This window comes from Arvicanthis niloticus, chromosome 26, assembly GCF_011762505.2.
Source record: "Arvicanthis niloticus isolate mArvNil1 chromosome 26, mArvNil1.pat.X, whole genome shotgun sequence".
NCBI lineage: Eukaryota > Metazoa > Chordata > Mammalia > Rodentia > Muridae > Arvicanthis > Arvicanthis niloticus.
Window position 1 is genome coordinate 22871077 of NC_133434.1, and position 70541 is coordinate 22941617.

Consider the following 70541-nt stretch of genomic DNA (forward strand, 5'->3'; position numbering starts at 1 on the left):
ATTCTGTCCTCTTCTCTCTCTAAATGCCCTTCTTCACATACCTCTCTCTGGATGCCCTTCTGTAATCTCTTCTCCCTGGATGCCCTTCTGTCCTCTTTTCTCTCTGGATGCCCTTCTGTTCTCTCCTCTCTCTGGATTCCCTGTTTGACTTCTCCTCTCGCTGGATGCCCTTCTCTTCTCTCCTCTCTCTAGATGCCCTTCTGTCCTCTATTCTCTCTGGATGCGTCTCTGTTCTCTCATCTCTCTGGATGCCCTTCTTCACTCTCCTCTTTCTGGATGCCTTATGTCCTCTCTTCTCCCTGGATGCTCTTCTGTCCTCTTTTCTCTCTGTATTCCCTGTTTGTCGTCTCCTCTCACTGGATGCTTTTCTCTTCTCTCCTCTCTCTAGATGCCCTTCTGTCCTCTACTCTCTCTGGATGCCCTTCTGTCTTCTCTCTCCCTATGCCCTTCTGTTCTCTCGTATCTCCAGCTTCCCTTCTGTCTTCTCCTCTCTCTGGATGCCCTTCTGCTCTCTCCTCTCTCTGGATGCCCTTCTGTCATCTCCTCTCTCTGGATGCCCTACTGTCTTCTCATCTCTTTGGATGCCCTTCTGCTCTCTCCTCTCTCTGGATGCCCTTATGTTTTCTCCTCTTTCTGGATGTTCTTCTGTCTCCTCCGCTCTCTGGATACTGTTCTATTCTCTACTCTCCCTGGATGCCCTTCTGTTTTCTCTGCTCTCTGAGTGCCCCTCTGTTCTCCTCTCTCTGTGGATATGTTTCTGTCTTCTCCTCTCTCTGGATGCCCTTCTGTTCTCTCCTCTCACTGGATGCCCTTCTGACCTCTCATCTCCATGGATCCCTTTCTATCTTCTCCTTTCTCTTGATTGATTTCTGTTCTTTCCCCTCGCTGGATCCATTCTGTCCTCTCCTTTCTCTGGATGCCCTTCTTAACTCTCCTGTCTCTGGATGCTCTTCTGACCTCTCCACTCCATGGATGCTTTTCTGTCTTCTCCTCTGTCTTGATGGCTTTCTGTTCTCTCTTCTCTTTGGATCTATTCTGGCCTCTCCTCTCTCTGGATGCCCTTCTTCACTCTCCTCTCTCTAGATGCCCTTCTGTTCTTTCTTCTCCCTGGATCCCCTTCTGTCCTCTTTTCTCTCTGGATGCCCTTCTTTTCTCTCCTCTCTCTGTATTCCTTTTTTGTCTTCTCCTCTCAATGGATGCCCTTCTCTTCTCTCCTCTCACTAGATGCCCTTCTGTCTTCTCCTCTCTGTGGATGCCCTTCTGTTCTATTCTCTGTCTGGATGACCTTCTTTCTACTCATCTCTCTGGATGCTATACTCCTCTTTCCTGTGTCGTGATGACTTTCTATTCTCTCCAGTCTCAGGATGCCCTTCTGTCTTTCCCCTCTCTGGATGCCCTTCTGTTCTCTCCTCTATCCAGATTCCCTTCTGTCCTCTCCTATCTCTGTATGCCCTGTTTTCTCTTCTGTCTTCTCCTCCATTTGGATGACCTTCTGTTGTCTCCTCTCTCTGGATGCCCTTCTGTTCTCTCCTCTATCCGGATGCCCTTCTGTCTTCTTCTCTCTATGGATGCCCTTCTGTCTTCTTCTCTCTCCACATGCCCTTCTCTTTTCTCCTTTTTCTAGATTCCCTTCTTTCCTCTCATCTTTGTAGATGCACTTATTCTCTTTTCCCTTATGGATGCTCTTCTGTTCTCTCATCCCTCTGGATGCCCTTGTGCCCTCTCCTCTCTCTGCATGCCCTTCTGTCTTCTCCTCTCTCTGGATGGCCTTCTGTTCTCTCCTCTGTCTAGATTCTCTTCTGTCCTCTCATCTCTCTGGATGTCTGTCTGTTCATTTCTCTCTCTGGATTATCAGTTCTCTCATCTCTCTTGATGCAATTCTGTGCTCTTTTATCTGTGCATGATCATCTGTTCTCTCATCTCTCTAATTGCCGTTGTGTCCTCTCATCTCTCTGGATGCTCTTCTGTTCATTTGTCTCTCATGATGACCTTGTGTCATCTCCTGTCTCTGCATGCCTTTCTAACCACTCCTCTCTCTGGATGCCCTTCTGTCCTCTCCTCTCTGTGGATGCCATTCTGTTCTCTCCTCTCTTTGGATGCCCTTTTGTCCTCTCCTCTCTCTGGATGACCTTCTGTTTTCATCTCTCTCCGGATGCCCTTCCATTGCCTCCTCTCTCCGAATGCCTTTCTGTTCTATCATCTCTCTGGATGTTTTTCTGTCTTCTCCTCTCTCTGTATTCTGTTCTGTCCTCCCTCTCTCTAGATGCTCTTCTGTTCTCTCGTCTCTCTAGATTCCCTTCTGTCCTCTCCTCTCTCTCGATGCCCTTCTGTCTTCTCCTCTCTGTGGATGCCCTTCTGTTCTCTCTTCTGTCTGGATGACCCCCATTATTCTCCTCTCTCTGGATGCGCTACTGTTCTCTCCTCTCTCTGGATGATTTTCTGTTCTCTACAGTCTCAGGATGCCCTCCTATCCTTTCTATCTCCAGTTGCCCTTCTGTCCTCTCCAGTCTCTGTATGCCCTTATATCCTCTCCTCTCTCTGGATGCCCTTCTGTCTTCTCCTCTCTCCCTATGTTCGTCAGTTCTCTTGACTCTCTCGATGACCTTAAGTCTTCTCCTCTCTCTGGATGACCTTCTGTTCTCTTCTCTCTCTGGATGATCTTCTGTTCTCTCATCTCTCTGGGTGACATTGTGTCCTTTCCTCTCTCTGGATGCCCTTCTGTCTTCACTTCTCTATGATGCCCTTCTGGCCTCTCCTCTCTTTGGATGCCCTTCTGTTTTCTCCTCGCTTCCAATGTTCTTCTGGTCTCTCCTCTATCTGGATGCCCTTCTGTCGTCTCCTCTCTCTACATGCCCTTCTGTTCTCTCAGCTGTCTAGATTCCCTTGATTCCTCTCATCTCTCTGGATGCCACTCTGTTCTCTTCTCTCTATGGATGCTCTTCTGTTCTCTCATCTCTCTAGATTCTCTTCTGTCCTCTCATCCCTCAGGATGCCCTTCTGTTCCCTTCTCTCTCTGGATGATCTTCTGATCGCTCATTTCTGTGGATGCCCTTCTGTTTACTCCTCACTCTGGAATATCTTCTGTTCTCTCATCTCCCTGAATGCCCTTGTGTCCCCTCCTTTCCCTGGATACTCTTCTGTCTTCTTCTTTCTCCAGATGCCGTTTTGTCCTCTACTCTCTCTGGATGCCTTTCTGTTCTCTCCTCACTCCAGATGCCCTTCTGTCTGCTCTCTCTGCATGTCCTGTTTTCCCCTCTATATGGATGCCCTTCTGTGTTCTCCTCTCTGTACATGCCTTTTTGTTCTATCCTCTCTCTAGATTCACTTCTGTCCTCTCATCTCTCTGGAAGCCCTTTGGTTCTCTCCTTTCTCTGGATGCGCTTCTGTCTTTTTGTCTAGCTTGATGACCGTCTGTTGTCTCCTCTCTCTAGATGACCTTCTGTTCACTCTTCTATCCAGATGCCTTCTGCCTTCTCCTCTCTCTGGATGCCCTTCTGTTCTTTCCTCTCTCTTGATGCTCTTCTGTACTTTTCTGTACTCTCCTCTCTCTGGATGCCCTTCTGTCTTTCCCTTGTTCTGAATGCCCTTCTGAACTCTCCACTCTCCGGATGCCCTTCTGTACAGTCATCTCTCTGGATGTCCTTCTGTCTTCTTTTTTCTCTGGAGGCCCTTCTGTTATCACCTATCTATGGATGCCCTTCTGTCTTCTCCTTTCTCTACATGCCTTTCTGTCCTTGCATATCTCTGGATGCCATTCTGTCTTCTCCTCTATCTGGATGCCCTTCTGTCCTCTTCTCACTCTGGATGCCCTTCTGTCTTTTCTTCACTATGGATGACCTTCTGTTGTATCCTCTCTCTGGATGACCTTCTGTCTCATCATCTCTCTAGATGTCCTTCTGTTCTAGTCTCTCTGTAGATTTTATTTTGAACTCTCATCCCTCAGGATGATCTTCTGTTCGCTCATCTCTGTGGATGCCCTTCTGTTCTCTTCTCACTCTGGAAGATCTTCTGTTCTCTCATATCTCTGGATGCCCTTGTGTCCTCTCCTCTCTCTGGATGCTCTTCTGTTCTCTCATATCTCTGGATGCCCTTCTGTCTTCTCCTCTCTCTACATGCCTTTCTGTTCTCTCCTCTCTCTGGATGCGTTTCTGTTCTCTCCTGTCTCTGGATGCCCTTCTTTCCTCTCTTTTCTCTGGATGCCCTTCTCTTTCTCCTCTCTCTGGATGCCCTTCTGTTCTCTCTTCTCTCTGGATTCCCTTCTGTAATCTCCCCTCTCTAGATGCCTTCTGTCTTCTCCTCTCTCTGGATGCACTTATGTTCTCTCCTCTCTATGGATGCCATTCTGTCTTCTCCACTTTCTGGATGCCCTTCTGTCCTCTCCTATCTCTGGATTCCCTTCTCTTCTCTCCTCTCTTGGATGCCCTACTGTCCTCTTTTCTCTCTGGATTCCCTTCTGCCCTCTAATATCTCTCTTTGCCTTTCTGTACTCTTCTCTCTATGGAGGCTCTCCTGTACTCTAATCCCTCTGGATGCCCTTATGTTCTCTTCTCTCTCTGGATGCCCTTCTGTCTTCTCCTCTCTCTGGATGCCCTTCTGTCTTCTCCACTCTCTGGATGCCCTTCTGTCTTCTCTTCTCTCTGGATGCCCTTCTGTCCTCTCTTCTCTCTGGATGCCCTTCTGTCCTCTCCTCTCTTGGATGCCCTTGTGTCCTCTACTCTCTCTGGATTCCCTTCAATCCTCTAATCTTTCTGGTTGCCTTTCTGTTCTCTTCTCTCTATGGAGGCTCTCCTGACCTCTTATCGATCTGGATGCCCTTCTGTTCTCTCCTCTCTCTGGATGAACTTCTGTCTTCTCCTCTCTTGATGCCCTTCGGTCTTCTCCACACTCTGAATGTCCTTCTGTCCTCTCTTATCTCTGAATGCCCTTCTGTCTTCTCCTCTCTCTGGATGCCCTTCTGTTCTCTCCTCTCTTTGGATGCCCTTCTGTTCTATCCTCTATCCAGATGTACATCTGTCCTCTTGTCTCTCTGGATGCCCTTCTTTTTTCTCCATTCTCTGGATGCCCTTCTGTTTTCTCCTCTCTATGTAGGCCCTCTGTCCTCTCTCTCTGGATGCCCTTCAGACTTCTCCTTTCTCTTGATGCCCTTCTGTTCTGTCCTCTCGCTGGATGGCCTTCTGTTTTCTCCTCTCTCTGGATGCCCTTCTGTCCTCTTCTCTCTCTGGATTCCCTTCTTTCCTCTACTCTCACTGGATGCCCTTCTGTCTTCTCTTCTCTCTGGATGCCCTTCTGTTCTCTCCTCTGTCCAGATTTACATCTGTCCTCTCCTCTCTCTGTATGCTCTTCTGTCTTCTTTTTTCTTTGGATGCCCTTCTGTTCTCTTCTCTCTCTGGATGCCCTTTTCTACTTTCCTCTCTCCAGATACCCTTCTGTTCTCTCCTCTCTCTGTATGCCTTTCTGTTCTCTCCTCTCTCTAGGTGCCCTTCTGTCATCTCTTCTCACTGGATGCACTTCTGTCTTCTCTCTCAGGATGCCCCTCTGTTCTCTTCTCTCTCTGGATGATCTTCTGTTCTCTCATCTTTCTGGATGCCCTAGTGTCCTCTCCTCTCTCTGGATATCCTTCTATATTCTCTACTCTAGGGATACCCTTCTGTCCTCTCCTCTCTTTTGACGCCCTTCTGTTTACTCCTCTCTTCCTATGCTTTTCTGATCTCTCCATTCTGTGGATGCCCTTCTGTTCTTTCCTCTTGCTGGATGGCCTTCTGTCCTCTCCTCTCCATCGATGCCCTTCTGTCCTCTTCTCTCTCTGGATTACCTTTTTTCCTCTACTCTCTCTGGATGCCCTTCTGTCTTCTCTTCTCTATGGATGCCCTTCAGTCCTCTCCTCTCTTTGGATGCCCTTCTGTTTTCTCCGCTCTTCCAATGTTCTTCTGTTCTCTCCTCTCTGTGGGTGCCCTTCTCTATTCTCCTCTTTCTGGATGCCCTTCTGGTCTCTCCTCTCTCTGGATGCCCTATGTCATCTCCTCTCACTGGATGTCCTTCTGTTTTCTCCTTTCTCTTGATGCCCTTCTGAACTCTCCTCTCTCTGAATGCCCTTCTGGTCTCTGCTCTCTCTGGATGCCCAACTGTCTTCTCCTCTCTCTGGATGTCCTTCTGTTGTCTCCTTTCTCTCGATGGCCTTCTGTTCACCCCTCTCTCTAGATGCCCTTCTGTCTTTTTCTCTCTCTGGATGCTCTTCTGTTCTCTCATCTCTCTGGATGCCCTTGAGTCCTCTCTTCTCCCTGGATGCCCTTCTGTCCTCTCTTCTCTCGGTATGCCCTTCTGTTCTCTCCTCCCTCAGGATGCCCTTCTGTTCTCTCCTCCCTCTGGATGCCCTTCTGTCCTCTCTTCTCTCGGTATGCCCTTCTGTTCTCTCCTCCCTCAGGATGCCCTTCTGTTCTCTCCTCCCTCTGGATGCCCTTCTATTCTCTCCTTTGGCTGGATGGCCTTCTGTCTTCTAATCTCTCTGGATGTCCTTCTGTCCTCTTCTCTCTCTGGATTCCCTTCTTTCCTCTTCTCTCTCTGGATGCCCTTCTGTCTTCTCCTCTCTCTGGATGCCCTTCTGTTCTCTCCTCTCTCCGGATTCCCATCTGTCCTCTGCTCTCTCTGTATCCCCTTCTGTCTTCTCTCTCTGGATGCCCTTCTTTTCTCTTCTCTTTGGATGCCCTTCTGTTCTCCCCTCTCTCTAGATGCCCTTCTGTACTCTCGTCTCTCTGGATGCCCTTCTGTCCTCTTCTCTCTCTGGATTCCCTTCTGTCCTCTAATCTCTCTGGTTGCCTTTCTGTTCCCTTCTCTCTATGGAGGCTCTCCCGTACTCTCATCGCTCTGGTGCCCTTCTGTTCCCTCCTCTCTCTTGATGACCTTCTGTCTTCTCATCTCTCAATGTCCTTCTGTCTTCTCTGCGCTCTGGATGCCCTTCTGTCCTCTCCTATCTCTGAATGCCTTTCTGTCTTCTCCTTTTTCTGGATGCTCATCTGTTCTCTCCTATCTCTGGATGCCCTTTTGTTCGATCCTCTATCCAGATACACATCTGTCCTCTCCTCTCTCTGGATGCCCTTCTGTTTTTCTCCACTCTCTGGATGCATTTCGGTTCTCTCCTCTCTATGTAGGCCCTTCTGTTCTCTCCTCTCTCTGGATGTCCTCTCATTTCTCTGGATGCCCTTCTATTCTCTCCTCTCTCTGGATGCCTTCTGTCTTCTCCACTCTATGGTTGCCCTTCTTTTCCCTTCTCTCTCTAGATGACCTTCTGTTTCCTCCACTCTCTGGATGCCCTTCTTTTCTATCCTCTTCTGGATGTTTTTCTCTCTTCTCCTATCTCTGTATGCCGTTCTGTCCTCTAATCTCACTTGATGCCCTTCTATCTTCTCCTCTCTGTGGATGCCCTTCTGTTCTCTCCTCTGACTGCTTGACCTTCTTTCTGCTCCTCTCTCTGGATGCTCTTCTGTTCTCTCCTCTGTCTGGATGCCCTTCTGTCCTCTCCTCTCTCTCAATGCCCTTCTGTCTTCTCCTCTGTGTGGATGCCCTTCTGTTCTCTCCTCTGTCTGGATGACCTTCTTTCTGCCCCTCTCTCTTGATGTGCTTCTCTTCTCTCCTCTCTCTGGATGATTTTCTGTTCTCTGCAGTCTCAGGATGCCCTTCTGTCCACCCTTTCTCCAGATTCCCTTCTGTTCTCTCCTCTCTCCAGATATCTTTCTGTCCACTTCTCTCTCTGTATATTCTTCTGTCTTTTCTTCTCTCTGGATGACCTTCTGTTGTCTCTTCTATCCTCTCTGGATGACCTTCTGTTCTCTCCTCTATCCGGATGCCCTTCTTCCTTCTCCTCTCTCTTGATGCCCTTCTGTTCATTTCTGTCTCTGGATACCCTTTTGTCCTCCCTCTCTCTGGATGCCCTTCTGTTTTCACCTCTCTATGGATGCCCTTCTGTCTTATCCTCTCTCTACATGCCCTTCGGTTCTCTCATCCTTCAGGATGGCCTTCTGTACCCTTCTCTCTCTGAATGATCTTCTGTTTGCTCATCTCTGTGGATGCCCTTCTGTTCTCTCCTCTCTCTGGATGCCCTTCTGTCTTTTCATCTTTATGGATGACCTGCTTTTGTCTACTCTCTCTGGATGACCTTCTTTTCTCTCCTCTATCCAGATGCCCTTCTGCCTTCTCTTTCTGGATGCACTTCTGTTCTTTCCTCTCTCTGGATCCCCTTCTGTTCTCTCCTCTCTCTGGAAGCCCTTCTGTCTCATCATTTCTCAGGATGCCCTTCTGTTGTCTCCCCTCTCTAGATTCTAATCTGTCCTCTCATCACTCTGGATGCCCTTCTGTTCCGTTCTCTCTCTGGATGATCTTCTGTTCCCTCATCTCTGTGGATGCCCTTCCATTCTCACCTCTCTCTGGAAGATCTTCTGTTGTCTCATCTCTCTGGAAGCTCTTGTGTCCTCTCCTCTCTCTGGATGCCCTTCTGTTCTCTCCTCTCTCTGTATGCCTTCTGTCTTCTCCTCTCTCTGGATGACCTTCTGTTCTCTCCTCTCTCTGGAAGCCCTTCTGTTCTCTCCTCGCTCTGGATGCCCTTCTGTATTGTCGCCTCTATGGATGACCGTCTGTTCTCTCTTCTCTGGAAGCCCTTCTGTCTTCTCCTCTCTTCGGATGCCCTCCTGTCTTCACCTCTCTCTGGATGCCCTTCTGATCTATCCACTCACCAGATGGTCTTCTGTCCAGTCATCTCTCTAGATGCCCTTCTGTCTTCTCCTCTCTCTGGATGCCCTTTTGTTTTCACCTATCTATGGAAGCCCTTCTGTCTTCTCCTCTCTCTACATGCCTTTCTGTCCTCTCAACTCTCTGGATGCCCTTCTGTCTTCTCCACGCTCTGGATGCCCTTCTGTTATCTCTTCACTTTGGAGGCCATTCTGTCCTCTCCTCTCTCTCTGGATGCCCTTCTATCCTATCCTCTCTCTGGATTCCATTCTGTCCTCTCCTCTCTATCGTTGCCCTTCTGTTCTCTTCTCACTATAGATGCTCTCCTGTACTCTCATCTCTCTGGATGGCCTTCTGTTTACTTCTCTCGCCGAATGCCCTTCTTTCTTCTCCTCTCTCTGGATGCTCTTCTGATCTCTCCTCTCTCTGGATGCCTTCTGTTCTCTTGTCTCTCTGGAGGCCCATATTTACTCTCTTCTCTCTGGCTGCCCTTCTGTTATATCCTCCCTCGGGATGGCCTCATGTCTTCTCCTGTCTCCAGATTTTCTCTGTACTATCCTCTCTCTGGATGCCCTTATGTTCTCTCCTCTCTCCGGATACCCTACTGTTCTCTCCTATCTCCCGATGTCCATCTGTCCGCTCCTCTCTCTGGATGCCCTTCTATTCTCTCCTCTCTCTGGATTCCCTTTTGCCCTCTCATGTCTCTGTTTGCCCTTCTGTTCTCTTCTCTCTATAGATGCTCTCCTGTTCTCTCATCTTTCTGAATGCCTGTCTGTTATCTCCTCTCTCTGGATGCCCTCTCTTTTCTCCTCTCTATGGATGCCCCTCTGTTCTCTTCTCTCTCTGGATGATCTTCTGTTTCCTCCACTCTCTAGATGCCCTTGTGTTCTATATTCTTCTGGATTTTTTTTTGTATTCTCCTCTCTCTGTATGCCGTTCTGTCCTCTCTCCTCAATGCCCTTCTGTCTTCTCCTCTCTTTGAATGCCCTACTGTTCTCTCCTCTGACTGCATGACCATCTTTCTGCTCCTCTCTCTGGATGCTCTTCTGTTGTCTCCTCTGTCTGGATGCCCTTCTGTCCTCTCCTTTCTCTCAATGCCCTTCTGTCTTCTCCTCTCTAAGGATGCCCTTCTGTTCTCTCTTCTATGATGATGACCTTCTTCCTGCTCCTCTCTATTGATGCGCTTCTCTTCTCTCTTCTTTCTGGATGATTTTCTGTTCTCTGCACTCTCAGGATGCCCTTCTGTCCTCCCTCTCTCCAGATGCCCTTCTGTTCTCTCCTCTCTCCAGATATCCTTCTGTCCTCTCCTCTCCCTTTATGCCCTTCTGTCTTTTCATTTCTCTGGATGAACATCTGTTCTCTCCTCTATCCAGATGCCTTTCTGTCTTCTCTCTCTGGATGCCCTTCTGTTCTTTTCTCCCTCTGGATTCCCTTCTGTCCTCTCCTCTCTCTGGATGCCCTTCTGTCTTCCACTCACTCTTGATGCCCTTCTGATCTCTCCTCTCTCCGAATGCACTTCTGTTATCTCATCTCTCTGGATGCCCTTCTCTCTTCTCTCTCTGGATGCCCTCCAGTTTTTACCTCTCTATGGATGCCCTACTGTCTTCTCCTCTCTCTACATGCCCTTCTGTTCTCTCAGCTCTCTAGATTCCCTTGATTCATCTCATCTCTCTGGATGCCACTCTGTTCTCTTCTCTCTATGGATGCTCTTCTGTTCTCTCATCTCTCTAGTTTCTCTTCTGTCCTCTCTTCCCTCAGGATGCCCTTCTATTCCCTTCTCTCTCTGGATGATCTTCTGATCGCTCATTCTTGTGGATGCCCTTCTGTTTACTCCTCTCTCTGGAAGATCTTCTGTTCTCTCATCTCTCTGGATGCCCTTGTGTCCACTCCTCTTCCTGGATACTCTTCTGTCTTCTCCTTTCTCCAGATACCCTCTTGTCCTCTACTCTCTCTGGATGCCTTTCTGTTCTCTCTTTACTCCAGATGCCCTTCTGTCTTCTCTCTCTGCATGTCCTGTTTTCCCCTCTATATGGATGCCCTTCCCTGTTCTCTTCTCTGTACATGCCTTTTTGTTCTATCCTCTCTCTAGATTCACTGCTGTCCTCTCATCTCTCTGGAAGCCCTTCTTTTCTCTCCTTTTTCTGGATGCCCTTCTGTCTTTTTGTCTCTCTTGATGACCATCTGTTGTCTCCTCTCTCTGGATGCCCTTCTGTTTTTTCCTCTCTCTTGATGCCCTTCTGTCCTCTCCTCCCTCTGGATGCCCTTTTTTCCTCTCTTGTCTCTGGATGCCCTTCTCTCTCTCTTCTCTCTGGATGTGCTTCTTTTCTATTCTCTCTGGATGCCCTTCTGTAATCTCCTCTCTATGGATACGTTCTGTCTTCTCCTCTCTCTGGATGTACTTATGTTCTCTCCTGTCTCTGGATGCCCTTATGTCCTCTCCCCTCTCTGGATGTCCTTCTGTTCTCTCCTCTATCTGGATATCCTTCTTTCCTGTCTTGTCTCTGGATGCTCTTCTGTCTCTCCACTTTCTGGAAGCCCTTCTGTTCTCTCCTCTCTCTGGATGCCCTTCTGTCCTCTCCTCTCTCTGCATACCCTTCTGTCCTCTCCTCTCTTGGATGCCCTCATGTCCTCTTCTCTCTCTGGATTCCCTTCTGTCCTCTAATCTTTCTCGTTGCCTTTCTGTTCTCTTCTCTCTATGGAGGCTCTCCTGACCTCTCATCGATCTGGATGCCCTTCTGTTCTCTCCTCTCTCTGGATGGCATTCTGTATTCTCTTCTCTGGATGCCCTTCTGTCTTCTCTGCTCTCTGAACACCCTTCTGTCCTCTCCTACATCTGAATGCCCTTCTGTCTTCTCTTTCTGGATGCTCTTCTGTTCTCTCCTCTCTCTGGATGCCCTTTGTTCTATCCTCTGTCCAGATGCACATCTGTCCTCTTGTCTCTCTGGATGCCCTTCTTTTTTCTCCATTCTCTGGATGCCCTTCTGTTCTCTCCTCTCTATGTAGGCCCTTCTGTCCTCTCCTCTCTCTGGATGACCTTCAGACTTGTAATTTCTCTGGATGCCCTTCTGTTCTCTCCTTTCGCTGGATGGCCTTCTGTTTTCTCCTCTCTCTGGATGCCCTTCTGTCCTCTTCTCTCTCTGGATTCCCTTCTTTCCTCTACTCTCTCTGGATGCCCTTCTGTATTCTCTTCTCTCTGGATGCCATTCTGTTCTCTCCTCTCTCCAGATTTACTTCTGTCCTCTCCTCTCTCTGGATGCCCTTCTGTCTTCTTTTTTCTTTGGATGCCCTTCTTTTCTCTTCTCTCTCTGGATGCCCTTTTCTCCTATCCTCTCCTAGGATACCATTCTGTTCTCTCCTCTTTCTGTATGCCCTTCTGTTCTCTCCTCTCTCTGGATGCCCTTCTGTCCTCTCTTCTCTCTGGATGGACTTCTGTCTTCTTCTCTCTCTGGATGCCCCACTGTTCTCTTCTCTCTCTGGATACCCTTCTATCTTCTCTTCTCTACGGATGCCCTTCTGTCCTATCCTCTCTTTTGATGCCCTTCTGTTTTCTCCTCTCTTCTGATGCTCTTCTGTTCTCTCCATTTCTTGGATGCCCTTCTGTTCTCTCCTCTTGCTGGGTGGCCTTCTGTCCTCTCCTATCCCTGGATTCCCTTTTTTCCTCCTCTCTCTCTGGATTACATCTTTTCCTCTACTCTCTCTGGATGACCGTCTGTTTTCTCCTCTCGCTGGATGACCTTCTTTACTCTCCTCTTTACAGATGCCCTAATGTCTTCTCCTCTCCCTGGATGCCCTTCTGTTCTTTCCTCTCTCTGTATGCCCTTCTGTCCTCTCCTCTCTCTGGATGCCCTTCTGTCTTCTCCCTCTCTCTGGATGACCTTCTGATCTCTCCAGTCTCCGTATGCTCTTCTGTCAAGTCAGCTCTCTAGATGCCCTTCTGTCTTCTCCTCTCTCTGGATGCCCTTCTGTTTTCAGCTATTTTTGGAAGCCCTTATATGTTCTCCTCTCTCTACATGTCTTTCTGTCTTCTCATCTCTCTGCATGCCCTTCTATATTCTCCTCTCTCTGGATGCCCTTCTGTTCTCTTCTCTTTGGATACCCTTCTGTCCTCTCCTCTGTATGCCCTTCTGTATTCTCCTCTCTCTGGATGCCCTTCTGTTCTCTTCTCTTTGGATGCCCTTCTGTCCTCTCCTCTCTCTGGATGACCTTCTGTATTTTCATCACTCTGGATGACCTTCTGTTGTCTCCTTCCTCTGGATGTCCTTCTGTTCTCTCCTCTTTCCTGATGCCCTTCTGTCTTCTTCTTCTCTCTGGATGTCCTTCTGTTCTTTCCTCTCTCTGGATGCCATTCTGTCCTCTCCTCTTTCTGGATGCCCTTTTGTCTTCTCATCTCTCTGGATGCCCTTCTGTTCTCTCCTTTCTCTGGATTCACTTATGTCCTCTCATCCCTCTGAATGCCCTTCTGTTCTCTTCTCTCTTGGTATGCCCTTCTGTCCTCTCCTCACTATGGATGCCCGACAATTTTCTCCTAACTCTGGATATTCTTCTGTCTTCTCCTCTCTCTAGATGCCCTTCTTTTCTCTCCTCTCACTGGATGACATTCTGTCCTCTCCTCTCTCTGGATACCCTTCTGTCTTCTCCTCTCTCTGGATGTCCTTCGGTCCTCTTCTCTCTCTGCATGTCCTTCAGTATTCTGCTCTCTCTAGATGGGCTTCTGTTCTCTCCTCTTTCTGGATTCTCTCCTGTAATCTCATCTCTCTGGATGCCCTTCTGTTCTCTCTACTTTTGGGATGTCCTTCTGTTCTCTCCAGTATCTGGATGCCATTCTGTCTTCTCCATTCTTTGGATGCCCTTCTGTTCTCTCCTCTTTCTGGATGCCCTATTTTCCTCTCCTCTCTCTGGATACCCTTCTGGTCTCTCCTCTCTCTGTATCCCCTTCTTTTCTCTCCTCTATCTGGATGCCCTTGTGTCCTCTTCTCTCTCTGGATGCCATTTCTCTCCTCTCTTTTCTCTGGATGCCCTTCTGTCTTCTTCACTCTCTGGATGCCCTTCTGTTCTCTTCTCTCTCTGGATTCCATTTCTCTCCTCTCATCTCTCTGGATGCCCTTGTGTCTTCTCCTCTCTCTGGATGCCCTTCTGTCTTCTCTTATCTATGGATGCCTTCTGTCATCTCCTCTCTTTTGATGCCCTTCTCTTTTCTCCTCTCATCTGATGCTCTTCTATTCTCTCCTCTCTGTGGATGCCCTTCTGTATTCTCCTCTCTCTGGATGTCCTTCTGGTCCCTCCTCTCTCTGGATGCCCTTCTGTCATCTCTGCTCTATGGATGTCCTTCTGTTGTCTCCTTTCTCTGGATGCCCTTCTGTCCTCTCCTCTACTCTGGATGCCCTTCTGTCCTCACCTCTCTCTGGATGCCCTTCAGTACTCTCCACGCTCTGGATGCCCTTCTGTCCTCTCCTCTCTCTGGATTTTTTTCTGTCCTCTCATATCTCTGGTTGCCCTTCTGTTCTCTTTTCTCTCTAGATTATCTTCTGTTCTCTCATCTCTCTGGATGCCCTTCTGTTCTCTCCTCTTTCTGGATGCTCTTCTATTCTCTCCTGTCTTTGGATTCCCTTATGTTGTCTCCTCTCTCTCGATGCTCTTCTGTTCTTCCCAATCTGTGGATGCCCTTCTGTCCTCTCTCTCTCTACATGCCTTTCTGTTCTCTCCTCTCTCTAGATGCCTTTCTGTCCTCTCCTCTCTCTGGATGCCCTTCTGTCCTCTGCTCTCTCTTGATGCCTTTCTGTTCTGTCCTCTCACTTAATGCCCTTCTGTCTTCTCCTTTCTCTGGATGCCCTTCTGTCTTCTCTGCTCTCTGGATACTGATCTATTCTCTACTCTCTCTGGATGCCCTTCTGTTTTCTCCGCTCTCTGGATGCCCAGTCTGTTCTCTCCTCTCTGTGGATGCGCTTCTGACCTCTCCTCTCCATGGATGCCCTTCTGTTCTCTCCTCTCTCTGGATGACCTTCTGTCCTCTCCTCTCTCTGGATGCCCTTCTGTACTCTCCTCTCTCTGGATGGCTTTCTGTCTTCTCCTCTCTCTGTATGCCTATTCTGTCCTCTCCTCTCTCTCGATGCCCTTCTGTCTTCTCCTCTCTTTGGATGCCCTTCTGTTCTCTCCTCTGACTGCATGACCTTCTTTCTGCTCCTGTCTCTGGATGCTCTTCTGTTCTCTCCTCTGTCTGGATGTCCTTCTTTCCTCTCCTTTCTCTTGATGCCCTTCTGTCTTCTCCTCTCTGTAAATGCCCTTCTGTTCTCTCCTCTATCAGGATGACCTTCTTCCTGCTCCTCTCTCTTGATGTGCTTCTCTTCTCTCCTCTCTCTGGATGATTTTATGTTCTCTCCACTCTCAGGATGCCCTTCTGTCCTCCCTCTCTCCAGATGCCCTTCTGTTCTCTCCTCTCTCCAGATATCCTTCTGTCCTCTCCTCTCTCTGTATGCCCTTCTGTATTTTCATCTCTCTTGATGACCTTCTGTTCTTTCCTCTATCCGGATGCCCTTCTGTCTTGTCCTCTCTCTCTGGATGCCCTTCTGTTCTTTTCTCCCTCTGGATGCCCTCTGCCCTCTCCTCTCTCTGGATGCCCTTCTGTCTTCCACTCTCTCTTGATGCCCTTCTGAACTCTCCTCTCTCTGGATGCTCTTCTGTTATCTCATCTCTCTGGATGCCCTTCTCTCTTATCCTCCCCTGGATGCCCTTCTGTTTATACCTCCCTATGGATGCCCTTCTGTCTTCTCCTCTCTCTACATGCCCTTATGTTCTCTCAGCTCTCTAGATTCCCTACATTCACTCATCCCTACATTCCCTACATTCACTCATCTCACTGGATGACATTCTGTTCTCTTTTCTCTATGGATGCTCTTCTGTTCTCTCATCTCTCTAGATTATCTTCTGTCCTCGCATACTTCATGATGCCTTTTGATCTGTCCACTCTCTGGATGCACTTATGTTCTCTCCTCTCTCTTCATGCCCTTCTGTCTTCTCCTCTCTCTGGATGCCCTTCTGTCTTCTCCACTCTCTGGATGCCCATCTGTCCTCTCCTCTCTATGGATGCCCTTCTGTCCTCTTCTCTCTGTGGATTCCCTTCTGTCCTCTTATCTTTCTTGTTGTCTTTCTGTTCTCTTCTCTCTATGGAGGCTCTCCTGTACTCTCATCTCCCTGGATGCCCTTCTGTACTCTCCTCTCTCTGGATGACCTTCTGTCTTCTCCTCTCTGGATGCCCTTCTCTCTTCTCCGCCCTCTGAATGCCCTTCTGTCCTCTCCTATCTCTAAATGCTCTTCTGTCTTCTCCTCTCTTTGGATGCTCTTTTGTTCTCTCCTCTCTCTGGATGCCCTTCTGTTCTATCCTCTATCCAGATAAACATCTATCCTCTCCTCTCTATGGATGCCCTTCTGTTTTCTCCACTTTCTGGATGCTCTTCTATTCTCTTCTCTCTATGTAGGCCCTTCTGTCCTCTCCTCTCTCTGGATACACTTCACAATTCTTCTTTCTCTGGATGCCCTTCTGTTCTCTCCTCTCGCTGGATGGCCTTCTGTTTTCTCCTCTCTCTGGATGCCCTTCTGTCCTCTTATCTCTCTGGATGTCCTTTTCTCCTATCCTCTCTCTGGATACCCTTCTGTTGCCTCCTCTCTCTTTATGCCTTTCTGTTCTCTCCTCTATCTGGATGCCCTTGTGTCCTCTTCTCTCTTTCGGTGCCCTTCTGTCCTCTCTTATCTCTGGATGCCCTTCTGTCCTCTCCTCTCTCTGGATACCCTTCTGTTCTCTTCTCTCTCCAGATGATCTTCTGTTCTCTCATCTCTCTGGATGCCCTTGTGGCCTCTCCTCTCTCTGGATGCCCTTCTGTCCTCTCCTCACTTTTGATTCCCTTCTGTTTTCTCCTCTCTTCCGATGCTCTTCTGTTCTCTCCGTCTCTGGATGCCCTTCTGTTCTCTCCTCTTGCTAGATGGCCTTCTGTCCTCTCCTTTCCTTGGATGTCCTTCTGTCCTCTTCTCTCTCTGGATTACATTTTTTCCTCTACTCTCTCTGGATGCCCTTCTGTCTTCTCTTCTACCTGGATGCCCTTCTGTTCTTTCCTCTCTCTGGAATTTCTTCTGTCCTCTCCTCTCTCTGTATGCCCTTTTGTCTTCTCCTCCCTATGGATGATGTTCTCTTGTCTCCTCTCTTTACATGCACTTCTGTTCTCTCCTCTCTCTGGAAGCCCTTTTATTCTCTCCTCTCTCTGGATGCCCTTTTGTTTTTTCGTCTCTCTGGATGACAGTCTGTTGTCTCCTCTCTCTGGATGACCTTATTTTCTCTCCTCTATCCAGATGCCCTTCTGTCTTCTCCTCTCTCCGGATGCCCTTCTATACTTTCCTCTCTCTGAATGCCCTTCTGTCCTCTCCTCTCTCTGGATGCCATTCTGTCTTCCCCTCTCTTTGGATGACCTTCTGATCTCTCCACTCTCCGTATGCTCTTCTGTCAAGTCATCTCTCTGGATGCCCTTCTGTCTTCTCCTCTCTCTGGATGCCCTTCTGTTTTCACCTATCTATGGATGCCCTTATGACTTCTCCTCTCTCTACATGCCTTTCTGTCCTCTCATCACTCTGGATTCCCTTCTGTACTCTCCTTTCTCTGCATTCTCTTCTGTATTTTCATCACTCTGAATGACCTTCTGTTGTCTCCTCCCACTGGATGTCCTTCTGTTCTCTCCTCTTTCCTGATGCCCTTCTATCTTCTCCTCTCTCTGGATGTCCTTCTGCTCTTTCCTCTCTCTGGATGCCATTCTGTCCTCTCCTCTCTCTGGATGCCCTTCTGTCTTCTCATCACTCTTGATGCCCTTCCATACTCTCCTCTCTCTGCATGCCCTTCTGTCCTCTCCTCTCTTTGGATGCATCTTTATTGTTTCCTCTCTCTCGATGCTCTTCTGTTCTTCCGAATCTGTGAAGGCCCTTCTGTCCTCTCCTCTCCCTACATGCTTTTCTGTTCTCTCGTCTCTCTGGATGCACTTGTGTCCTCTCCTCTTTTTTTGTGCCCTTCTGTTCTCTCCTCAGTCTGGATTCCCTTCTGTTCTCTCATTTCTCTGGATGTTCTTCTGTCTTCTCCTGTCTCTGGATGAACTTCTGATCTCTCCTCACACTGGATGCTCTTCTGTCTTCTCTTCACACTGGATGCCCTTCTCTCTTCTCCTCTCTCTGGATGCCCTTCTGTTTTTACCTCTCTATGGATGCTCTTCTATCTTCTCCTTTCTCAGGATGCCCTTCTGTCTTCTCTGCTCTCTGTATACTGTTCTATTCTCTACTCTTTCTGGATGCCCCTCTGTCTTCTCTGCTCTCTAGATGCCTGTCTGTTCTCTCCTCTCTGTAAATGCCATTCTGACCTCTCCTATCCATTGATTCCCTTCTGTTCTCTCCTCTCTCTGGATGCCCTTCTGTCCTCTCCTATCTCTGGATGGCTTTCTGTTCTCTCCTCTCTCTGGATCCCTTCTGTACTCTCCTCTCTCTGGATGCCCTTCTGTACTCTCCTCTCTCTGGATGCCCTTTTGTCCTCTCCTCTCTCAAGTTGCCCTTCTGTCCTCTCCTCTCTTTGAATGCCCTTCTGTCTTCTCCTCTTTCCCTATGCCCTTTTGTTGTCTTGGTTCTCTTGATGCCCTTCATTCTTCTACACTTTCTGGAAGACCGACAATTTTCTCCTTACTCTGGATATCCTTCTGTCTTCTCCTCTCTCTAGATGCCCTTCTGTTATCTCCTCTCACTTGATGCCATCCTGTCCTCTCCTCTCTCTGGATGCCCTTCTGTCTTCTCTTCTCTCTCTGGATGTCCTTCAGGCTTCTGCTCTCTCTGGATGGGCTTCTGTTCTCTCCTCTTTCTGGATTCTCTCTCATAGTCTCATCTCTCTGAATGCCCTTCTCTTCTCTCTTCTTTTGGGATATCCTTCTGTCCTCTCCTCTCTCTGGATGCCCTTCTATCTTCTCCTTTTTTGGATGCCCTTCTGTTCTCTCCTCTTTCTGGATACCCTATTTTCCTCTCCTCTCACTGGATATTCTTCTGTTCTCTCCGCTCTCTGGATGCCCTTCTGTTCTCTCCTCTCTCTGGATGCCCCTGTGTTTTCTTCTCTCTCTGGATGCCATTTCTGTCCTCTCTTCTCTCTGGATGCCCTTCTGTCTTCTCCTTTTTTTTGGATGCCCTTCTGTTCTCTCCTCTTTCTGGATGCCCTATTTTTCTCTCCTCTCACTGGATATTCTTCTGTTCTCTGCTCTCTCTGTATGCCCTTCTGTTCTCTCCTCTCTCTGGATGCCCCTGTGTTTTCTTCTCTCTCTGGATGCCATTTCTGTCCTCTCTTCTCTCTGGATGCCCTTCTGTCTTCTCCTCTCTCTGGATGCCCTTCTGTTCTCTTCTCTCTCTGGATGATCTTCTGTTCTCTCATCTCTTGATGCCCTTGTTTCCTCTCCTCTCTCTGGATGCCCTTCTGTCTTCTCCATTCTCTGGATGCCCTTCTGTCCTCTCCTCTCTTTTGATGCCCTTCTGTTTTCTCCTCTCATCCGATGCTCTTCTATTCTCTCTTCTTCTGGATGCTCTTCTGTATTCTTCTCTCTCTGGATGCCCTTCTTAACTCTCCTCTCTCTGGATGCCATTCTGTTCTCTCCTATCTATGGATGCCCTTTTGTCCTCTCCTCTCTCGGGATGCCCTACTGTCCTCTCCTTTCTCTGGATTTTTTTTTTGTCCTCTTATATATCTGGATTTCCTTCTGTTTTCTTCTCTCTCTAGATTCTTTTCTGTCCTCTAATCTCTCTGGATGCACTTTTGTCTTCTTCTCTCTCTGGAAGCCCTGCTGTCCTCTCCTCTCTCCGGATACCCTTCTGTACTCTCTTCTCTTTGGATGCCCTTCTGTTCTCTCATCTTTCTGGATGCTCTTCTGTTCTCTCCTCCCTCTGTATGCCCTTCTTTACTCTCCTCTCTCTGGATGCCCTTCTGTTCTTTTCTCTCTGGATGCCCTTTTGTGCTCACCTCTCTCTGGATGCCCTTCTGTCTTCTCCTCTCGCTACATGCCCTTCTATTTTCTCCTCTCTCTATATTCCTTTCTGTCCTCTCATCTCTCTGGATTCCCTTCTATTATATTCTCTCTATGAATGCTTCTCTGTTCTTGTATCTCTCTGGTTGCCCTTTTGTCGTCTCTTCTCTCTGGATGCCCTTCAGTTCTCTCCTCTCTCTAGATTCTCTTCTGTTCTATCATATCTCTGGATGCCCTTCTCTTCTCTTCTCTCTCTGGATGATCTGTTTGCTTACCTCTCTGCATGCCCTTCTGTTCTCTCCTCTCTATGGAAGATCTTCTGTTCTCTCATCACTCTGGATGTTCTTGTGTCCTTTCCTCTCACTGGAAGCCATTCTGTCTTCTCCTCTCTCTGGATGCCCTTCTAATCTCTTCTCTCTCCGGATACCCTTCTCTCTTCTCTTCCATCTGGATGCCCTTCTGTCAGCTCCACTCTCCGGATGTCTTCTCCTCTCTCTGGATGCCATTCTGTTCTCTCGTCTCAGTGAATGCCCTTATTTACTCTCTTTTAACAGGATGCCCTTCTGTCTGCTCCTCTCTCTGGATGCCCTTTTGTCCTCTCCTCTCTCTTGATGCCTTTCTGTCCTCTCATCTCTCTGGATGCCCTTCTATTATATTCTCTCTATGGATGCTCCTCTGTTCTCTTATCTCTCTAGATGCCCTTTTGTCTTCCCCTCTCTCTGGATGCCCTTCTGTCTTCTCCTCTCTCTGGATGCTCTTCTGTTCTCTCCTCTCTCTGGATGCCCTTCTGCCCTCTCCTCTCTTTGGATGCCCTTCTGTTCTCTCCTCTCTCTGGATGCCCTTATTTTCTCTCCTCTCTCTGGATGCCCTTATTTACTCTCCTCTCTCTGGATGCCCTTCTGGTCTCTACTCTCTTTCCCTATGCCCTTCTGTTCTCTAGATTCTCTTGATGCCCTTCAATCTTCTCCTCTAGCTGGATGCCCGACAATTTTCTCCTCACACTGGATATCCTTCTGTATTCTCCTCTCTCTAGATGCCCTTCTGTTCTCTTCTCTTTGGATGCCCTTCTCTCCTCTCCTCTCTCTGGATGCCCTTCTGTCTCTTTGTCACTCTGGATGACATTCTTTTGTCTCCTCTTTCTGGATTACTTTCTGGTCTCTCCTCTTTCCGGATGCCCATCTGTTTTCTCCTCTCTCTGCATGCCTTTGTGTTCTTTCTTCTCTCTGAATGCCCTTCTGTCCTCTCCTCTCTCTGGATGCCCTTCTGTCTTCTCATCTCTCTGGATGCCCTTCAGTTCTCTCCTCTCCCTAGATTCTCTTCTGTCCTCTCATCCCTCTGGATTCCCTTCTGTTCCCTTCTCTCTCTGGATGATCTTCTGTTCACTCATCTCTGTGGATGTCCTTCTGTTCTCTCCTATCTCTGGAAGACCTTCTGTTCTCTCATCTCTCTGGATGCCCTTCTGTCTTCTCCTTTCTCTACATACCTTTCTGGGCATCCAGAGAGAGGAGAATACAGATTGGCTTCCAGAGAGAGGAGAAAACAGAAGGAAATACAGATAGAGGAGGGAACAAAATGGCATCCAGAGAGAGGAGAAGACAGAAGGTCATCCAGAAAGAGGAGAGGACAGAAGCTCATCCAGAGTGAGGAGAAGCAGAATGGCATCCAGAGAGAGGAGAGTACAGAAGGGCATCCAGGGAGATCAGAGAACAGAAGGGCATCCAGACAGAGGAGAAGAGAGAAGGGTATCCAGAGATAGGAGAAGACAGAATGAAATCTTGAAATAGTAGAATTGAGAAGTGCATCCAGAGAGAGGAGAGAACAGATGGGCATCCAGAGAGAGGAGAGGACAGAAGGGCATCCAGAGAGAGGAGAAGAGAGAATGTCATCCAGAGAGAGGAGAGAACAGAAGGGCATCAAGAGAGAGGAGAGCACAGAAGGGCATCCAGAGAGACGAGAGAACAGAAAAGCATCCAGAGAGAGGAGAGAACAGAAGGGCATCCAGAGAGAGTAGAGGATAAAAGGGCATCTGGAGAGAGGAGAAGACAGAAGGGCATCCAGAGAGAAGATATAACAGAAGGCCATCCAGAGACAGAAAAGAACAGATGGGCATCCAGAGAGAGGAGAGAACAGAAGGGCATCCAGGGATAGGAAAGATTGTAGGGCATTTAGAAAGAGGAGAGGACAGAAGGGCATCCAGTGAGAGGAAAAGACAGAAGTGCCTCAAGAGAGAGGAGAGAGCAGAAGAGAACAAGAGAAGGGAGAGTATTTAAGGGTATCCAGATAGAAGAGAAGACAGAAGGGAATCTAGAGATAGGAGAGTACAGAAGGGCATCATGAGAGAAGAGAAGACAGAAGGTCATCCATAGAGAGGAGAGGGCAGAAGGGCATACAGAGACAGGAGAAGACAGAAGGGCACACAGAGAGAGGAGAGTACAGAAGGGCATCCAGAGAGAAGAGAACTGGGGGAACTGGTGGAGGAAGCACCTATGTCCCCAAACCAGTCAGCTGGGCTGATGAAACAGACGATCTGGAAGGAGATGTGTCAACAACTTGGCATAGTAACAATGATGATGTGTACAGGGCATCTCCAATTGACGTTCCATCCTTCCCACTGCTCCATGGGCTGCTCTGGATCCCAATATTGACCAGAGCAGTCTTCCCAAGTCGCCACCCTGCACTGCCTTCCTAGGGAATCTGCCCTATGATGTGACAGAAGACTCCATTAAGGATTTCTTTAGAGGATTAAATATCAGCACTGTGTGCTTACCACGCAAGCCCAGCAATCCAGACAGGCTGAAAGGATTCGGCTATGCAGAGTTTGAGGACCTGGATTCTCTGCCCAGTGCTTTGAGTCTCAATGAAGAGTCTCTAGGTAACAGGAGAATTCGAGTGGATGTTGCTGATCAAGCACAGGATAAAGACAGTGATGACCATACTTTTGGTAGAGATAGAAATCGGGATTCTGACAAAACAGATACAGACTGTAGGGCCCGTCCTGCCACAGACAGCTTTGATGACTACCCACCTAGAAGAGGCTATGATAGCTTTGAAGACAAGTATCGAGATCTTATGATTCAGACCGATATCGGGATGGATATAGGGACGGATATCGGGACAGCCCACGCAGAGACATGGACCAATATGGGGGCCGGGATTGCTATGATGACTGAGGCAGCAGAGACTATGACCGAGGCTATGACTCCAGGATAGGCAGTGGCAGAAGAGCGTTTGGGAGTGAGTACCGGAGGGATGACAACTACAGAGGTGGTGGGGACCGCTATGAGGACCGATATGACAGACAGGACGACCGGTCATGGAGCTCCAGGGATGAATACTCTCGGGAGGATTATAGGCGCGATGACAGAGGTCCCCCCCAAAGACCCAAACTGAATCTAAAGCCTCGGAGTACTCCTAAAGAAGATGATTCCTCTGCTAGCACCTCCCAGTCCAGCCGAGCAGTTTCTATCTTTGGAGGGGCAAAGCCTGTTGACACAGCTGCTAGAGAAAGAGAAGTCGAGGAGCGGCTACAGAAGGAGCAGGAGAAGCTGCAGCATCAGCTGGATGAGCCAAAACTAGACCGCCGGCCCCGGGAGAGACACCCAAGTTGGCGAAGTGAAGAAACTCAGGAAAGAGAACAGTCGAGGACAGGAAGTGAGTCATTGCAGACTGGGCCCTCGGCCACATCTGGCAGAAATACACGAAGGAGAGAGAGTGAGAAGTCTCTAGAAAATGAAACCCTCAATAAAGAAGAAGACTGTCACTCTCCAACTTCTAAGCCTCCTAAACCTGACCAGCCGCTAAAGGTAATGCCAGCCCCTCCACCAAAGGAGAATGCGTGGGTGAAGCAACGCTCTAACCCTCCTGCTCGATCTCAGAGCTCAGACACAGAGCAACCGTCCCCTACAAGTGGTGGAGGCAAAGTAGCTCCAGCTCAGGCCTCTGAGGAAGGACCATTAAGGAAAGATGAAAATAAAGTAGATGGTGTGAGTGCCACAAAAGGCCAAACTGGGAGCTCCAGCCATGGTCCCAGGGATGGAGGGAACAGAGACCACTGGAAGGAGTTGGATAGGAAGGATGGCAAAAAAGATCAAGACTCCAGGTCTGCGCCTGAGCTAAAGAAACCTGAGGAGAACCCAGCCTCCAAGTTCAGTTCTGCAAGCAAATACGTTGCTCTTTCTGTAGACGGTGAGGATGAGGATGAGGGAGACGACTGCACTGAGTAGCCCTCCACACCCTGTGCTTTCTCCTAGTCTCCACCCCCGAAACATTCAAGAGCAAATCAAACCTCTATCCAGGCAAGACAAAATAAACTCACCATCTCCTGAAGACCTTTCTAAACGTTTTAAAATGAAATGAAATTCTTTTGCATGCTGCTGCAGCCTTTTAAAGTATTGAAGTAACTGGAGAGTCACCATTGTAGCCTAAGATGGCTACCACTTTGGGAAAGTTGTGAGTGTCTGATGATACCAAGCAGTTACCTGTGTGACTAGTGCCTGGGGCTCCATTCAGCAGAAATATAGTGACAGAGAGGCAGTCATATCAGTTAGGCAATAGAGAAAGGTGCAAGGGAGAAGTGAGATTACTATCTTCTAATTCTTATCCTAAGGTGGCACCTGTGAATTCCCAAACATTACCTGAATAAATTTCCCATCCTTACTTAGAAAGATAGCTCTCCTCTCTCAAGCTGTTTTAGTCTCCGGGAGGCTGCCAGCCCCTCTACTTTACTTCTGACTTCAATGGGGCCAACCTAGGGGGAATTGGTTTTTTGTTTTGTTTTGTTTGGGTTTTTTGGTTTTTTTTTGTTTTTTGTGGGTTTTTTACCCCCCAAGGGGGTAGTTGGGAGTGAGTCTACAGACCACTAACAAGTAGTACTGCTTGGGGACCAAAATGAATGGGAAACTCAATCGCGGTTTGAAAAGCTTGAGAGAGGTGATCGATTATACTTTATACCAAGTAGTAAGGGACTTGGTGTGACCTCCAATAAACACATGAATAGAATGGTCTGGATGAGGAAGCACTTACAGTAGTGGGAAGTTCTAGTCTTGTGGATCCTGGTTTCGCCCCTTCTAAACTGTCCTTTCTAGAGGTTCGAATATATCCATTCTTTGAAAACCTTGTCACTCTGGTCATCTCATGTTCTTATAACTCTTAGCCTCCCTCCCAGAGCTGTCTCTGAGTCACACACCTCCCACAGACCACAAGAAACTGTGCCTGAGGTGAGGACTCTTTCTCAAGAAAACCAGCTCTGTGCTATCTTTGATTACTGCCCCTATTTGCCTGCTACTGCTGCTTTCATCCCCAACTGATGGACTTGGGTGGTGAGTGGGGGGTCTGTAAATGGGGTGAGTTGGAGGTCTTCAGCCTTGGTGGGGGTGTTTTAAGGTTTCTATAAATTCCCTTCACTGGAACCTCATGCCAGTGCTTGAGTTTATAATGTATGTGACCTAGACTGTGGTTTCTGCTTAGGAGGTTTGGCTTCTTTACTTCCCTCAAGAATAAAGGATAATGCAAAGAACTATTGAACAAGGTCCTGGTTCCTCTTGCAACACTGTAGCTTGACTTGTCTGTTTTGATGTGAACCTTCGTAGGGGTCAGTTCCAAAGATGGCAAGCCTCCCTATTGTGGGTAGTCAGGTACCTACAGACAGAAGATACCTTGGTCTTAGCGCAAACCCTAGGCCTGCTGTGCAGGAGCATTGATGTTCATGCTGCAGCAGTGGGCACAGCAAATCGCTTCTCCAGTGGATTTGATTGGCTAGTAGCTAGGAAGTGGGCTTTTGCAGAGGTACTCACAGTTGAATGGGTTTTTAAAACCATTGTTGTAGACAATGAGAAGGTAGTTTGCCCTCTTCATGTTTATTTCCCTTCCAGATAGTTGCATCCAAAAGACAGCTGTTTTGTCCCACTCTCTTAATTTGCTCCTCTGTTTTAAAAAAAAGGAAAGAAAAGAAACAAAAGAACAGGGGTTGACTTATGTCCCACTCCAAAATACATGTAAAATTTGTACAAAAATATCTTCTATGAAAATGATTTGTAACCTGTAGACATTACTTGGGAGATGTCTTGAGATGTACAATCCCATCCTTTGGGTTGAGGGTTTTTTCTTTTTCTCCAAATAAATCCAGTCTTTAAAGTTGAAAAAAAAAAAAGAGAATACAGAAGAAAATCCAGAGAGAGGAGAGGACAGAAAGGCATCGATAGAGATAAGAGGACAGAATGGCATCGGCAGATCAGAGAAAAAAGAAGGGCATTTAGAGAGAGGAGAAGACAGAAGGGCATACAGAGATAGGAGAAGAGTGAAGGGCATCCAGAGAGGAGTGAACAGAAGGACATCCAGAGAGATGAGAAGAGAGAAGGACATCAATAGAGAGGGGAGTACAGAAGGGCATCCAGAGAGAGGAGAATACATATTGGCTTCCAGAGAGAGGAGAAAACAGAATGGAATCCAGATAGAGGAGAGAACAGAATGGCATCCAGAGAGAGGAGAAGACAGAAGGTCATCCAGAAGGAAGAGAGGACAGAAGGTCATGCAGAGTGAGGAGAAGTAGAAGAGCATCCAGAGAGATGAGAGAACAGAAAGGCATCCAGAGAGGGGAGAAAACAGAAGGGTATTCAGAAATAGGAGAGGACAGAACGGAATCTTGAAATAGTACAATTGAGAAGTGCATCCAGAGAGAGGAGAGAACAGAAGGGCATCCAGAGAGAGGAGAGGACAGAAGGGCATCCAGAGAGAGGAGAAGAGAGAATGTCATCCAGAGAGAGGAGAGAACAGAAGGGCATCAAGAGAGAGGAGAGAACAGAAGGGCATCCATAGAAAGGAAAAGACAGAAAGGCATCCAGAGAGATGAGAGAACAGAAAAGCATCCAGAGAGAGGAGAGAACAGAAGGGCATCCAGAGAGAGGAGAGGATAAAAGGGCATCTGGAGAGAGGAGAAGACAGAAGGGCATCCAGAGAGAAGATATAACAGAAGGCCATCCAGAGACAGGAAAAAACAGATGGGCGTCCAGAGAGAGGAGAGAACAGAAGGGCATCCAGGGAGAGAACAGAAGAGAAGAGCATCCACGGAGAAGAGAAGACAGAAGGTCATATAGAGAAAGGAGGGTACAGAAGGGCATCCAGAGGGAGAAGAGGACAGTAGGGCATCTGGAGAGAGTAGAGAAAACTAGGGCATCTGGAGTGAGGAGAGAACAGAAGGGCATCAAGATAAAGGAGAAGTCAGAAGGTCATCCAGAGAGGAGAGGACAGAAGAGCATCCGGAGAGAGGAGAAGACATAATGGCATCCAGAGAGAGGAGAAAACAGAAGGGCATCAAAAGAGAGGAAAGAACAGAAGGGCATCCAGAGAGAGGAACGAACAGGAGGGCATCCAGAGAGAGGAAAGAACAGGAGGGCATCCAGAGAGAGGAGAGAACAGAAGGGTATTGGGAGAGGAGAAGACAGAAGGGCATCCTGAGACAGGAGAGAAGAGAAGGGCATCCAGGGAGAGGAGTAAATAAAAGGGCATCCATAGAGAAGAGTACAGAAGGGCATCCAGTTAGAGTAGAGGACAGAATGGCATCCAGAGAAAGAGAGAACAGAAGGGCATCCAGAGAGAGGAGAAGACAGAAGGGCATCCATAGAGAGGAGAGTATAGAAGGGTATCCAGACAGAGGAGAGAACAGAAGGGCATCTGGAGAGAGTAGAGAACAGTGGGGCACCCGGAGATAGTAGAGAAAAGAAGGGAATCCAGAGAGAGAGAGAGGAGAAGACAGACGGGAATTCTGGGAGAGGAGAAAACAGAAGGGCATCCATACAGAGGAGAGTACAGAAGGGCATCCAGAGAGATCAGAAGTCCAAAGGGCATTTGGAGAGAGTAGAGAACATTAGCGCATCCATAGATAGTAGAGAACAGAAGGGCATCCATACAGAGGAGAGTACAGAAGGGCATCCAAGGGAGGAGGAGTCTGAAAAATATCCGGAGAGAGTAGAGAACAGTAGGGCATCCGGAGAGAGGAGAGAACAAAAGGGCATCCAGAAAGAGAAGAGAAGACAGAAGAGCATCCTAAGAGAAGAGAAAACAGAAGAGAATCCAGAGAGCAGAGAGGTCAGAATGGCATCCAATGTGAGGAGAGGACAGCAGGGCATCCAGAGAGAAGAGAAGACAGAACGGCATCCAGAGAGAGGAGAAGACAGAAGGGCATCCAGAAAGAGGAGAGGACAGAAGGGCATCCAGAGAGAGGAGAGAAAAGAAGGGCATCCAGAGAGAGGAGAAGCCCAAATATCATCCAGAGAGAGAAGAGAACAGAAAGGCATCCAGTGAGAGGAGAGAACAGAAGGGCATTCAGAGAGAGGAGAAGACAGATGGGCATCCAGAGAGAAGAGAGAACAGAAGGGCATCTAGAGAGATTAGAGGACAGAAGGGCATCCTGAGAGAGGAGAGAACAGAAAGGCATCGAAGGAGAGGAGAGAAAATAAGTACATCCAGATACAGGAGAAGACAGAATGTCATACAGAGAAAGGACAGTACAGAAGGTCATCCAGAGAGAGGAGAGGACAGAAGGGCATCCAGAGAGAGGAGAGAACAGTAGGGCATCCGGAGAGAGGAGAGAAGAGAAGGGCATCCAGAGAGAGAGGAGAGCACAGAAGGTCATCCAGAGAGAGGAGAGAAGAGACGTGCACCCAGAGACACAAGAAGACAGAATGACATCCAGAGAGAGGGGAGGACAGAAGGGCATCCAGAGAGAGGAGAGAACAGAATGGTATCCAGAGACAGGAGAAGACAGAAGGGCATCTCCTCACTCTCGGTGCTCTTCTGTTCTTCCCAATCTGTGTATGCCCTTCTGTCCTCTCCTCTCTCTACATGTCTTTCTGTTCTCTCCTCTCTCTGGATGCACTTGTGTCCTCTCCTCTCTTTTTATGCCCTTCTGTTCTCTCCTCCATCTGGATTCCCTTCTGTCCTCTTATCTCTCTGGATGTCATTCTGTCTTCTCCTCTCTCTGGATGACCTTCTGATCTCTCCTCTCTCCGGATGCTCTTCTGTCTTCTCTTCACTTTGGATGCCTTTCTCTATTCTCTTTCTGGATGCATTTCTGGTTTCACCTCTCTATGGATGCCCTTTTGTCTTCTCCTCTCTCTGGATGCCCTTCTGTTCTCTCTGCTCACTGGATGCCCTTCTATCTTCTTTCTCTGGATGCCCTTCTGTCTTCTCTGCTCTCTGGATACCGTTCTATTCTCTACTCTCTCTGAATGCCCTTCTGTTTTCTCTGCTCTCTGGGTGCCCATCTGTTCTCTCCTCTCGGTGGATGCCCTTCTGACCTCTCCTCTCCATGGATGCCCTTCTGTTCTCTCCTCTCTCTGGATGCACTTCTGTCCTCTCCTCTCTCTGAATGGCTTTCTGTTCTCTTCTCTCTCTGGATCCCTTCTGTACTCTCCTCTCTCTGGATGACCTTCTTTCCTCTCCTCTCTCCAGATGCCCTTTGGTCCTCTTCTCTCTCTGGAGTTTTTTTCAGTCTTCTGCTCTCTCTGGATGGGCTTCTGTTCTCTCCTCTTTCTGGATTCTCTCCTGTACTCTCATCTCTCTGGATGCCCTTCTGTTCTCTCTTCTTTTGGGATGTTCTTCTGTCCTCTCCTCTCTCTGGATGCCCTTCTGTCTTCTCCTTTCTTTATATGCCATTCTGTTCTCTCCTCTCTCTGGATGCTTTTTTTTCCTCTCCTCTCACTGGATACCCTTCTGTTCTCTCATCTCTCTGTATGCCCTTCTGTTCTCTCCTCTATCTGGATGCCCTTGTGTCCTCTTCGCTCTCTGGATGCCATTTCTGTCCTCTCTTCTCTCTGGATGCCATTCTGTCTTCTCCTCTCTCTGGATGCCCTTCTGTTCTCTTCTCTCTCTGGATGATCTTCTGTTCTCTCATCTCTCTGGATGCCATTGTGTCCTCTCCTCCCTCTCGATGCCCTTCTGTCTTCTCTTCTCTATGGATGCTCTTCTGTCCTCTCCTCTCTTTTGATGTCCTTCTGTTTTCTACTCTCGTTCGATGCTCTTCTATTCTGTCCTCTCTCTGGATGCCCTTCTGTATTGTCCTCTCTCTGGATGACCTTCTTTACTCTCCTCTCTCTGAAAGCCCTACTGTCTTCGCTCTCTGGATACCCTTCTGTTCTCTGCTCTCTCCGGATGCCCTTCTGTCCTTTATTCTCTCTGGATGCCCTACTATCCTCTTCTCTCTCTGGATTTCCTTCTGTCCTCTCATATCTCTAGTTTCCCTTCTGTTCTCTTCTCTCTCTAGATTCTCTTCTGTCCTCTAATCTCTCTGGATGACCTTCTGTCTTCTTATCTCTCTGGAAGCCCTTCTGTCCTCTCCTCTCTCCAGATTCCCTTCTGTTCTCTCCTCTCTCTGGATGACATACTGTCCTCTCCTCTCTTTGGATGCCCTTACGTTGTCTCCTCTCTATCGATTCTCTTCTGTTTTTCCCAATCTGTGGATGCCCTTCTGTCCTGTCCTCTCTATACATGCCTTTCTGTTCTCTCCTCTCTCTGGATGCACTTGTGTCCTCTCCTCTCTTTTTATGCCCTTCTGTTCTCTCTTCCATCTGAATTCCTTTCTGTCCTCTCATTTCTCTGGATGTCCTTCTGTCTTCTCCTCTCTCTGGATGACCTTCTGATCTCTCCTCTCTCCGGATGCTCTTCTGTCTTCTCTTCACTCTGGATGCCCTTCTATCTTCTCCTCTCTCTCTGGATTCACCTCTGTTTTCACCTCTCTATGGATACCCTTCTGTCTTCTCCTCTCTATGGATGTCCTTCTGTTCTCTCCTCTCACTGGATGCCCTTCTGTCTTATCCTTTCTCTGGATGCCCTTCTGTCTTCTCTGCTCTCTGGATGCCCATCTGTTTACTCCTCTCTGTGTATGCCCTTCTTACCTCTCCTCTCCATGGATGCCCTTCTGTTCTCTCCTCTCTCTGGATGCTCTTTTTGTCCTCTCCTCTCTCTGGATGCCCTTCTGTTCTCTCCTCTCTCTGGATGCCCTATTGTTCTCTCCTCTCTCTGGATTCTTTTTTGTCTTCTCCTCTCTGTGGATGCGCTGCTCTTCTCACCTCTCTCAAGATGCCCTTGTGTCCTCTATTCTCTCTGGATATCCTTTTCTGTTTCTCATCTCTCTGGATTCCCTTTTGTGCTCTCCTCTCTCTGGATGCCCTTCTGTCCTCTCTTCTCTCTAGTTGCCCTTCTGTCTTCTCCTTTCTCCCTATGCCCTTCTGTTCTCTTGATTCTCTCGATGCCCTTCATTCTTCTCCTCTCTCTGGATGCCCGACAATTTTCTCATTACTCTGGATATCCTTCTGTATTCTCCTCTCCCTAGAGGCCCTGCTGTTATCTCCTCTCACTGGATGCCATTCTATCCTCTCCTCTCTCTGGATGCCCTTCTGTCTTCTCCTTTCTCTGGATGCCCTTCGTCCTATTCTCTCTCTGGATGTCTTTCATTCTTCTGCTCTCTCTGGATGGGCTTCTGTTCTCTCCTCTTTCTGGATTCTCTCCTGTACTCTCATCTCTCTGGATGCCCATCTGTTCTCTCTTCTTTTGGGATGTCCGTCTGTCCTCTCCTCTCTCTGGATGCCCTTCTGTCTTCTCCTTTCTTTGGGTGCCCTTCTGTTCTCTCCTCTCTCTGGATCCCCTTTTTTCATCTCCTCTCACTGGATACCCTTCTGTTCTCTCCTCTCTCTGTATGCCCTTCTGTTCTCTCCTCTATCTGGATGCCCTTGTGTCCTCTTCTCTCTCTGGATGCCATTTCTGTCCTCTCTTCTCTCTGGATGCCCTTCTGTCTTCTCCTCTCTCTGGATGCCCTTCTGTTCTCTTCTCTCTCTCTAGATGATCTTCTGTTCTCTCATCTCTCTTGATGCCCTTGTGTCCTATCCTCCCTCTGGATGCCCTTCTGTCTTCTCCTTTCTCTGGAGGCCCTTCTGTCCTCTCCTCTCTTTTGATGCCCTTCGGTTTTATCCTCTCATCTGATGTTCTTTTATTCACTCTTCTCTCTGGATGCCCTTCTGTATTCTCCTCTCTCTGGATGTCCTTTTTTACTCTCCTCTCTCTGGATGCCCTTCTGTCTTCTCCTCTCTCTGGATGCCCATCTGTTCTCTCCTCTCTCCGATGCCCTTCTGTCCTCTCCTCTCTCTGGATGCCCTACTGTCCTCTCCTCTCTCTCTGGATTTCCTTCTGTCCTCTCATATCTCTGGTTTCCTTTCTGTTCTCTTCTCTCTCTAGATTCTCTTCTGTCCTCTAATCTCTCTGGATGCCCTTCTGTCTTTTTCTCTCTCTGGAATCCCTTCTGTCCTATCCTCTCTCCAGATGCCCTTCTGTTCTCTCCTCTATCTGGATGCCCTTCTGTCCTCTCCTCTCTTTGGATGCCCTTATGTTGTCTCCTCTCTCTCGATGCTCTTCTGTTCTTCACAATCTGTGGATGCCCTTCTGTCCTGTCTTCTCTCTACATGCCTTTCTGTTCTCTCCTCTCTCTGGATGCACTTGTGTCCTCTCCTCTCTTTATATGCCCCTCTGTTCTCTCCTCCGTCTGGATTCCCTTCTGTCCTCTCATCTCTCTGGATGGCCTTCTGTCTTCTCCTCTCTCTGGATGACCTTCTGATCTCTCCTCTCATCAGATTCTCTTCTCTGTTCTCTCCTATCACTGGATGCCCTTCTGTCCTCTTGTCTCTCTCAATGCCCTTCTTTCTTTTTGTCACTATGGATGACCTTCTTTTGTCTCCTCTTTCTCTGGATGACCTTCTGTCTCATCATCTCTCTGGATGCCCTTCTGTTCTATTCTCTCTCTAGATTCTATTCTGTACTCTCATCCCTCTGGATGGCCTTCTGTTCCCTTCTCTCTCTTGATGATCTTCTGTTCGCTCATCTCTGTGGATGCCCTTAGGTTCTCTCCTCTCTCTGAAAGATCTTCAGTTCTCTCATATCTCTGGATGCCCTTGTGTCCTCTCCTCTCTCTGGATGCTCTTCTGTTCTCTCATCTTTCTGGATGCCCTTCTGTCTTCTCCTCTCTCTACATGCCTTTCTGTTCTCTCCTCTCACTGTATGCCCTTCTGTTCTCTCCTCTCTCTGTATGCCCTTCTTTCCTCTCTTGTCTCTGGATGCCCTTCTGCCTCTCCTCTCTCTGGATGCCCTTCTGTTCTCTCCTCTATCAGGATGCCCTTCTGTTTTCTCTACTCTCTGGATGCCCCTCTGTTCTCTCCTCTATCCGGATGTCCTTCTGTTTTCTCCACACTCTGGATGCCCTTCTGTTCTCTCCTCTCTATGTAGACCCTTCTGTCCTCTCCTCTTTCTGGATGCCCTTCTGTTCTCTCCTCTCACTGGATGGTCATCTGTTTACTCCTCATTCTGGATGCCCTTCTCTCCTCTTCTCTCTCTAGATTCCTTTCTTTCCTCTACTCTCTCTGTATGCCCTTCTGTCCTCCCTTCTCTCTGGATGCCCTTCTGTTCTCTCCTCTCTCTGGATGTTCTTCTGTCCTCTCCTCTCTCTGTATGCCCTTCTGTCTTCTTTTTTCTTTGGATGCCCTTCTGTTCTCTTCTCTCTCTGGATGTCCTTTTCTCCTATCCTCTCTCCAGATACCCTTCTGTTCTCTCCTCTCTCTTTATGCCTTTCTGTTCTCTCCTCTATCTGGATGCCCTTGTGTCCTCTTCTCTCTCCGGATGCCCTTCTGTCCACTCTTCTCTCTGGATGCCCTTCTGTCTTCTCCTCTCTCTGGATGCCCCTCTGTTCTCTTCTCTCTCTGAATAATCTTCTGTTCTCTCATCTCTCTGGATGCCCTTGTGTCCTCTTCTCTCTCTGGATGCCCTTTTATCTTCTCTTCTCTATGGATGCCCTTCTGTCCTCTCCTCTCTCTCTGGATTCCCTTCTGTATTTTCATCACTCTGGATGACCGTCTGTTGCCTCCTCCATCTGAATGTCCTTCTGTTCTCTCCTCTTTCCTGATGCCCTTCTGTCTTCTCCTCTCTCTGGATGTCCTTCCGTTCTTTCCTCTCTCTGGAAGCCATTCTGCCCTCTCCTCTCTCTTGATGCCCTTCTGTCTTCTCATCCCTCTGGATGCCCATCTGTCCTCTCCTCTCTCTGGATGGCTTTCTGTTCTCTCCTCTCCCTGGATCCCTTATGTACTCTCCTTTCTGTGGTTGCTCTTCTGTTCTCTCCTCTCACTGGATGCCCTTCTGTACTCTCCTCTTTATGCATGTCCTTCTGTCTTCTCCTCTCTCCCTACGCCCTTCTATTCTCTTGATTCTTTCAATGCCCTTCAGTATTCTCCTCCATCGGAATGCCCAACAATTTTCTCCTCACTCTGGATATCCTTCAGTCTTCTCCTCTCTCTGAAGGCCCTTCTGTTATCTCCTCTCTCTAGATGCCATTCTGTCCTCTCCTTCCTCTGGATGACCTTCTATCTTCTCCTCTCTCCAGATGCCCTTTGGTCCTCTTCTCTCTCTGGACGTCCTTCAGTCTTCTGCTCTCTCTGTATAGGCTTCTGTTCTCTCCTCTTTCTGGATTCTCTCCTGTTCTCTCATCTCTCTGGATGCCCTTCTGTTCTCTCTTCTTTTGGGATGTCCTTCTGTCCTCTCCACTCTCTGGATGCCCTTCTGTCTTCTCCTTTCTTTGGATGCCCTTCTGTTCTCTCCTTTCTCTGGATGCCCTATTTTCCTCTCCTCTCTCTGGATACCCTTCTATTCTCTCCTCTCTCTGTATGCCCTTCTGTTCTCTCCTCTATCTGGAAGCTATTGTGTCCTCTTCTCTCTCTGGATGCCATTTCTGTTCTCTCTTCTCTCAGGATGCTCTTCTGTCTTCCCCTCTCTCTGGATGCCCTTCTGTTCTCTTCTCTCTCTGGATGATCTGTTCTCTCATCTCTCTGGATGCCCTTGTGTCCTCTCCTTTTTCTGGATGCCCTTCTTTCTTCTCTTCTCTATGGATGCCCTTCTGTCCTCTCCTCTCTTTTGATGCCCTCTGTTGGGCCTAACACAAGGTCTAATCTCCATTTCACCTCCACCCTTCAGTCATGTACACAGGTGGAGGGCGTGAACAGGCCCTAGAGAGATTTACATACCTGAAGGCCAGAGGTGGAGCCAATTAAACATTCCTCCCCAGCCCCTCCCCCCTTCTCCCCTCCCCTTTTAACTCAGGTCGATCCTGGGTTTGAGGGGTATGCATCCAGATCCGTCCACAATTCGCCATGTGAATAAACCAGTTTTGGAAGCCCAAGGGCTTCCTCGTGTGTTGGGGCTGCGCCGCTATGAGGAACTGTGAGGAGCCAGGGAGAGACTTTTAGTTAATGAACAGCCGGGCCCAACTTCCAGCTGGAGAAACCCAGAGCATTCCCAGCCGACTACCCACAGCATGGCAGGAAGAACCGCGGAATCCCCAAGCCCTTTTTTTCCCCACGTCTGGCGCCTCAAACTTGGAGCCTTAGAAGCCACACAACCAAGCAGCTACCAATACCGCGGGAAGGGTAAGCCCCGAACTCTTGAAACAAACAATCTGTTTTTTCCTCCTGTGTTTCAGTTGGAAGCCATCTCGCAGATTTAAGTAAGCCAAGGGAGCTTTTGCTACCTCCTGGCCAGGGCCACTCTCTGGTGCTGGTTCAAGGCTTCCCTGGCCTCTGCTTAAATCCTGACAGCCCACAACAGGCATTGGCAAAGACTCTATCTAGAATCTCTCTAAAACAAAAAGAAATCTGGTGACGCAGCAGCCATTTAAAAGCCATAAGGGCGGCTGCCAGTTCTTAAATCTGCGGGAAGGCTTGGCGCTCTTGGACCATTGTGGAATCCCCCAAAGCCAATAGGCCAAGGGAACGTTCCCATTGGACAAGGCGTTTCTCCTCTTTTCTATCATGGGAAACTCCACCTCACGTAAATGTTCACCCCAAGCCAGGCAAATATATTCTTTACTAAAGACAAATGGGATAAGAATAGGCAAAAAGCAAGCCTCCTTGTTTTGGGAGGAAGTCCTTCAGATAGCACCATGCATGGCAGAGGATAATATTTACAGTCCAGACTCTTGGAGCAAAGTAGCTTCCCTTATCAAAAACAGAGATAAAAAACCCCTTGTGAGTTTTTGCCGATCTTAGCTGCAATTCGGCAATGTATAAGACCATCAAAAATAGGACAGACTGAGAACAACACAGCTACTGGGGCCCCTCAGTTAAATGAACCCAAAAACCAAGGTCCCAAAAGTCACCTGGTTTCAGACCTTGAGGCCCTTACCCAACTAATAAGAGAAATAAAATCCATATACCCACCCCTTCCCCCTTATGCCTTGGAGGAAATGAAACCATGTGCTCCTCCTGTCCCTCCCTCCCCCATCCAAAGGCAAGGCTTCATTAAAATACCAAAGGAGCTTTCCCCTGCCTTCCCTCTTACCTCCCAACCAAAGAGAGATAAGTCCCCTCCCCCTCTTCTTAGCCACAAAAGTAGCAGTCCTTCAAAATCCATAGATAAAACCCAAACTGCTCAAACATTCCCAGTTAATATCCACCCACTATAGCTAAACCACCTAACTGGCACCCTATCCAAGCCTCCAACCTAAAAGAACTCAGGCAGGCAGTGAAGGAAGATGGCATTCATGCACCGTGGACAAAATCCCTCCTACAGAGCCATATTGCCAACTTAAACACCCCCCAAGATTGGAGAGATATTTGCCGTTCTGCCCTTCCTGATCCAATGTTTCTAGAATGGGAGGCGTATTATCGTGATGAGTGTCTTCAGCAAGTCAGGCAAAACCAGGGAAGGGAAGATGACACTCCATGGGGTTTTAAAGAACTCTTTGGCCAGGAAGATTTCTCTACTGGGGCACAACAGGCAAGTCAGCCAGCAGGCTACTATGACCAGGTCCGCCTCTGTGCCATTCAAGCCTGGAATAGGCTTACTCCACCTTCAGGGTCACAAGACCCTGCCCACCCCCTGCTCTCCCTTCATCAGAAGCCTGGAGAACCTCTATCTGATTTTATCTTCAGAACTAAAATGAGCTTAGAAAGAAAAATCTCCAACCCCACGGCTAGGGACCTTCTTCTTAAAACCATTGTTTGGGAAGGCATGACTTCCGAGTCTAGACTAGCTTGCCAAGGTCTCCGGGAGGAGCATCATGATAGGTGGGTTGTAGCAACCAGAGAAATAGGAACCCCATCAAATCAGGTTGCATCCATAGCTCAGGCATTTGTGCCAGCAATAAAGACAGAAAAAAACTGCCTCAAATGTGGGGAGACAAGACATTGGAAAGATGAATGCCCTACAAACTGCCATCTTCGGGACCAGGAGACCCAGCGAGACCTCGAGCTCACGCGTCCCCCGCCCCCGAGCCGCCAGCTGTGAGCTGGCCCCACCGCGACCACCACCGCACTAACCGGTGCCCGGAGAGAGCGGAGAGGCGGCATGAGCAAGGCGGACGAGGCCACCACCTGCCGCACCACGCTCCCGCAGGCCGCGGACTCCGCGCCTAAGAGCCCTGCGGCCAGCGGCACGCCCCAGGCCCCGGCGCCAGCCACGCCCCTTGCGGGGGAGCCCCGGCAGAGACGCAGACCCGGACCCGCCCTGGCCTCTTCAGCTCCTGTGGGCAGCAAGGACCCGGAGAAGAAAGTTCTCGCCACCAAAGTCCTGGGCACTGTCAAATGGTTCAACGTCAGAAATGGATATGGATTTATAAACCGAAATGACACCAAAGAAGATGTGTTTATACACCAGACTGCCATCAAGAAGCATAATCCACGCAAGTATCTGTGCAGTGTGGGGGAGGGAGAAATTGTAGAGTTTGATGTGGTTGTAGGAAAAGGGGGTCCTAAAGCAACAAATGTGACTGGTCCAGATGGAGTTCCAGTAGAAGGGAGCCACTATGCTGTGCGCTGTAGACCTCCCCATAATGCTGGTGAGATTAGACAGATGAAAGATGGAGTCCCCAAGAGAACACAACTCCTGGTCCATCGGAATCCAACCTACTGCCCGAGGTTCTGCAGGAGACCTGCTCATCCACGCACAAGCCCATATCGTTCCATACAGGTGGTAGAGCCAGCTACAGGTGGTAGAGCCAACTCCAAGAGTGTTCTCCCCAGTTATTGCCCACAGAAAACCTCTCCCCGAAACTCCAGGACAGTGAGTAATTCCCAGCCTAGTTCACAAAACTAGGCAGGCTTCTTTCTGTCTCCCCCCTCTTTCTCCATGTGTTCCTTGTTAGCTTCTTCTAATTTTTAGCTACTGCCTAGTTCAAAAGACTAGGCCCCACTCTTTCTCCATGTGTTCCTGGTCAACTTCTCTACTTTAACTCCTCCTCTTTCTCTCTGTCTCTCCCTCTCCATGTGCTTTCCAGCTCAAGGGCAAGATGGCAGACCCCCTAGCCTCCACTTTGCCCATCCCCCAGTTCCACAGAGAGGGCTCCTTCACAGACAACAGCAGTCTTTCAAGTCACAGTGCCTGCCGTGACCCTCCTAAGACTCCTTCCTTAGGTGAGAGATTCCTATAGCCTTTCACTCTCTGACTCTTAGCTCTCCTATCAAGCCTAGGTATCTCTCCCTATAAACTTCAACTTAGCTTTTTGATCCTTCTCTACAATTAAAATTTCTACTAAAAAGAAAGGTGGAATACAGGTCCTCTCTGCCAGAGCACCCAGACGCCACATCGCAGAACAAGGCCCCTCCCCACTGCTTCTAAACCCGCCATTACTGCTCCTCCCCAACAGGAGGACCTGCAACAAACGTTCATGTTTTTCAACCAAAATTTATAAATGTTTCCTTTTCTTCCTAACAGGAACACCTAGAACAACAATGCTTGTGTTTTTTCAACCAAAAATTTGTTATTTTTTCTATTTTAATGCTGCCTTTTCTCTCTAATACTCGTGATAGATGTCCAACATTGTTTTTCAACCTTTATAATTTCTTCAAGGTTTAAAAGCCATCTAATTTCCTTCCACAGTTAAGTGAACGTGCTGATCACCATATCTTGAGTCTTAATTAACAACTAATTTCTTTTACAGGCAAACTGTTGCTGCCAATCCCAGATACAAAATTAACATTGTTTTTCTCCCTCAGCCATCCAAAAACAGACTCAAAGATACCTTCTAAGACTAAACTTTCCTCAAACACCTTTGCTTTTCCAGGATCTTAACGACAGGCCATAGGTGCTTGTTCCCAAGCAATTTAATGCTCCATATCCAGCCTACAGACATCTCCCTGCTGGAGATGCTCCTTCCCTGCTGTGATTATCCTACAGGTATACCCACAGATCCAACAGAGTCCAGCCATCCTCTGGAACCTGCCTGAGATGCCAAGCTGCTTCCTCCCAGCCACCTCATCTGACTGCAGACTCCAGAGACACGCTGAGATCCAGAGACAGCGCCACCTCCTGGAACCTGCCAAGCTGCCTTCTTCCAGTCGTCTCATCTGACTGAAGAACCCAGAACATGCTGAGATCCAGAGACCCAAACCAGGCTCCAGAGATGCACGCCAGAACCCAGAGATGCTCACTACAGAAGACAGATCCAGACCTTCCAACTACAAATGAACTCTTTTGCCAAAGTCACATAGCTAAAGTTACATGTTAGTGAGGAAAACATAATGTCTATTTAGATTAATCAGATGTCATTACCCTCAAACTGTACAATCTGTATTTAATTGTTTCAATGATTCCCTGCCTTCCAAACCCTACCCTCAATTCCCATTACCCTTGACTTAGTTATGCTATACCCTCTGGCCTACATAGTGTTTTATTTTGACCACCTCATCCAAAATTTTCACTAAAAACAGTGAGATGTTGGACCGTGAAGACATGGTTTGGACATAGCCTGGTTGAATGGGCTTTAAACCCCGGAGACCCTTTTAGGGATGGTAGGATGTTTAGCCCTGTTCTTAGGCCCCCTTGATAGAGCGCTGGGTTTGAGATAGCCAGGAGACCCAACAGGACATTGCCTGTCAGGGACGGCATATTATCTCCCCGCGCTCTGGGACTCCAGACTACTTCCATGTGGTCCACATCTTTCATTAACACAGAGTTGCCCCTCCTTTTATGAAAGAAAAGAGGGTGAGATGTTGGGCCTTGGAGGTAACTCCATTTAACCTGTTATTTTCAGTCACGTAAGACAGGTAGAGGGCGTGATTAACAAGTCTCTACCTCCAGAGATTTAAATATTAATGAATTATCAAAAGGCCAGGGGCGTAGCTAATTAAGTTATTCCCTCCCCTTTCTCCCTTCCCTATAAGACTGGTCTCCCCTGGCCTTTGGCGGGGGAAAGCGCACAACATCTGCATCCATTCACCATGCCATGAACAATAAAAGCTTTGGAAAACCGGACTCCACGTGTCCATGGTCTCTCCGCCTGATTCCCAGCTTTTGGAACCCTGGAACCTTGCCGACGCAGCCACCGGCCAGCCCACCGACAGCTGTGTGAATGTGGGATCTTCCGCTGGCGGCGCAGGAAGCCCTGGTGCCAGACCGCCCTGAGACTCTGTCGCTGGACTCCCTCCCTCCCTTCCCCCCGCCCGTGAGATTTCTGCCCCACAGCCCTCCTGTTTTCTCCTCTCCTCCGATGCTCTTCTATTCTCTCCTTTCTGTGGATGCCCTTCTGTATTCTCCTCTCTCTGGATGCCCTTCTGGTGTCTCCTCTCTCTGGATGCCCTTCTGTCATCTCCACTCTATGGATGTCCTTCTGTTGTCTCCTTTCTCTGGATACCATTCTGTCCTCTCTTCTCCCTGGATGACCTTCTGTCTTCTCCTCTCTCTGGATGCCCTTCTGTCTTCTCCTCTCTCTGGATTTTTTTCTGTCCTCTCATATCTCTGGTTGCCCTTCTGTTCTCTTTTTTGTCTCTATTATCTTCTGTTCTCTCATCTCTCTGGATGCCCTTCTGTTCCCTCCTCTTTCTGGATGATCTTCTATTCTCTCCTTTCTTTGGGTTCCCTTATGTTGTCTCCTCTCTCTCGATGCTCTTCTGTTCTTCCCAATCTGTGGATGCCCTTCTGTCCTCTCCTCTCTCTGCATGCCCTTTTGTCCTCTTCTCTCTCTGGATTCCCTTCTGTCCTCTAATCCTTCTGGTTGCCTTTCTGTTTTCTTCTCTCTATGGAAGCTCTCCTGTACTCTCATAGCTCTGGATGCCCTGCTGTCTTTTCTTCTCTCTGGATGCCCTTCTGTTCTCTTCTCTTTGGATGCCATTCTGTCCTCTCCTCTCTCTGGATGCCCTTCTGTCTTTTTTTCACTCTGGATGACATTCTTTTGTCTCCTCTTTCTGGTTTACCTTCTGTTCTCTCCTCTTTCTAGATTCCCTTTTGTTTTCTCCTCTCTCTGCATGCCCTTCTGTTCTTTCCTCTCTCTGAATGCCCTTCTGTCCTCCCCTCTCTCTGGATGCCCGTCTGTCTTCTCATCTCTCTGGATGCCCTTCAGTTCTCTCCTCTCCCTAGATTCTCTTCTGTCCTCTCATTCTTCTGGATGCCCTTCTGTTCCCTTCTCTCTCTGGATGATCTTCTGTTCGCTCATCTCTGTGGATGCCATTCTGTTTTCTCCACTCTCTGGATGCCCCTCTGTTCTCTCCTCTATCCGGATGTCCTTCTATTTTCTCCACACTCTGGATGCTCTTCTGTTCTCTCATCTCTCTGGATTCCCTTCTGTCTTCTCCTCTCTCTACATGCCTTTCTGTTCTCTCAACTCTCTGAATGCACTTCTGTCCTCTCCTCTGTTTTTATGCCTTTCTGACTTCTCCTCCCTCTGGATGCCCTCTGTCTTCTCCTCTCCCTGGATGCCCTTCATTTCTCTTCTCTCTGGATGCCCTTCTGTAATTTCCTCTCTCCCTTGATGCCTTCTGTCTTCTCCTTTCTCTGGATGCACTTCTGTTCTCTCCTTTCTCCAGATGCCTTTCTTTCCTATCCTCTCTCTGCATGCCCTTCTGTATTCTCCTCTCTCTGGATGCCTTTCTGTCTTCTCCTCTCTCTGGATGCCCTTCTGTCCTCTCCTCTCTTTGAGTTCCTTCTGTCCTCTTCTTTCTCTGGATTCCATTCTGTCCTCTAATCTATATGGTTGGCTTTCTGTTCTCTTCTCTCTATCGAGACTCTCCTGTACTCTCATCTTTCTGGATGCCCTTCTGTCCTCTCCTTTTTCTAGATGCCCTTCTGTCTTCTCCTCTCTCTGCATGCCCTTCTGGTCTTTCCTCACTCTCAATAATCTTCTGTTCTCTGCTCTCTGTGGATACCCTTCTGTCCTCTCCTCTTTCCGGATGCCCTCCTGTTCTCTCCTCTCTCTGTATGCCCATTTTTAATCTCCTCTCTCTGGATGCCCTTCTATTCTCTCCTCTCTCTGGATGTCTTTCTGTTGTCTCATCTCTCTAGATGCCCTTCTGTCTTCTCCACACTCTGGATGCCCTTCTTTTCTCTCTTCTCTCTGGAGGCCATTCTGTCCTCTCTTTTCTCTGCATGCCCTTCTATCCTCTCCTCTCTGGTTTTCCTTCTGTCCTTTCCTCTCTCTCATTGCCCTTCTGTTCTCTTCTCACTGTAGATGCTCTCCTGTACTCTCATCTCTCTGGATGCCCTTCTGTTTTCTCCTCTGTTTGGATGCCCTTCTGATCTCTCCTCTCTTTGGATTCCCTTCAGTTTTCTCCTCTCTGTGGATACCCTTCTGTTCTCTCGTCTCTCGGGTGGCCCTTATTTACTCTCTTCTCTCTGGATTCTCTTTTTACATATCCTCCCTTGTGATGGTTTTATGTCTTCTCCTGTCTCTGGTTGTTCTCTGTCCTATACTCTCTCTGGATGCCCTTCTTTTATCTCCTCTCTCCGGATGTCCTTCTGTCTTCTCCTCTCTCTGGATGCCCTTATATTCTCTCTTCTCTCTGGATTACCTTTTGTCCTCTCATATCTCTGTTTGCTTTTCTGTCCTCTTCTCTCTATGGATGCTCTCCTGTTCTCTCATCTTTCTGAATGCCCTCCTGTTCTCTCCTCTCTCTGGATGCCCTCTGTCTTCTCCCCTCTATGGATGACCCTCTGTTCTCTTCTCTCTCTGGGTAATCCTCTGTTTCCTCAACTCTCTATCCTCTTCTGGATGTTGTTTTCTATCCTCTTCTGGATGTTTTTCTGTCTTCTCCTCTCTCTGTATGCCATTCTGTCCTCTCCTCTCACTTGATGCCCTTCTGTCTTCTCCTCTGTGTGGATGCCCTTCTGTTATCTCCTCTATCAGGATGACCTTCTTCCTGCTCCTCTCTCTTGATGCACTTCTCTTCTTTCCTCTCTCTGGATGATTTTCTGTTCTCTCCAGTCTCAGGATGCCCTTCTGTTCCCCCTTTCTCCAGATGCCCTTCTGTTCTTTCCTCTCTCCCGATATCCTTCTGCCCTCTCCTCTCTCTATATGTCCTTCTCTCTTCTCCTCTCTCTGGATGCACTTCTGTCCTCTCCTCTCTCTGGATGCCCTTCTGTCTTCCACTCTCTCTTGATGCCCTTCTGAACTCTCCTCGCTCCGGATGCACTTCTGTTATCTCATCTCTCTGGATGCCCTTCCCTCTTCTCTTCTCTCTGGATGCCCTTCTGTTTTTACCTCTCTATGGATGCCTTTCTGTCTTCTCCTCTCTCTACATGCCCTTCTGTTCTCTCAGCTCTCTAGATTCCCTTCATTCCTCTCATAACTTTTGATGCCACTCTATTCTCTTCTCTCTATGGATGCTCTTCTCTTCTCTCATGTCTCTAGATTCTCTTCTGTCCTCTCATCCCTCAGGATGCCCTTCTGTACCCTTCTCTTTCTGAATGATCTTCTGATCGCTCATTTATTTGGATGCCCTTCTTTTTTCTCCTCTCTCTGGAAGATCTTTTGTTCTCTCATCTCTCTGGATGCACATGTGTCCTCTCCTCTCTCTGGATGCTCTTCTGTTCTCTCATCTCTCTGGATTCCCTTGTGTTCCCTCCTCTCCCTGGATACTCTTCTGTCTTCTCCTTTCTCTGGAGGCCCTCTGGTCCTCTACTCTCTCTGGATGCCCTTCTGTCCTCTCCTGTCTCTGGATGCCCTTCTGTCTCCCACTCTCTCTTGTTTCCCTTCTGAACTCTCCTCTCTCCGGATGCTCCTCTGTTATTTCATCTCTCTGGATGCCCTTCTCTCTTCTCTTCTCTCTGGATGCCCTTTTGTTTTTATCTCTCAATGGATGCTCTTCTGTCTTCACCTCTCTCTACATGCCCTACTGTTCTCTCAGCTCTCTAGATTCCCTTCATTCCTCTCATCTCTCTGGATGCCACTCTGTTCTCTTCTCTCTATGGATGCTCTTCTGTTCTCTCATCTCTCTAGATTCTCTTCTGTCCTCTCATCCCTCAGGATGCCTTTCTGTTCTGATCTCTTTCTGGATGATCTTCTGATTGCTCATTTCTGTGGATGCCCTTCTGTTTACTCCTCTCTCTGAATGCCCTTGTGTCCTCTCTTCTCTCTGGATGCTCTTCTGTTCTCTCATCTCTCTGGATGCCCTTGTGTCCCCTCCTCTCCCTGGATACTCTTCTGTCTTCTCCTTTCTCTGGATGCCCTCTTGTCCTCTACTCTCTCTGGATGCCATTCTATTCTCTACTCACTCCAGATGCCCTGCTGTCTTCTCTCTCTGCATGTCCTGTTTTCCCCTCTATATGGATGCCCTTCTGTGTTCTCCTCTCTGTACATGCCTTTTTGTTCCCTCCTCTTTCTAGATTCATTTCTGTCATCTCATCTCTCTGGAAGCCCTTCGGTTCTCTCCTTTCTCTGGATACAATTCTGTCTTTTTGTCTCTTTTGATGACCGTCTGTTGTCTCCTCTCTCTGGATGACCTTCTGTTCTCTCCTCTATACAGATGCCTTCTGTCTTCTCCTCTCTCTGGATGCCCTTCTGTTCTCTCCTCTCTCTGGATGCCCTTTTGTCCTCTCCACTCTCTGGATGCCCTTCTGTCTTATCCTCTCTCCCTATGCTCTTCTGCTCTCTCGATTCTCGCGATGCCCTTCAATATTCTCCTACATCTGGATGCCCGACAATTTTCTCCTCACTCTAGATATCCTTCTGTCTTATCCTCTCTACAGATGCCCTTCTTTTCTCTCCGCTAACTGGATGCCATTCTGTCCTCTCCTCTCTCTGAATGCCCTTCTGTTTTCTCCTCTCTCCAGATGCCCTTCTGTCCTCATTTCTCTCTGGATGTCTTTCAGTCTTCTTCTCTCTCTGGATGGGCTTCTGTTCTCTCCTCTTTCTGAATTCTCTCCTATACTCTCATCTCTCTGGATGCCCTAATGCTCTCTCCTCTCTCTGGATGCCCTTCTGTCCTCTCCTGTCTCTGGATGCCCTTCTGTCCTCTCCTCTCTCTGGATGCCCTTCTTTCTTCTCCTCTCTCAGGATGCACTTCTGTTCTCCTCTCTGGATGCCTTTCTGTCCTATCCTCTCTCTGGAAGCACTTCTGTATTCTCATCCCTCTGGATGCTCTTCTGTTCTCTCCTCTATCTGGATTCCCTTCTGTCTTCTCCTCTCTCTGGATGTCCTTCTGTTGTCTCCTTTCTCTGGATGTTCTTCTGTCCCCTCCTCTCCCTGGATGCCCTTCTGTTCTCTCCACGTTCAGGATGCCCTTTATGTCTCTCATCTCTCTGTATGCCCTTCTTAACTCTTCTCTCTCTGGATGCCCTTCTGTCTTCTCCTCTTTCTGGATGTTCTTCTGTCCTCTCCTTTCTCTGGATGTCCTTCTATTCTCCCCTCTTTCTGGATGCCCTTCATTTCTCTCCTCTCTCTGTATGCCCTTCTTAACTCTCTTCTCTCTGGATGCCCTTCTGTCTTCTCCTCTCTCTGGATTCATCTGTTCTCACCTCTCTCTGGATGTCCTTCTATCCTCTCCTCTCTCTGGATGCCCTACTGTTCTCTCCTCTCTCTAGATTTCCTTCTGTCCTCTCATATCTCTGGTTGCCCTTCTGTTCTCATTTCTCTCTAGATTCTCTTCTGTCCTGTAATCTCTCTGGATGCCCTTCTGCCTCTCCTCTCTCCAGATGTCGTTCTGTTCTCTCCTCTCTCTCTCTTTCTGGATGCCCTTCTGTCCTCTCCTCACTTTGGATGCCCTTATGTTGTCTCCTATCTTTCGATGCTCTTCTGTTCTTCCCAATCTGTGGATGCCCTATTTCCTCTCCTTTCTCTACATGGCTTTCTGTTCTCTCCTCAATCTGGATGCAATTTGTCCTCTCCTCTCTTTTTATGCCCTTCTGTTCTCTCCTCTGTCTGGATTCCCTTCTGTCCTCTCATCTCTCTGGATGTCTTTCTGTCTTCTAATCTCTCTGGATGACCTTCTGATCTCTCCTCTCTCCAGATGCTCTTCTGTCTTCTCTTCACTCTGGATTCCCGTCTGTCCTCTCCTCTCTCTTGATGCCCTACTGTTCTCTCCTCTCTCTGAATTCCCTTTTTGTCTTCTCCTCACTCTGGAAGCACTGTTCTTCTCACCTCTCTCAAGATGTCCTTGTGTCCTCTATTCTCTAATGATATCTTTCTGTTCCTTGTCTCTCTGGATTCCATTTTGTGCTCTCCTCCCTCTGGATGCCATTCTGTCCTCTCCTCTCTGTAGTTGCCCTTCTGTCTTCTCCTCTCTCCCTATGCCCTACTGTTCTCTCAATTCTCTTGATGCCCTTCAGTCTTCTCCTCTCTCTGGATGCCCAACAATTTTCTCCATACCCTGGATATCCTTCTGTTTACTCCTCTCTCTACATGCCCTTCTGTTATCTCCTCTCACTGGATGCCATTCTGTCCCCTACTCTCTCTGGATGCCCTTCTATCTTTTCCTCTCTCCAGATGCCCTTTGGTCTTCTTCTCTCTCTGGATGACTTCTAAAAGCTAAAAACACTAAATGCACGTTATTTGTGCACTTTGGGTGAAGACTTGTTATTTTGAGTTGCGTACCCACAGGGTATTAGCCGGCCCTGCACTGTTCTCTGTTTTGGAAACCATGTACACAGAAGTAGCTGTATTGCAGAGAAAATGCATGATACAAAGTATGGCAGTTCACATCAGGAAGACTAACCAAGAAGAAAAGCCTGGGTATGCACTGAGTGCCAGGCAACTCTTAAAGACCTAAAAACACTAAATGCACATTATTTGTGCAGTTTGGGTGAAGACGTGTTATTTTGAGTTGGGTAGCCACTGGGTATAAGCCTGCCCTACACTGTTCTCTGTTTTGGAAACCATGTATAAACATGTAGCTGTATTGCAGAGAAAATGCATGGTACAAAGTAAGGAAGTTCATATCTGGAAGATTACAAAAGGAGAAAAGCCTGGGAATGCACTCAGTGCCAGGCAACTCTTAGAGAGCTAAAAACACGGAATGCACGTTGTTTGTGCAGTTTGGGTGAAGACGTGTTATTTTGAGTTGGGTAGCCACAGGGTAATAGCCAGCCCTGCACTGTTCTCTGTTTTGGAAACCATGTAAAAAGAAGTAGCTGTATTGCAGAGAAAACGCATGGTACAAAGCATGACACTTCACATCTGGAAGACTACCGAAAGAGAAAGCCTGGGTATGCGTGGAGTTCCAGGCAACTCTTAGAGAGCTAAAAACACTAAATACACTTTACTTGTGCAGTTTGGGTGAAGATGTGTTATTTTGAGTTGGGTATCCACATGGTATTAGCCTGACCTCACTGTTCTCTGTTTTGGAAACCATGTATAAAGAAGTAGCAGTATTACAGCTAAAACACATGGTACAAAGTAAGGAAGTTGACATCTGCAAAACTACCCAAGGAGAAAATCCTGGGTATGCGCTGAGTGCCAGAAAACTCTTAGAGAGCTAAAAACACTAAATGGACATTATTTGTGCAGTTTCGGTGAAGACGTGTTATTTTGAGTTGGGTAGCCACACGGTAGTAGCCGGACCTCCACTGTTCTCTGTTTTGGAAACCATGTACAAAGAAGTAGCTGTATTGCAGAGAAAACGGATGGTAGAAAGCATGGCAGTTCACATCTGGAAGACTACCCAAGGAGAAAAGCCTGGGTATGCGCTGAGTGCCAGGCAACTCTTAGAGAGCTAAAAACACTAAAAGCAAGTTACTTGTGCAGTTTGGGTGAAGACATGTTATTTTGAGTTGGGTAGCCAAAGGGTATTAGCCGGCCCAGCACTGTTCTCTGTTTTGGAAACCATGTACAAAGAAGTAGCTGTATTGCAGAGAAAATGCATGGTATAAAGTAAGGAAGTTCATATATGGAAGACTACCCAAGGAGAAAATCCTGGGTATGCGCTGAGTGCCAGAAAACTCTTAGAGAGCTAAAAACACTAAATGCACATTATTTGTGCAGTTTCGGTGAAGACGTGTTATTTTGAGTTGGGTAGCCACACGGTAGTAGCCGGCCCTGCACTGTTCTCTGTTTTGGAAACCATGTACAAAGAAGTAGCTGTATAGCAGAGAAAATGCATGGTACATAGTAAGGAAGTTCATATCTGGAAGACTACCCAAGGAGAAAAGCCTGGGTATGCGCTGAGTGCCAGGCAACTCTTAGAGAGCTAAAAATACTAAATGCACATTATTTGTGCAGTTTGGGTGACGAAGTGTTATTTTGAGTTGGGTAGCCACAGGGTATTAGCCGACCCTGCACTGTTCTCTGTTTTCGATACCATGTACAATGAAGTAGCTATATTGCAGAGAATATGCATGGTACAAAGCATTGTAGTTCACATCTGGAAGACCAGGCAAGGAGAAAAGCCTGGGTATGCGCTGAGTGCCAGGCAACTTCTAGAGAGCTAAAAACACTAAATGGACGTTCTTTGTGCAGTTTGGGTGAAGACGTGTTATTTTGAGTTGGGTAGCCACAGGTTATTAGCCGGCCCTGCACTGTTCTCTGTTTTGGAAACCATGTACAAAGAAGTAGCTGTATTGCAGAAAAAACACATGGTACAAAGTAAGGTACTTCACATCTGGAAGACTACCCAAGGAGAAAAGCCTGGGTATGTGCTGAGTGCCAGGCAACTCTTAGAGAGCTAAGAACACTAAATGCACTCTATTTGTGCAGTTTGGGTTAAGACGTGTTATTTTGAGTTGGGTAGCGACAGGGTATTTGCCAGCCCTGTACTGTTCTCTGTTTTGGAAACCATGTAAAAAGAAGTAGCTGTATTGCAGAGAAAACAAATGGTACAAAGTAAGGAGGTTCACATCTGGAAGACTACCCAAGGAGAAAATCCTGGGTATGCGCTGAGTGCCAGGCAACTCTGAGAGCTAAAAAACTATAAATGCACGTTATTTGTGTAGTTTGGGTGAAGACGTGTTATTTTGAGTTGGATAGCCACAGGGTATTAGCCAGCCCTGCACTGTTCTCTGTTTTGAAAACCATGTACAAAGAAGTAGCTGTATTGCAGAGAAAACACCTGGTACAAAGTAAAGAAGTTCACATCTGGAAGACTACTGAAGGAGTAAAGCCTGGGTATGCGCTGAGTGCCAGGCAACTCTTAGAGAGCTAAAAACACTAAATGCACGTTATTTGTGCTGTTTTGTGGTAAAAGGCGTGTTATTTTGAGTTGGGTAGCAACAGGGTATTTGCCAGCCCTGCATTGTTCTCTCTTTTGGAAATCATGTACACAGAAGGAGCTGTATTGCAGAGAAAACGCATGGTACAAAGCATGGCAGTTCACATCTGGAAGATTACACAAGGAGAAAAGCCTGGGTATGCTCTGAGTGCCAGACAACTCTTAGAGAGCTAAAATCAGTAAATGCACCTTATTTGTGCAGTTTGGGTGAAGATGTGTTATTTTGAGTTGGGTATCCACAGTGTATTATCCGGCACTGTACTATTCTCTCTTTTGGAAACCATGTACAAAGAAGTAGCTTTATTACAGAGTAAACGCATGGTACAAAGTAAGGAAGTTCACATCTGGAAGAATACCCGAGGAGAAAAGCCTGGGTATGGCGGAGTGCCAGGCAACTCTTAGAGAGCTAAAAACAATAAATGCATGTTATTTGTGCAATTTGGGTGAAGACGTGTTATTTTGAGTTGGGTAGCAACAGGGTATTAGCCGGCCCTGCACTGTTCTCTGTTTTGGAAACCATGTACAAAGAAGTAGCTGTATTGCAGAGAAAACGCATGGTATAAAGCATGGCAGTTCACATCAGGAAGACCACACAAGGAGAAAAGCCTGGGTATGCGCTGAGTGCCAGGCAACTCTTAGAGAGCTAAAAACACTAAATGCACATTATTTGTGCAGTTTGGTTGAAGACGTGTTATTTTGAGTTGAGTAGTCACAGGGTATTAGCCGGCCCTGCACTGTTCTCTGTTTTGGAAACCATGTACAAAGAAGTAACTGTATTGCAGAGAAAATGCATGTTACAAAGTAAGGAAGTTCACATCTGGAAGACTACCCAAGGAGAAAAGCCTGGGTATGTGCTGAGTGCCAGGCAACTCTTAGAGAGCTAAAAACACTAAATGCACCTTATTTGTGCATTTTGGTTCAAGATGTGTTATTTTGAGTTGGGTAGCCGCAGGGTATTTGCCGGCCCTGTACTGTTACCTGTTTTTTAAACCTTGTACAAAGAAGTAGCTGTATTGCAGAGAAAACACATGGTACAAATTAAGGAAGTTCATATCAGCTGGAGGACTACCCAAAAAGAAAATCCTGGGTATGCACTGAGTGCCAGGTAACACTTAGAGCTAAAACACTAAATGCATGTTACGTGTGCAGTTTAGGTGAAGACATGTTATTTTTAGTTAGGTAGCCACAGGGTATTAGCCGGCCCTGCACTGTTCTCTGTTTTGGAAATCATGTAAAGTAAGTAGCTGTATTGCAGAGAAAACAAATGGTACAAAGTAAGGAGGTTCACATCTGGAAGACTACCCAAGGAGAAAATCCTGGGTATGCGCTGAGTGCCAGGCAACTCTGAGAGCTAAAAAACTATAAATGCACGTTATTTGTGTAGTTTGGGTGAAGACGTGTTATTTTGAGTTGGATAGCCACAGGGTATTAGCCAGCCCTGCACTGTTCTCTGTTTTGAAAACCATGTACAAAGAAGTAGCTGTATTGCAGAGAAAACACCTGGTACAAAGTAAAGAAGTTCACATCTGGAAGACTACTGAAGGAGTAAAGCCTGGGTATGCGCTGAGTGCCAGGCAACTCTTAGAGAGCTAAAAACACTAAATGCACGTTATTTGTGCTGTTTTGTGGTAAAAGGCGTGTTATTTTGAGTTGGGTAGCAACAGGGTATTTGCCAGCCCTGCATTGTTCTCTCTTTTGGAAATCATGTACACAGAAGGAGCTGTATTGCAGAGAAAACGCATGGTACAAAGCATGGCAGTTCACATCTGGAAGATTACACAAGGAGAAAAGCCTGGGTATGCTCTGAGTGCCAGACAACTCTTAGAGAGCTAAAATCAGTAAATGCACCTTATTTGTGCAGTTTGGGTGAAGATGTGTTATTTTGAGTTGGGTATCCACAGTGTATTATCCGGCACTGTACTATTCTCTCTTTTGGAAACCATGTACAAAGAAGTAGCTTTATTACAGAGTAAACGCATGGTACAAAGTAAGGAAGTTCACATCTGGAAGAATACCCGAGGAGAAAAGCCTGGGTATGGCGGAGTGCCAGGCAACTCTTAGAGAGCTAAAAACAATAAATGCATGTTATTTGTGCAATTTGGGTGAAGACGTGTTATTTTGAGTTGGGTAGCAACAGGGTATTAGCCGGCCCTGCACTGTTCTCTGTTTTGGAAACCATGTACAAAGAAGTAGCTGTATTGCAGAGAAAACGCATGGTATAAAGCATGGCAGTTCACATCAGGAAGACCACACAAGGAGAAAAGCCTGGGTATGCGCTGAGTGCCAGGCAACTCTTAGAGAGCTAAAAACACTAAATGCACATTATTTGTGCAGTTTGGTTGAAGACGTGTTATTTTGAGTTGAGTAGTCACAGGGTATTAGCCGGCCCTGCACTGTTCTCTGTTTTGGAAACCATGTACAAAGAAGTAACTGTATTGCAGAGAAAATGCATGTTACAAAGTAAGGAAGTTCACATCTGGAAGACTACCCAAGGAGAAAAGCCTGGGTATGTGCTGAGTGCCAGGCAACTCTTAGAGAGCTAAAAACACTAAATGCACCTTATTTGTGCATTTTGGTTCAAGATGTGTTATTTTGAGTTGGGTAGCCGCAGGGTATTTGCCGGCCCTGTACTGTTACCTGTTTTTTAAACCTTGTACAAAGAAGTAGCTGTATTGCAGAGAAAACACATGGTACAAATTAAGGAAGTTCATATCAGCTGGAGGACTACCCAAAAAGAAAATCCTGGGTATGCACTGAGTGCCAGGTAACACTTAGAGCTAAAACACTAAATGCATGTTACGTGTGCAGTTTAGGTGAAGACATGTTATTTTTAGTTAGGTAGCCACAGGGTATTAGCCGGCCCTGCACTGTTCTCTGTTTTGGAAATCATGTAAAGTAAGTAGCTGTATTGCAGAGAAAACACATGGTACAAATTAAGTAAGTTCACATCTGGAAGACTACCCAAGGAGAAAAGCCTGGGTATGCGCTGAGTGCCAGGCAACTCTTAGAGAGCTAAAAACACTAAATGCACGTTATTTGTTCAGTTTGGGTGAAGACGTGTTATTTTGAGTTGGGTAGCCACAGGGTCTTAGCTGGCCCAGCACTGTTCTCTCTTTTGGAAACCATGTACAAAGAAGTAGCTGTATTGCAAAGAAAATGCATGGTAAAAAGTAAGGAAGTTCATATCTGGAAGATTATCCAAGGAGAAAATACTGGGTATGCGCTGAGTGCCAGGCAACTCTTAGGAAGCTAAAAACACTAAATGCATGCTATTTGTGCAGTTTGGGTAAAGATGTGTTATTTTGAGTTGGGTATCCACAGGGTATTAGCCAGCCCTGCACTGTTCTCTGTTTTGGAAACCATATACAAAGAAGTTTCTGTATAGCAGAGAAAACGCATGGTAAAAAGTAAGGAAGTTCACATCTGGAAGACTACCCAAGGAGAAAATCCTGGATATGCACTGAGTGCCAGGCAACTCTTAGAGAGCCAAAAACACTAAATGCATGTTATGTGTGCAGTTTGGGTGAAGATGTGTTATTTTTAGTTCGGTATCCACAGGGTATTAGCCGGCCCTGCACTGTTCTCTGTTTTGGAAACCACGTACAAAGAAGTAGTTGTATTGCAGAGAAAACGCATGGTACAAAGCATGGCAGTTCAAAACTGGAAGACTACCCAAGGAGAAAAGCCTGGGTATACGCTGATTGCCAGGCAACTCTTAGAGAGTTCAAAACACTAAATGCACTTTATTTGTCCAGTTTGGGAGAAGATGTGTTATTTTGAGTTGGGTAGCCGCAGGGTATTTGCCGGCCCTGTACAGTTCCCTGTTTTTTAAACCTTGTACAAAGAAGTAGCTGTATTGCAGAGAAAACACATGGTACAAATTAAGGAAGTTCATATCAGCTGGATGACTACCCAAAAATAAAATCCTGGGTATGCACTGAGTGCCAGGCAACTCTTAGAGATAAAAACACTAAATGCATGTTACGTGTGCAGTTTAGGTAAAGACGTGTTATTTTTAGTTAGGTAGCCACAGGGTATTAGCTGGCCCTGCACTGTTCTCTGTTTTAAAAATCATGTAAAGTAAGTAGCTGTATTGCAGAGAAAACGCATGGTACAAATTAAGTAAGTTCACATCTGGAAGACTACCCAAGGAGAAAAGCCTGGGTATGCGCTGAGTGCCAGGCAACTCTTAGGAAGCTAAAAACACTAAATGCACGTTATATGTGCAGTTTGGGTGAAGACGTGTTATTTTGAGTTGGGTAGCCACAGGGTCTTAGCAGGCCCAGCACTGTTCTCTGTTTTGGAAACCATGTACAAAGAAGTAGCTGTATTGCAGAGAAAATGCATGGTACAAAGCATGGCAGTTCACATCTGGAAGACTACCCAAGGAGAAAAGCCTGGGTATGCGCTGAGTGCCAGGCAACTCTTAGAGAGTTCAAAACACTAAATGCACGTTATTTGTCCAGTTTGGGTGAAGACTTGTTATTTTGAGTTGGGTAGCCACAGGGTATTTGCGGGCCCTGCACTGTTCTCTGTTTTGGAAACCATGTACAAAGAAGTAGCTGTGTTGTAGAGAAAATGCGTGGTACAAAGTAAGGAAGTTCACATCTGGAAGACTAGCCCAGGAGAAAATCCTAGGTATGCGCTGAGTGTCAGGCAACTCTTAGAGAGCTAAAAACACTAAATGCACGTTATTTGTGCAGTTTGTGTGAAGACCTGTTATTTTGAGTTGGGTATAACCAGCCCTGCACTGTTCTCTGTTTTGGAAACCATGTACAAAGAAGTAGCTGTATTGCAGAGAAAACGCATGGTACAATGCATGGCAGTTCACATCAGGAAGACTACCCAAAGAGAAAAGCCTGGGTATGCGCTGAGGACCAGGCAACTTTTAGAGAGCTAAAAACACTAAATGCATGTTATTTGTGCAGTTTGGGTGAAGACTTGTTATTTTGAGATGGGTAGCCACAGGGTATTATCCAGCCCTGCACTGTTCTCTGTTTTGGAAACCATGTACAAAGAAGTAGCAGCATTATAGCTAAAAGGCATGGTACAAAGTAAGGAAGTTCACATCTGGAAGACTACCCAAGTAGAAAAGCCTGGGTATGTGCTGAGTGCTAGGCAATTCATAGAGAGATAAAAACACGAAATGCACGTTATTTGTGCAGTATGGGTAAAGAAGTGTTATTTTGAGTTGGGTAGCCACAGGGTATTGGCCGGCCCTGCACTATTTTCTGTTTTGGAAACCATGTAAAAAGAAGTAGCAGTACTGCAGCTTAAAAGCATGGTACAAAGTAAGGAGGTTCACATCTGGAAGACTAAACAAGGAGAAAATCCTGGGTATGTGCTGAGTGCCAGGCAACTCTTAGAGAGCTAAAAACACTAAATGAAAGTTATTTGTGCAGTTTGGGTGAAGACGTGTTATTTTGAGCTGGGTAGCCACAAGGTATTAGCCGGCCCTGCACTGTCCTCTGTTTTTGAAACCATGTACAAAGAAGTACCTATATTCCAGAGAAAAGGCATGGTAAAAAGTATCTGAGTTCACATCTGGAAGACTACCCAAGGAGAAAAGCCTGGATATGCACTGAGTGCCAGGTCACCCTTAGAGAGCTAAAACTACTAAATGCACGTTATTTGTGCAGTTTGGGTGAAGACGTGTTATTTTGAGTTCGGTAGCCACAGGGTATTAGACGGTCCTGCACTGTTCTCTGTTTTGCAAACCATGTACAAAGAAGTAGCAGTATTGTAGCTAAAATGCATGGTACAGAGTAATGAGGTTCACATCTGGAAGACTACCCAAGGAGAAAAGCCTGGGTATGCGCTGAGTGCCAGGCAACTCTTAGAGAGCTAAAAACACTAAATGCACGTTCTTTGTGCAGTTTGAGTGAAGACGTGTTATTTTGAGTTCGGTAGCCACAGGGTATTAGCCAGACCTGCACTCTTCTGTGTTTTGGAAACCGTGTTCAAAGAAGTAGCTGTATGGCAGAGAAAACGCATGGTACAAAGCATGGCAGTTCAAAACTGGAAGACTACCCAAGGAGAAAAGCCTGAGTATGCGCTGAGTGCCAGGCAATGCTTGGAGTGAGAAAAACACTAAATGAATGTTATTTCTGCAGCTTGGCTGAAGATGTGTTATTTTGAATTGGGTAGCCAAAGGGTATTAGCCGGTCCTGCACTGTTCTCTGTTTTGGAAACCATGTATAAAGAAGTAGCTGTATTGCAGAGAAAATGCATGGTACAAATTAAGGAAGTTCACATCTGAAAGACTACCCAAGGAGAAAAGCCTGGGTATGCGCTGATTGCCAGGCAACTCTTAGAGAGCTAAAAACACTAAATGCACATTCTTTGTGCAGTTTGGGTGAAGAAGTGTTATTTTGAGTTTGGTAGCCACAGGGTATTAGCCAGACCTGCACTGTTCTCTGTTTTGGAAACCTTGTACAAAGAAGTAGCTGTATTGCAGAGAAAACGCATGGTACAAAGCATGGCAGTTCACATCTGGAAGACTACCCAAGGAGAAAAGCCTGGGTAAGCGCAAAGTGCCAGGCAACTCTTAGAGAGCTAAAAACACTAAATGCACGTTATTTCTGCAGTTTGGGTGAAGACGTGGTATTTTGAGTTAGGTGGCCACAGGGTATTAGCCGGCCCTGCACTGTTCTCTGTTTTGGAAACCATGTACAAAGAAGTAGCTGTATTGCAGAGAAAAGGCATGGTAAAAAGTAAGGAAGTTCACATCTGGAAGACTACCCAAGGAGAAAATCCTGGGTATGCGCTGAGTGCCAAGCAACTTTTAGAGAGCTAAAAACACTAAATGCATGTTATTTGTGCAGTTTGGGTGAAGACATGTTATTTTGAGATGGGTAGCCACAGGGTATTATACAGCCCTGCACTGTTCTCTGTTTTGGAAACCATGTACAAAGAAGTAGCAGTATTACAGATAAAATGCATGGTACAAAGTAAGGAGGTTCACATCTGGAAGACTACACAAGCAGAAAAGCCTGGGTATGCGCTGAGTGCTAGGCAACTCTTAGAGAGCTGAAAACATTAAATGCACGTTATTTGTGCAGTATGGGTAAAGAAGTGTTATTTTGAGTTGGGTATCCACAGGGTATTAGCCGGCCCTGCACTGTTTTCTGTTTTGGAAACCATGTAAAAAGAAATAGCAGTACTGCAGCTTAAATGCATGGTACAAAGTAAGGAATTTCACATCTGGAAGACTAAACAAGGAGAAAATCCTGGGTATGCGCTGAGTGCCAGGCAACTCTTAGAAAGCTGAACACACTAAATGCACGTTATTTTTGCAGTTTGGGTGAAGATGTGTTATTTTTAGATGGGTAGCCATTGGGTATTGTCCGGCCATGCACTGTTCTCTGTTTTGGAAACCATGTACAAAGAAGTAGCCGTATTGCAGCTAAAACGCATGGTACAAAGTAAGGAAGTTCACATCTGGAAGACTACCCAAGGAGAAAAGCCTGGGTATGCGCTGAGTGCCAGGCAACTCTTAGAGAGTTAAAAACACTAAATGCACGTTATTTGTCCAGTTTGGGTGAAGATGTGTTATTTTGAGTTGGGTAGCCACAGGGTATTTGCGGGCCCCGCACTGTTCTCTGTTTTGGAAACCATGTACAAAGAAGTAGCTGTATTGCAGAGAAAACGCATGGTAGAAAGCATCGCAGTTCACATCTGGAAGACTACCCAAGGAGAAAATACTGGGTATGCGCTGAGTGCCAGGCAACTCTTAGAGAGCTAAAACCACTAAATGCACGTTATTTGTGCAGTATGGGAGAATACGTGTTATTTTGAGTTGGGTAGCCACAGGGTATTAGACGGCCCCACACTGTAGTCTGTTTTGCAAACCATGTACAAAGAAGTAGCTGTATTGCAGAGAAAACGCATGGTACAAAGCATGGCTGTTAACATCTGGAAGACTACCCAAGGAGAAAAGCCTGCTTATGCTCTGAGTGCCAGGCAACTCTTAGAGAGCTAAAAACACTAAATGCACGTTATTTGTGCAGTTTGGGTGAAGACGTGTTGTTTTGAGTTGGGTAGCCACAGGGTATTAAACAGCCCTGCACTGTTCTCTATTTTGGAAACCATGTACAAAGAAGTAGCTGTATTGCAGCTAAAACGCATGGTACAAAGTAAGGAAGTTCATATATGGAAGACTACGCAAGGAGTAAAGCCGGGGTATGCGCTGAGTTCCAGGCAATTCACAGAGAGCTAAAAACTCTAAATGCACGTTATTTGTGCATTATGGGAGAAGACGTGTTATTTTGAGTTGGGTAGCCACAGAGTATTAGCCGTCCCTGCACTGTTCTCTGTTTTGGAAACCATGTACAAAGAAGTAGCAGTACTGCAGCTTGAATGCATGGTTCAAAGTAAGGAGGTTCACATCTGGAAGACTACTCAAGGAGAAAATCCTGGGTATGCGCTGAGTGCCAGGCAACTCGTAGAGAGGTAAAAACACGAAATGCACGTTATTTGTGCAGTTCGGGTGAAGACTTGTTATTTTGAGTTGGGTAGCCACAGGGTGTTTGCCGGACATTCACTGTTCTCTGTTTTGGAAACCATGTACAAAGAAGTAGCAGTATTGCAGCTAAAACACATGGTACAATGTAAGGAAGGTCAAATCTGGAAGACTACCCAAGGAGAAAAGCCTGGGTATGCGCTGAGTGCCAGGCAACTCTTAGAGAGCTAAAAACACTAAATGCATGTTATTTGTGAAGTTTGGGTGAAGACGTGGTATTTTGAGTTGGGTATCCACAGGGTATTAGCCGGCCCTGCACTGTTCTCTTTTTTGGAAACCATGTACAGAGAAGTAGCTGTATTTCAGAGAAAACGCATGGTACATAGCATTACAGTTAACATCTGGAAGACTATATAAGGAGAAAAGCCTGGGTATATCTGAGTGCCAGGCGACTATTAGAGAGCTAAAAACACTAAATGCACGTTATTTGTTCAGTTTGGGTGAAGACGTGTTATTTTGAGTTGGGTAGCCCCAGGGTGTTTGCCGGCCCTGCACTGTTCTCTGTTTTGGAAACCTAGTACAAAGAAGTAGCTGTATTGCGGAGAAAAAGCATGGTAAAAAGCATGGCAGTTCACATTTGGAAGACTACCCAAGGAGTAAAGCCTGGGTATGTGCTGAGTGCCAGGCAACTCTTAGAGAGCTAAAAACACTAAATGCATGTTTTTTATGCAGTTTGGGTGAAGACGTGTTATTTTGAGTTGGATAGCCACAGGGAATTAGCCAGCCCTGCACAGTTCTCTGTTTTGGAAACCATGTACAAAGAAGTAGCTCTATTGCAGCTAAAATGCATGGTACAAAATAAATAAGTTCACATCTGGAAGACTACCCAAAGAGAAAAGCCTGGGTATGCGTTGAGTCCAGGCAACTCTTAGAGAGCTAAAAACACTAAATGCACGTTATTTGTGCAGTTTGGGTGAAGACTTGTTTTTTTGAGTTGGGTAGCCACAGGGTATTAGCCGGCGCAGTAATGTTCTCTGTTTTGGAAAATATTTACAAAGAAGTAGCCGAATTGCAGCTAAAACACATGGTACAAAGTAAGGAAGTTCACATCTGGAAGACTACCCAGGGAGAAAAGCCTGGGTATGCGATGAGTGCCAGGCAACTCTTAGAGATCTAAAAACATTAAATGCACGTTATTTATCCAGTTTGGTTGAAGACGTGTCATTTTTAATTGGGTATCCACAGGGTATTAGCCGGCCCTGCACTGTTTTCTGTTTTAGAAACCATGTACAACGAAGTAGCTGTATTGCAGAGAAAACTCATGGTACAAAGTATGGCCGTTCATATCAGGAAGACTACCCAAGGAGAAAATCCTGGGTATGAGCTGTGTGCCAGGCAACTCTTAGAGAGCTAAAAACACTAAATGCACGTTACTTGTTCAGTTTGGGTGAAGATTTGTTATTTTGAGTTGGGGAGCCACAGGGCATTCGCCAGCCCTGAACTGTTCTCTGTTTTGGAAACCATGTAAAGAGAAGTAGCTCTATTGCAGCTAAAATGCATGATACAAAGTAAGGCTATTCACATATGGAAAACTACCTAAGGAGAAAAGCCTGGGTATGCGTTGAGTGCCAGGCAACTCTCAGAGAGCTAAAAACACTAAATGTACGTTATTTGTGCAGTTTGGATGAAGACTTGTTATTTTGAGTTGGGTAGCCACATCGTATTAGCCGGCCTTGCACTATTCTCTGTTTTGGAAACCATGTACAAAGAAGTAGCTCTATTGCAGAGAAAACGCATGGTACAAAGTAAGGCAGTTCACAACTGGAAGACTACCCAAGGAGAAAAGTCTGGGTATGCGCTGAGTGCCAGGCAACTCTTAGTGAGCTAAAAACACTAAATGCACGTTAGTTGTTCAGTTTGGGTGAAGACTTGTTATTTTGAGTTGGATAGCCACAGGGCATTAGCCAGCCCTGCAAAGTTCTCTGTTTTGGAAACCATGTACAAAGAAGTAGCTCTATAGCAGCTAAAACGCATGGTACATAATAAATAAGTTCACATCTGTAAGACTACCCAAAGAGAAAAGCCTGGGTATGCGTTGAGTCCAGGCAACTCTTAGAGAGCTAAAAACACTAAATGCATGTTATTTGTGCAGTGTGGGTGAAGACGTGTTATTTTGAGTTGTGTAGGCACAGGGTATTAGCCGGCCCTGCATAGTTTTCTGTTGTGGAAACCATGTACAAAGAAGTAGCAGTATTGCAGCTAAAACACATGGTACAAAGTAAGGAAGTTCACATCTGGAAGACTACCCAAGGAGAAAGCCTAGGAATACGCTGAGTTCCAGGCAACTCTTAGAGAGCTAAAAACACTAAATACACGTTATTTGTGCAGTTTGGGTGAAGACTTGTTATTTTGAGTTGGGTAGCCACAGGGTATTAGCCGGCACAGTAATGTTCTCTGTTTTGGAATATATGTACAAAGAAGTAGCTGTATTGCAGCTAAAACACATGGTACAAAGTAAGAAAGTTCACATCTGGAAGACTACCAAGGGAGAAAAGCCTGGGTATGCGCTGAGTGCCAGGCAATTCTTAGAGATCTAAAAACATTAAATGCACGTTATTTGTCCAGTTTGGTTGAAGACGTGTCATTTTTAATTGGGTATCCACAGGGTATTTGCCAGCCCTGCACTGTTCTCTGTTTTAGAAACCATGTACAATGAAGTAGCTGTATTGCAGAGAAAACTCATGGTACAAAGTATGGCCGTTCATATCAGGAAGACTACCCAAGGAGAAAATCCTGGGTATGCGCTGTGTGCCAGACAACTCTTAGAGAGCTAAAAACACTAAATGCACGTTACTTGTTCAGTTTGGGTGAAGATTTGTTATTTTGAGTTGGGGAGCCACAGGGCATTCGCCAGCCCTGAACTGTTCTCTGTTTTGGAAACCATGTAAAGAGAAGTAGCTCTATTGCTGCTAAAATGCATGATACAAAATAAGAAAGTTCACATATGGAAAACTAAATAAGGAGAAAAGCCTTGGTATGTGTTGAGTGCCGGGCAACTCTTAGAGAGCTAAAAACACTAAATGCACGTTACTTGTGCAGTTTGGGTGAAGACTTGTTATTTTGAGTTGGGCAGCCACAGGGCATTAGCCAGTCCTGCACTGTTCTCTGTTTTAGAAACCATGTACAAAGAAGTAGCTCTGTTGCAGCTAAAATGCATGATACACAGTATGGCATTTCACATATGGAAAACTACCTAAGGAGAAAAGCCTGGGTATGCGATGAGTGCCAGGCAACTCTTAGAGAGCTAAAAACACTAAATGCACGTTACTTGTGCAGTTTGCGTGAAGAAGTGTTATTTTGAGTTGGGTATCAACCGGGTTTTAGCCAGCCATGCACTGTTCTCTGTTTTGGAAACCATGTACAAAGAAGTAGCTCTATGGCAGCTAAAATGCATGATAAAAAGTAAGGCATTTCACCTCTGGAAGACTGACCAAGGAGAAAAGCCTGGTTACTCCCTGAGTGCCAGACAACTCTTAGAGAGCTAAAAACAGTAAATGCATGTTATTTATGCAGTTTGGGTGATGACTTGTTATTTTGAGTTGGGTAGCCACAGGATTTAGCTGACCCAGCACTGTTCTTTGTTTTGGAAACCATGTACAAAGAAGTAGCTCTATTGCAGCTAAAACGCATGGTACAAAGTAAGAAAGTTCACATATGGAAAACTACCCAAGGAAAAAAGCCTGGGTATGCTCTGAGTGCCAGGCAACTCTTAGAGAGCTAAAAACACTAAATGTGCATTATTTGTGCAGTTTGGGTGAAGACTTGTTATTTTGAGTTGGGTAGCCACAGGGTATTAGCCAGCACAGTAATGTTCTCTGTTTTGGAAAATATGTACAAAGAAGTAGCTAAATTGCAGCTAAAACACATGGTACAAAGTAAGGAAGTTCACATCTGGAAGACTACCCAAGGAGAAAAGCCTGGGTATGCGCTGAATGCCAGGCAACTCTTAGAGAGCTAAAAACACTACATGCACATTATTTGTGCAGTTTGGGTGAAGACATGTTATTTTGAGTTGGGTAGCCACAGGGTATTAGCCGGCCTTGCACTGTTCTCTTTTTTAAAATCGATGTACATAGAAGTAGCTGTATAGCAGAGAAAACGCATGGTACACAGTAAGGAAGTTCACATCTGGAAGACTACCCAAGGAGAAAAGCCTGGGTATGCACTGAGTGCCAGGCAACTCTTAGAGAGCTAAAAACACTAAATGCACATTATTTCTGCAGTTTGGGTGAAGATGTCTTATTTTGAGTTGGGTATCCACAGGGTATTAGCCGGCCCTGCACTGTTCTCTTTTTTGGAAACCATGTACAAAGAAGTAGCTGTATTGCAGATAAAATGCATGGAACAAAGTAAGACAGTTCACATCTGGAAGACTACCCAATAAGAAAAGCCGGGGTACTCCCTGAGTGCCAGACAACTCTTACAAAACTAAAGATACTAAATGCATGTTATTTGTGTAGTTTGGGTGAAGACCTGTTATTTTGAGTTGGATAGCCACAGGGTATTAGCCGGCCTTACACTGTTCTCTGTTTTGGAAACCACATACAAAGAAGTAGCTGTATTGCAGAGAAAACGCATGGTACAAAGTAAGGAAGTTCACATCTGGAAGACTACCCAAGGAGAAAAGCCTGGGTATGCGCTGAGTAACAGGCAACTCTTAGAGAGCTAAAAACACTAAACGCACGTTATTTGTGCAGTTTGGGTGAAGACATAATATTTTGAGTTGGGTAGCCACAGGGTATTAGCCGGCCCTGCACTGTTCTCTTTTTTGGAACCCATGTACAAAAAGTAGCAGTATTGCAGAGAAAACACATGTTAAAAATTAATAAATTTCACATCTGGAAGACTAACCAAGCAGAAAAGCCGCGGTACTACCTGAGTGCCAGACAACTCGTAGAGAGCTAAAAACCCTATATGCATGTTATTTCTGCAGTTTGGGTGAAGACCTGTTATTTTGAATTGGGTATCCACAGGGTATTAGCCGGCCCTGCACTGTTCTCTGTTTTGGAACCCATGTACAAAGAAGCAGCTTTATTGAATAGAAAACGCATGATACAAAGTAAGGAAGTTCACATCTGGAAGACTACCCATAAAGAAAAGCCTGGGTATGCGCTGAGTGCCAGCCAACTCTTAGAGAGCTCAAAACACTAAATGCACGTTATTTGTGCAGTTTGGGTGAAGACGTGTTATTTTGAGTTTTGTAGCCAGAGGGTATTAGTCGGCCCTGCACTGTTCTCTGTTTTGTAAACCATGTACAAAGAAGTAGCTGTATTGCAGCTAAAACACATGGTACGAAGTAAGGAAGTTCACATCTGCAAGACTACCCAAGGAGAAAAGCCTGGGTATGCGCTGAGTGCAAGGCAACTCTTAGAGAGCTAAAAACACTAAACGCATGTTATTTGTGCAGTTTGGGTGAAGACGTGTTATTTTGAGTTGGGTAGCCACAGGTTATTAGCCGGCCCTGCCTGTTCTCTTTTTTGGAAACTATGTACAAAAAGTAGCAGTATTGCAGAGAAAACACATGGTAAAAATTAATAAATTTCACATTGGAAGACTACCCAAGGAGAAAAGCCAGGGTACTACCTGAGTGCCAGACAACTCGTAGAGAGCTAAAAACCCTAAATGCATGTTATTTCTGCAGTTTGGGTGAAGACCTGTTATTTTGAGTTGGGTAGCCACAGGGTATTAGCCGGCCCTGCACTGTTCTCTGTTTTGGAACCCATGTACAAAGAAGCAGCTTTATTGCATAGAAAACACATGATACAAAGTAAGGAAGTTCACATCTGGAAGACTACCCATAAAGAAAAGCCTGGGTATGCGCTGAGTGCCAGCCAACTCTTAGAGAGCTCAAAACACTAAATGCACAGTATTTGTGCTGTTTGGGTGAAGACGTGTTATTTTGAGTTTTGTAGCCAGAGGGTATTAGTCGGCCCTGCACTGTTCTCTGTTTTGTAAACCATGTACAAAGAAGTAGCTGTATTGCAGCTAAAACACATGGTACGAAGTAAGGAAGTTCACATCTGCAAGACTACCCAAGGAGAAAAGCCTGGGTATGCGCTGAGTGCAAGGCAACTCTTAGAGAGCTAAAAATACTAAACACACGTTATTTGTGCAGTTTGGGTGAAGACGTGTTATTTTGAGTTGGGTAGCCACAGGGTATTAGCCGGCCCTGCCTGTTCTCTTTTTTTGGAAACTATGTACAAAAAGTAGCAGTATTGCAGAGAAAACACATGGTAAAAATTAATAAATTTCACATCTGGAAGACTAACCAAGCAGAAAAGCCGGGGTACTACCTGAGTGCCAGACAACTCGTAGAGAGCTAAAAACCCTAAATGCATGTTATTTCTGCACTTTGGGTGAAGACCTGTTATTTTGAGTTGGGTATCCACAGAGTATTAGCCGGCCCTGCACTGTTCTCTGTTTTGGAACCCATGTACAAAGAAGCAGCTGTATTGCATAGAAAACGCATGATACAAAGTAAGGAAGTTCACATCTGGAAGACTACCCAACGAGAAAAGGCTGGGTATGGGCTGAGTGCCAGCCAACTCTTAGAGATCTCAAAACACTAAATGCACATTATTTTGCAGTTTGGGTGAAGACGTGTTATTTTGAGTTTTGTAGCCACAGGGTATTAGTCGGCCATGCACTGCTCTCTGTTTTGGAAACCATGTACAAAGAAGTAGCAGTATTGCAGCTAAAACGCATGGTACAAAGTAAGGAAGCTCACATGTGGAAAACTACCCAACTAGAAAAGGATGGGTATGCGCTGAGTGCCAGGCAACTCTTAGAGAGCTAAAAACACTAAATGCACGTTATATGTGCAGTTTGGGTGAAGACGTGTTATTTTGATTTGGGTAGCCACAGTGTATTAGCCAGCCCTGCACTGTTCTCTGTTTTGGAAACCATGTACAAAGAAATAGCTGTATTGCAGCTAAAAGGCATGATACAAAGTAATGCATTTCACATCTGGAAGACTAACCAAGCAGAAAAGCCGGGTTACTACCTGAGTGCCAGACAACTCGTAGAGAGCTAAAAACACTAAATGCATGTTATTTGTGCAGTTTGGGTGAAGACGTGTTATTTTGAGTTGGGTAACCACAGGGTATTAGCCAGCCCTGCACTGTTCTGTTTTGGAAACCATGTACAAAGAAGTATCTGTATTGCAGCTAAAAGGCATGATACAAAGTAAGGAAGTTCACATCTGGAAGACTACCCAAGGAGAAAAGGCTGGGTATTCGCTGAGTGCCAGGCAACTCTTAGAGAGCTAAAAACACTAAATGCACATAATTTGTGCAGTTTGGGTGAAGATGTGTTATTTTGAGTTTTGTAGCCAGAGAGTATTAGTCGGCCCTGCACTGTTCTCTGTTTTGGAAACCATGTACAAAGAAGTAGCAGTATTGCAGCTAAAAGGCATGGTTCAAAGTAAGGAAGCTCACATGTGGAAAACTACCCAAGGAAAAAGCATGGGAATGCGGTGAGTGCCAGGCAACTCTTAGAGAGCTAAAAACAGTAAAGGCACGTTACTTGTGCATTTGGGGTGAAGACATGTTTTTTTGAGTTGTGTAGACGCAGGGTATTAGCCGGCCCTGCACTGTTCTCTTTTTTGGAAACCATGTACAAAGAAGTAGCTCTATTGCAGCTAAAACGCATGATACAAAGTAATGCATTTCACATCTGGAAGACTAACCAAGCAGAAAAGCCGGGTTACTACCTGAGTGCCAGTCAACTCGTAGAGAGCTAAAAACACTAAATGCATGTTATTTGTGCAGTTTGGGTGAAGACGTGTTATTTTGAGTTGGGTAACCACAGGGTATTAGCCAGCCCTGCACTGTTCTGTTTTGGAAACCATGTACAAAGAAGTATCTGTATTGCAGCTAAAAGGCATGATACAAAGTAAGGAAGTTCACATCTGGAAGACTACCCAAGGAGAAAAGGCTGGGTATTCGCTGAGTGCCAGGCAACTCTTAGAGAGCTAAAAACACTAAATGCACATAATTTGTGCAGTTTGGGTGAAGATGTGTTATTTTGAGTTTTGTAGCCAGAGAGTATTAGTCGGCCCTGCACTGTTCTCTGTTTTGGAAACCATGTACAAAGAAGTAGCAGTATTGCAGCTAAAAGGCATGGTTCAAAGTAAGGAAGCTCACACGTGGAAAACTACCCAACGAGAAAAGGCTGGTTATGCGCTGAGTGCCAGGCAATTCTTAGAGAGCTAAAAACACTAAATGAACATTATATGTGCAGTTTGGGTGAAGACGTGTTATTTTGATTTGGGTAGCCACAGTGTATTAGCCAGCCCTGCACTGTTCTCTGTTTTGGAAACCATGTACAAAGAAATAGCTGTATTGCAGCTAAAACGCATGGAACAAAGTAAGGAAGCTCACATGTGGAAAACTACCCAAGGAAAAAGCATGGGAATGCGCTGAGTGCCAGGCAACTCTTAGAGAGCTAAAACAGTAAAGGCACGTTACTTGTGCATTTGGGGTGAAGACATGTTTTTTTGAGTTGTGTAGACGCAGGGTATTAGCCGGCCCTGCACTGTTCACTCTTTTTGGAAACGGTGTACAAAGAATTAGCAGTATTGCAGCTAAAATGCATGGTAAATTGTAAGGAATTCCACATATGGAAAACTATCAAAGGAGAAAAGCTGGGGTACTCGCTGAGTGCCAGGCAACTCTTAGAAAGCTAAAAGCACTAAATGCATGTTATTCATGCAGTTTGGGTGAAGACATGTTATTTTGAGTTGGGTAGCCACAGTGTATTAGCCTGCCCTGCACTGTTCTTTGTTTTGGAAACCATGTACAAAGAAGTAGCTGTATTACAGAGAAAACACATGATTAAAAGTAAGGAAGTTCACATCTGGAAGAATATCGAAGGAGAAAAGCCTGGGTATGCGTGGAGTGCAAGGCAACTCTTAGAGAACTAAAAACACTAAATGCACGTTATTTGTGCAGTTTGGGTGAAGTCTTGTTATTTTGAGTTGGGTAGCCACAGGGTATTAGCCGGCCCTGCACTGTTCTCTTTTTTGGAAACCATGTACAAAGAAGTAGCTCTATTGCAGCTAAAACGCATGATACAAAGTAATGCATTTCACATCTGGAAGACTAACCAAGCAGAAAAGCCAGGTTACTACCTGAGTGCCAGACAACTCGTAGAGAGCTAAAAACACTAAATGCATGTTATTTGTGCAGTTTGGGTGAAGACGTGTTATTTTGAGTTGGGTAACCATAGGGTATTAGCCAGCCCTGCACTGTTCTGTTTTGGAAACCATGTACAAAGAAGTATCTGTATTGCAGCTAAAAGGCATGATACAAAGTAAGGAAGTTCACATCTGGAAGACTACCCAAGGAGAAAAGGCTGGGTATTCGCTGAGTGCCAGGCAACTCTTAGAGAGCTAAAAACACTAAATGCACATAATTAGTGCAGTTTGGGTGAAGATGTGTTATTTTGAGTTTTGTAGCCAGAGAGTATTAGTCGGCCCTGCACTGTTCTCTGTTTTGGAAACAATGTACAAAGAAGTAGCAGTATTGCAGCTAAAAGGCATGGTTCAAAGTAAGGAAGCTCACATGTGGAAAACTACCCAACGAGAAAAGGCTGGGTATGCGCTGAGTGCCAGGCAATTCTTAGAGAGCTAAAAACACTAAATGCATGTTATATGTGCAGTTTGGGTGAAGACGTGTTATTTTGATTTGGGTAGCCACGGGGTATTAGCCAGCCCTGCACTGTTCTCTGTTTTGGAAACCATGTACAAAGAAGTAGCTGCATTGCAGAGAAAACGCATGGTACAAAGTAAGACAGTTCACATCTGGAACACTACCCAAGAAGAAAAGCTGGGGTACTCCCTAATGCCAAGCAACTCTTAGAGAGCTAAAAACACTAAATCCATGTTATTTATGCAGTTTGGGTGAAGATGTGTTATTTTGAGTTGGGTAGCCATAGGATATTAGACGGCCCTCCACTGTTCTTTGTTTTGGTATCCATGTACAAGGAAGTAGCAGTATTACAGCTAAAACACATGGTACAAAGTAAGGAAGTTCACATCTGGGAGATTACTTAAGGAGAAAAGCCTGAGTATGCGCCAAGTGCCAGGCAACTCTTAGAGAGCTAAAAACACTAAATGAACATTACTTGTGCAGTTTGGGTGAAGAAGTGTTATTTTGAGTTGGGTAGCCACAGGATATTGGCCGGCCTTGCACTGTTCTCTGTTTTGGAAACCATGTACAAAGAATTAGCTCTATTGCAGAGAAAACGCATGGTACAATGTATGGCAGTTCACATCTGGAAGACTACCCAAGGAAAAAAGCCTGGGTATGCGGTGAGTGCCAGGCAACTCTTAGAGAGCTAAAAACACTAAATGCAAGTTATTTGTGCAGTTTGTGTGAAGAGGTGTTATTTTGAGTTGGGAAGCCGCAGGGTAATAGCCGGCCCTGCACAGATCTCTGTTTTGGAAAACATGTACAAAGAAGTAGCTGTATTGCAGCTAAAACGCATGGAGCAAAGTAAGACAGTTCACACCTGGAACACTACCCATGAAGAAAAGCTGGGGTACTCCCTAATGCCAGGCAACTCTTAGAGAGTTAAAAACACTAAATGCATGTTATTTGTGCAGTTTGGGTGAAGACCTGTTATTTTGATTTGGGTATCCACAGAGTATTAGCCGGCCCTGCACTGTTCTCTGTTTTGGAAACCATGTACAAAGAAGTAGCTGTATTGCATAGAAAACTCATGGTACAAAGTAAGGAAGTTCACATCTGGAAGACTACCCAAGGAGAAAAGCCTGGGTATGCACTGAGTGCCAGGCAACTCTTAGAGAGCTAAAAACACTAAATGCATGTTACTTGTTCAGTTTGGTGAAGACATGTTATTTTGAGTTGGGTAGCCACAAGGCATTAGCCAGCCCTCTACTGTTCTCTGTTTTGGAAACCATATACAATGAAGTAGCAGTTTTGCAGCTAAAACGCATGGTACAACATAAGAAAGTTCACATATGAAAAACTACCCAAGAACAAAAGCCTGAGTATGCTCTGAGTGCCAGGCAACACTTAGAGAGCTCAAAAGACTAAATGCACGTTATTTGTGCAGTTTGGGTGAAGACATGTTATTTTCAGTTGGGTAGCCACAGGGTATTATCTGGCCCTGCACTGTTCTCTGTTTTGGAAAACACGTACAAAGAAGTAGCTGTATTGCAGAGAAAACGCATGGTACAAAGAAAAAAAGTTCACATCTGGAATACTACCCAAGAAAAAAATCCTGGATATGCGCTGAGTGCCAGGCAACTCTTAGAAGCTAAAAACACTAAATGCACGTTCTTTGTGCAGTTTGGGTGAAGACGTGTTATTTTGAGTTGGGTAGCCACAGGGTATTTGCCATCCCTGCACTGTTCTCTCTTTTGGAAACCATGTACAAAGAAGTAGCTGTATTGCAGAGAAAACGCATGGTACAAATTAAGGAAGTTCATATCTGGAAGACTACCCAAAGAGAAAAGCCTGGGTTTGCGCTGAGTGCCAGGCTACTCTTAGAGAGGTAAAAACACTAAATGCACATTATTTGTTCAGTTTGGATGGAGATGTGTTATTTTGAGTTGGATAGCCACAGGGTATTAGCCTGCCCTGCACTGTTCTCTGTTTTGGAAACCATGTACAAAGAAGAAGCAGTATTGCAGCTAAAACGCATGGTACAAAGTAAGGAAGTTCACACCTGGAAGACTACCCAAGGAGAAAAGCCTGGGTATGCGCTGAATGCCAGGCAACTCTTAGAGAGCTAAAAACACTAAATCCACGTTATTTGTGCAGTTTGGGAGAAGGCATGTTATTTTGAGTTGGGTAGCCACAGTGTATTAGCCGGTCCTGCACTCTTCTCTGTTTTGGAAACCATGTACAAAGAAGTAGCTGTATTGCAGAGAAAACGCATGGTACAAAGTAAGGAAGTTCACATCTGAAAGACTACCCAAGGAGTAAAGCCTGGGTATGCACTGAGTGCCAGGCAACTCTTAGAGAGCTAAAAAAAACTAAATGCACGTTACTTGTGCAGTGATGGTGAAGACATAATATTTTAAGTTGGGTAGCCACAGGGTATTTGCCGGCCCTGCACTCTTCTCTGTTTTTGAACCCATGTACAAAGAAGTAACTTTGTTGCAGCTAAAACGCATGGTACAAAGTAAGGAAGTTCACATCTGGAAGACTACCCAAGGAGAAAATCCTGGATATGCGCTGAGTGCCAGGCAACTCTTAGAGAACTAAAAACAGTCAATGCACATTATTTTTGCATTTTGGGTAAAGACGTGTTATTTTGAGTTGGGTAGCCACAGGGTATTAGCCGGCCCTGCACTGTTCTCTGTTTTGGAAACCATGTACAAAGAAGTAGCTCTATTGCATCTAAAATGCATGGTACAAAGTAAGGAATTTCACATATGGAAAACTACCCAAGGAGAAAAGCCAGGGTATGCGCTGAGTGCCAGGCAACTCTTAGAGAGCTAAAAACACTAAATGGACATTATTTGTGCAATTTGGGTGAAGATGGGTTTTTTGAATTGGGTATCCACAGGGTATTAGCCGGCCCTGCACTGTTCTCTGTTTTAAAAACCATGTACAAAGAAATAGCTGTATTGCAGCTAAAACGCATGGAACAAAGTAAGACAGTTCACATCTGGAACACTACCCAAGAAGAAAAGCTGGGGTACTCCCTAATGCCAAGCAACTCTTAGAGAGCTAAAAACACTAAATCCATGTTATTTATGCAGTTTGGGTGAAGATGTGTTATTTTGAGTTGGGTAGCCATAGGATATTAGACGGCCCTCCACTGTTCTTTGTTTTGGTATCCATGTACAAGGAAGTAGCAGTATTACAGCTAAAACACATG

At 46.3% G+C, this 70541-nt stretch overlaps 2 pseudogenes; both read left to right on the forward strand.

Annotated features, from left to right (window-relative positions):
- The first annotated feature begins 22182 nt into the window (after window positions 1–22182).
- On the forward strand, window positions 22183–23998 carry LOC143438754 (eukaryotic translation initiation factor 4B pseudogene; annotated as a pseudogene).
- Window positions 23999–37106: 13108 nt separating this feature from the next.
- LOC143438755 (Y-box-binding protein 3 pseudogene) lies at window positions 37107–59040 on the forward strand (annotated as a pseudogene).
- Window positions 59041–70541: the final 11501 nt, after the last annotated feature.